The following is a 72,089-nucleotide window of genomic DNA, read 5'->3' on the forward strand; positions in this document are numbered from 1 at the left end:
GTGTTGGTGGCACCGCAGAGGGGGATGGAGGCAGGGGATGATGGAGGCAGAGGGTGATTGGGGGCAGGGGGCCTGGGGGAGATTGGAGGCAGGGGGAGATTGGAGGCAGAGGGAGATTGGAGGCAGGGGGAGATTGGAGGCAGGCCCGTCGCGACAAGGCAAGCAAACCAAGCAATTGCTTGGGGCCCCTAGCTGGCCTGGGGCCTGAAGCAGAGACCTTGCCACACTTCCTATAAATGCTGCAGCTGCATGAGCGCTCTATAGAGAGCCTCAGGTGGCTGCAGCACTGCTTCCTCTCTTCTTCACTTCCCCTTCCTTGTAGCGTAGCCAAGCTCCTCCTCCTTCCTCCTATCAGTCCTGCCGGGTACTACGCGGTACAGGAGATTCAGTTTCCTGTTCCCGGTCGGACTGACAGGAAGTGCACACTGAGTGCTCACTTCCTGTCAGTCCGTCCGGGAACAGGAAACTGAATCTCCTGCCGCGCGGTACGGTAGGGAGGGGGGGGGGTAAAAAGAACATAGGGAGGAAGGGAGGGGGGGAGTAAAAAAAAAACATGGGGGGGGGGTGAAAAGAACATAGGGAGGGGGGAAGGGAGGGGAGTAAGAAGGACACAGGAAGGGGGGAGTAAGAAGGACACAGGGAGGGAGGCTTTGCGTGCGTGCGTGCGGGGGGGGGGTTGGGGGGCCTCCATGTCCATTTTGCTTGGGGCCCCCAAATTCCTTCAAACAGCCCTGATTGGAGGCAGAGGGAGATTGGAGGCAGGGGGAGATTGTGGCACCACAGAGGGGGGTGAAGGCAGGGGGTGTTGGTGGCAGAGGGGGTGGAGGCAGGGGGTGATGTGACAAAATAATTTGCCCTTATTATATAGAAAATAACAAAAATATGTTTTTTTTACCTTAATATCTACCTTCAATCACATTGCTATTTGCCTAGCGTACTTGTTTGTAGCCTAAATACTGAAATTTGCACCTAAAAATGTAATTTAGTAACTTTTGTAAAATGCCAGTAAAAACGTGGCTGCGCCAGTAAATTTCGGGTGTCGTGCCAGTAAATTTCAATCTGGTAGGTTGGCAACACTGGATGGAGCATACACACGGTCGGAATGTGTGTACATGGCATAAAAGTGGATCTGTTCTCAAGGGTTGACATGAAGCTGTAAAGGATAAGCAAGGATCAAAAGAAGGTTTGAAATGCTGGAGATAAAGCCGCTCTTATTAATAATCCCTAGGCATTTCCTCTTATATTCTCAGTGAGGATTGCTCAGCACAGGGGTTGGGGGTTCAATTGAAGTGCCACTTCCTGTCTTCAGCGTTGGTTCAACATCATTGCTGTGGATCAGCTTCATAGGATTTGTAGGATGTACTACAGCAAATGGTACTTGTACAAAGAAAAAATAAATCATTAAAATTGCCGGCTGGTAAATGACTTTTCCCTGCCGGCTTGGTTTCTTGGTTGTCAAACACGGCATTGGGACCCCTCGAATCAAACGATGGGCACTGGGAGCTGGACACTGCCATGGGGGACATGTACCAATGCAAAAACCTTTTTTTTTTTAAACACCGTTTGATGGGGAGTAGCTGTTTTAAAGGGAAATTACACTTAAAAATTGAAAAACGGCCGCAGCGTTTTTTTTTTTAACGCAAATTTTCAGGAAAAAAAAAACTTTATAAATTTTTAGTGAACACAAACACAATATAATATCCATTGGTAGAACATAAAAAATGATACTACACCAAGTAAGAAGATACCAAACAGGGCTAGATTCAGGTAGCTGGGCGCATTGTTACGGCGGCGTAGCGTATCGTATTTACGCTACGCCGCCGTAAATCAGAGAGGCAAGTGCTGTATTCACAAAGCACTTGCCTCCTAAGTTACGGCGGCGTAGCGTAAATGGGGCCGGCGTAAGCGCGCCTAATTCAAATGAGTATGAGAGGGGCGTGTTTTATGTAAATGGGTGGTGACCCGATGTGATTGATGTTTTTTACGAACGGCGCATGCGCCGTCCGTGTACATGTCCCAGTGTGCATTGCTCCAAAGTACGCCGCAACGACGTATTGGTTTCGACGTGAACGTAAATTACGTCCAGCCCTATTCGCGAACGACTTACGCAAACAACGTAAAAAATTCAAAATTCAGCGCGGGAACGACGTCCATACTTAACATTGCGTACGCCTCATAGAAGCAGGAGCAACGTTACGCCGGAAAAGCCTTACGCAAACGACGTAAAAAAATTCCGCCGGGCGCCTGTACGTTTGTGAATCAGCGTATCTAGGTCATTTGCATATTCTACGCCGAAAACGACGGAAGCGCCACCTAGCGGCCAGAGTAAATATGCACCCTAAGATACGACGATGTAAGAGACTTACGCCAGTCGGATCTTAGGCTAATTTCGGCGTATCTTGCTTTCTGAATACAGAAAGAAGATACGCCGGCGCAGCTTTGAATTTACGCGGCACAAAAAGATTTGGACCAGTGCACAAAGCAAGGTCCATAAAGACATGGATGAGCAAGTTTGGGGTGGAGGAACTTGACTGGCCTGCACAGAGTCCTGACCTCAACCCGATAGAACACCTTTGAGATGAATTAGAGCGGAGACTGTGAGCCAGACCTTCTTGTCTACAACAGTGCCTGACCTCACAAATGCGCTTCTGGAAGAATGGTCAAACATTCCCATAGACACACTCCTAAACCTTGTGGACGGCCTTCCCAGAAGAGTTGAAGCTGTTATAGCTGCAAAGGGCGGGCCAACTCAATATTGAACCCTACGGACTAAGACTGGATTCACACCTATGCAGTTTTAGTGCTTTTTGCATTTTGCAGATTTGCACTACAGTCTATTCATCATGATTTCCTATGGAGCACATTCTGTAGTGCAGATCTGCAAAATGCAAAAAGCATTAAAACTGCCATAGGTGTGAATCCAGCCTAAGGCTGGGATGCCATTAAAGTTCGTGGGCCAAATGCACAAAGACTTACGACGGGCGTATCAGTAGATAGGCCGTCGTAAGTCCCAATCCGCGCCGTCGCAACTTTAAGCGTATGCTCAAACGGAGATACGCTTAAATGTTGCTAAGATACGGCTGGCGTAAGTCTCCTACGCCGTTGTATCTTAACTGCATATTTACGCCGGACGCTAGGGGCGTGTACGCTAATTTACGCCTAGAATATGTAAATCAGCTAGATACGCCTATTCACGAACGTACGCCCGGCCGTCGCAGTAAAGATACGCTGTTTACTTAAGGGGTTTTCAGGCGTAAAGTTAAACCACCAAAAACATGGCGCAGCCAATGTTAAGTATGGACGTCGGAACCGCGTCAAATTTTTCAAATTTTACGTCGTTTGCGTAACTCGTCCGTGAATGGGGCTGGCCGTAATTTACGTTCACGTCGAAAGCATGACGATTTGCAGACGTCATGCGCCGTTCGATCGAAACGTCATTTACGTGGGGTCACAGTTAATATACATAAAACACGCCCACATCTTTGTCATTTGAATTCCGCGCCCTTACGCCGACACATTTACGCTACGCCGCCGTAACTTTAGACGCAAGTGCTTTGTGAATACAGCACTTGCCTCTCAAAGTAGCGGCGGCGTAGCGTAACTACGATACGCTACGCCTGCCTAAAATTACGCAGAGCTACGTGGCTCTGGCCCCATGTGCGTGGAAAGGCAGGTGTCCCAATACTTTTGACAATATAGTTGTATATAAAAATGCTTCCAATGGAATATTTAACATACTGAATAAGAGAAGTTCGCTGTTAGGGTTTCTATACGTTTGAACCCATATTTCTCAGAACTGTTGGCAGCAGGCAAAGGGTTAGCCCCGAATAAACTCAAAAAAAAAAAAATCTCTCCTGCAGAGGCCGAGTGCAGCGCAGCTCTCGGAGCACGTCGGCCGCTGGAGGAAGGCTCGTGTAATTGTCTCCGCAAATCAAGATGAGCTTGAAGTGATGGAGCGTGCCGTGCATTTCATTCCTCATATTGTTTAGAGATAGGGACACAGCTGAATGCATTCGGCAAATAAAGATCAGATAACCTGCTGAGAGTAATGTCTTAAACCCGACTTCCCATCAGGGTCTCGTTAGAAGTCCATACACTCAGCGGGGGAAAAAGATGCCGAAAATGGGTTACGCATGGCTGCGGGGTCGGATCGCAGCAACGGAAAGCTGAATCTGTTTAGGAATAAAAAAAAATCCCCAGAGTGTGTTTTCTGACGACGCCGGGCGCCATAGCTTCAATCCGTATTAAACCTTAAGGGGAGATGGAACCATGGGCACTTTCTAAACGCCGTAGTCTTGCCTCCCTGCTGAGGACCACAAAGGAGAAAAGGAGGATTTTTGGGACTCCTCCCCAAAGGAGCCGATGTTTCTGTTTTGTCTGACTGCTGGAAGGCTGAATCAAGCACTGGGCTTTAATACCTCCCGTGGTGAGGTCACCCAGGATGCCCAACATCTGCAGCCATTGCAAAGCCAAGTGATGGTGTCTTGGCACCCATTGAGTATGCAAAATCCGAGGCACCCCAGGAATATTATACCTTGTTTTGTTTTTTTTCACTGGACAAAATGGGAATTTATTTGGTAGCAATTGTTTATGGATATCTTCTTATTGATTTCATTATCAAAGAAAAACTTACTTACAAATTGTAATATATCACCCTGTATTGGTTGTTCTAGCCTGTTCTATGTTTCAGTGGCTGCAGAATTGACTGCCTCCCCTTGGCTGGACCAATGTTCTGGAAGTTAGTGGGCAGAAAAAAAGACGAATCAGCAGCTGAACATTCATTCAGCCCTGGCCAATCCCTGGGGAGAGGTGCCCAGATGGTGACTGGGAGTGTGTATAAATACCAGTGGCAGCTGGTGCTCAATATTTTGTGGGGGAGTTGGAAAACTAACACCATGATTACTCCCAACCCCCCCTCCCTCCACCAGGAGGCGATTACAGCCATGGGGGGCTGCTAGCCCCCTCGGCCTTGCTGTCATGTGCCTGTGGGGTGCGGAGGCCTCAGTTGGGGTACCTGAGGGTCTATACTGCTGAGAGTTGCTGAAAGCTGACTGAGGAGCTGTCATCTGAGGATCTAGTCAGGTACCACAGGGTGAAAGTGTCTTGAGGATATTGGAAGAAGGCAATCAGTTTTCCAAAGACATTTGTGAGTACAGACTGGTGAGAGAGATCCACTTGTGTTAAGAGTCAGCCTCAGCCTATTTTCAAACTGTCCGAATGCACATATCTCTCGGCATGTGTGCCTTAACACCAAAAGACTGCATATATGTACACCTGATTGTAAATAGAGCTATGCTCCCGTCACGGATACCGGCGGCTAACGGAAAGCTCCCGATCTCTACTTTCCAGGCCATCAGAACTAGTGTCCCCACTTGAAAATTTCAGGGTGGGTCTTAAATTAGGGGGTGCATGAGTTTAGTCAGGCCTAGGGCAGCACAAAACCTCAATACACCCCCTGGGTGTCACTGTCCCCAGCGGAGTGTTTCCTTACATCTCAGGTGTCACTGTCCCCAGCGGAGTGCTTCCTTACATCTCAGGTGTCACTGTCCCCAGCGGAGTGTTTCCTTACATCTCAGGTGTCCCTGTCCCCAGCGGAGTGCTTCCTTACATCTCAGGTGTCACTGTCCCCAGCGGAGTGCTTCCTTACATCTCAGGTGTCACTGTCCCCAGCGGAGTGTTTCCTTACATCTCAGGTGTCACTGTCCCCAGCGGAGTGCTTCCTTACATCTCAGGTGTCACTGTCCCCAGCGGAGTGTTTCCTTACATCTCAGGTGTCCCTGTCCCCAGCGGAGTGCTTCCTTACATCTCAGGTGTCACTGTCCCCAGCGGAGTGTTTCCTTACATCTCAGGTGTCACTGTCCCCAGCGGAGTGTTTCCTTACATCTCAGGTGTCACTGTCCCCAGCGGAGTGCTTCCTTACATCTCAGGTGTCACTGTTCCCAGCGGAGTGTTTCCTTACATCTCAGGTGTCCCTGTCCCCAGCGGAGTGTTTCCTTACATCTCAGGTGTACATTACAATAGTACATTACAGCGCGGGGGGCAGCCGCGAAAGCCATGAAGTTGCCGCAGGAGCGGCGCCGCCCCTTCACCCACTGGCCTGGCCTCGGTGGCTTTTTGGGAAATCCGGCCCTGATCTCAAGTGTCGGGATCGATCCAGAGCTTGGACCAGCTTAATGACGTCAGCTGGCAGCGGACTTTAGCCCGCTGTCTGCTGAATACAGGTCACAGGAGTGCAAAACTAAGTGTACTCCTGTGACAAACAGGGGAAGTATGGCCAAAATAGCTCTGGCTAGACTTTTTTAGGGAGCTTGCCGCAGAGATGTTTGTTTCTTTGCACAGCTAAGCTTGACAGCTCGTTGTTTAGAAAAATGTAAGATAACTGATTAAAGTAACAGAAATAAAGACATAACTCTGATCAGTGGCTTTTGAATCAAATTGCTTAAACTATTTAATTTTGCAGCAGACCACACAGAGAGCTAGACAGGGAAAGCATTTATAAGCCTAGCCAGACTATGCAAGGTCTTCACATATATATAGAAAATTGTGATTAGAACCACAATGGACTTTAGAATAAAGACTTTAAAGACATTTTCACAGCTTTCACAGACAAGCACAGTTTTTTTTCAGATGCCTGCCGAGTGGCTACAATAGAAATTGAGCGGCGGCACTGCCCACCCGCCACCCCTTTTCACAACATGACAGACAGACAGACCAGGGGTGGGCGGTGCCGCAGCTCAATTTCTATTGTAGCCACTCGGCAGGCTCCCTTCTCGTTTATAACTCTGTGGTCTTCTAGAAAATGGCGGCCAGCGGAGACATTATCTCCGCCGGCTGCGGACCTCCAGCGGCGGCGGCGGGTGGCAAAAAATAGTACATTACAGTGCGGGGGGCGGCCGCGAAAGCCATGAAGTCGCCGCAGGATCGGCGCCGCCCTTCACCCACTGCCGCCCCGAGGCCTAGCCTCGGTGGCCTTGTGGGAAATCCGGCCCTGCTGACAGTACTTGCCCTGGCCAGGAATGCCTGGAGGAGCACAATCCCCACCCCCTGTTTGTGATTGCAGAAATCATAAATCCTGCCTCTTGTGTCCAATCACTGTGCTGTGATTCGTTACAGCACAAGCTGATTTTTGGGGAGGGGGGCGTCCCTGAATGGCAGTTTGGAAATGTGGTCACCCTAGCGCTGGCCCTAGCAACCAGTTCCGGAAATGTAGTTATTAGTTTGTAGGGGGTGGCTGTGCCCTCTATTTCATTCCGGGGCATTGTATTGCCCCAGAATGAAGGTGCCCGGGACCCAGGACAGACATGTCAATTGCGGACAAGTCCCGGGCAATCCGGGACACGTGGACACCCTAGGGTGTAGTAAGATGGTGGCGGCGAAACCTCACTTCCGTTACCAATTCTGACGAGAAGCACAGAGACCCAGTAACGACATCACTGTGCCTAAAATACTTAGGTAGATTCAGAAAGAGTTAGGCCGGCTTATCAGTAGATAAGCCGACCTAACTCCGAATCTACGCCGCCGTATGTTTAAGCGTATGCTCAAACAGAGATACGCTTAAACATATCTAAGATAGGCCGGCTTGCGCCGTCCTATCTTAGATTGCAATTTTTCGGATGGCCGCTAGGTGGCGCTTCCATTGCGGCCGGCATAGATTATGTAAATGAGCTTGTACGCCGATTCACAAGGTACGCCCGGCCGCCGCAGTCGAATTTTGACGTTTCCGTAAGGCCTTAGGCGGCCTAAAGTTATTCCACCTATGAGGTGGAATAACAATGTTAAAGTATGGCCGCCGTTCCCGCCGCGAGGTTCGAATTTTTTACGTCGTTTGCATTAGTCGTCCGCGAATCGGGAGTTACGTCGTTTACGTCCACGTCGAAATCAATAGGCCCGTACGGCGTACTTAGCCGCAATGCGCACTGGGAAATGTAGGCGCCCGGCGCATGCGCAGTAGCAAAAAACTTCAAAAAACGTGAGGTCAAGCCTCATTACCATACAACACGCCCCCCTCCAACCAATTTGAATTAGGCGCCCTTACGCCTGCCGCGATTACACTACGCCGCCCTAAGTAAGGAGGTAAGTGCTTTGAGAATCATGTACTTGCCTCTCTAACTTAAGGCGGCGTAGTGTAAACACGCTAGGCTACGCCATCTTAACATTGCACGGCCGTACCTGAATCTACCTAATTGTGTGTATTCAAAATAAGAAAGGTTCTATTTATTCATGTCATTGGCATTTTGGCGAGAGGGGAAAGGCAGAACCACAAAAAGGCAAAAATATAAGCAGATTAAACTTCAGCTTCAATGATTCAACTGTGTGTTTAGCCATTTCGTGGGAATTGCCCTTTAAAATTGAAAGCAAATTTACTGCACTCTCCATGGGAACTTGTAGTCATTTTGATCCATTTCTTCACACAGAGAAGCTCTCCGCACTTTTCCCGCCTCTCCGCATCTGTCTTATTTATGCCGCTGAAGACATGTTGAGGTGTCTCCTGAGCTCCTTGGTGTCAGGTGCTGGGGGTGCATTGATGCGCTCCTTCTGTGTTTTCATGAAGGAATTGACATTTAAACTGCACTCTTTCTTCAGTTACATGCAATCTGGGGCTTCTGGCGCTCTCCCTGCTATTACTGAAAACACTGTAATGTTTCCTATACATCATTTGCTTAAGAGAGAAGAGGATAATGGGAGCGATGCTAGGACGGCTGACACAATGTCAAATATTATTACCCTTTTATTTCTTTTTTTCTCAGAGCTTTCCCTTTGTTTTCTGTAAAGATGTACATTTTGTAGTAAACACGCAGAACTCTAGAGAGAGAGAGAAAAAAAAAAAGATATTTCAAAAGATATTACTGCATGAGGGACAAATATCTGGTGAAATTAACGCCAGCTTTAAAGCAAATATATATGAAATATACGGGAGGGATCACATATATATCAGTGTTAATCAGTGGTGGCCGGTGCTCAAATTTTTTGGGAGGGGCGCAAACAAGTGAAAAAAAAACCCCATAAATTGCAGCCTCACTGTGCCCATCAAACGCAGCTACTGTGCCCATCAATTGCCGCCACTCTGCCTAATCAAATGCAACCACTGTGCCCATAAAATGCAGCCACTGTGTCCATCAATTGTTGCCACTGTGCCATGCCATCAAACGCAACCACTGTGCCATCAATTGTCGCCACTGTGCCCATCAAACACAGCCACTATGCCCATCAAATGCATCCACTGTGCCCATCCATTGTCGCCACTGTGCCATCAATTGCTGCCACTGTGCCATCAATTGCTGCCACTGTGCCCATCAAATGCAGCCACTGTGCCCATCAAATGCAGCCACTGTGCCCATCAATTGTCGCCACTGTGCCATGCCATCAAATGCAGCCACTGTGCCATGCCAAACACAGCCACTGTGCCATCAATTGTCGCCACTGTGCCATTAATTGTCACCACTGTGCCCATAAATTGTCGCCACTGTGCCATGCCATCAAACGCAGCCACTGTGCCCATCAATTGTCGCCACTATGCCCATCAAATGCATCCACTGTGCCCATCGATTGTCGCCACTGTGCCATCAATTGCCGCCACTGTGCCCATCAAATACAGCCACTGTGCTATCAAATACATCCGCTGTGCCCATCAATTGTCACCACTGTGCCATGCCATCAAATGCAGCCACTGTGCCATGCCATCAAACAGCCATTATGCTATCAATTGTCGCCACTATGCCATCAATTGTCACCAATGTGCCCATAAATTGTTGCCACTGTGCCATGCCAACAAACGCAGCCACTGTGCCATCAATTGTCGCCACTGTACCCATCAATTGTCGCCACTGTGCCATGCCATCAATTGTCACCACTGTGCCCATCAATTGTCGACACTGTGCCATGCCATCAATTGTCACCACTGTGCCCATCAATTGTCGCCACTGTGCCATGCCATCAATTGTCACCACTGTGCCCATCAATTGTCGCCACTGTGCCATGCCATTAATTGTCGCCACTGTGCCCATCAATTGCCACCAGTTTGCTCCCTCAAAAACCGCCAGTTTGTCCTGTAAAATGCTGCCAGATTGCCCCCTCAAATACCACCAGATGGTAAACTTGACACCATCATCCGAGACGTTCTGGCTGGGGGTTAGTCAGCCAGAACAGCTTACTGAGGAGGAACAGAAAGTGAGAAATTCAGACAAAGAAAAAAAAACATTTAGAAGGGAAATGAAAGGAAAAGGTAAGTGAACCAACAATGCACTAGCTTAAAGGAACATATTTAGAAAATATTTTTTTTTACTCTATTTCTTTGCTTCGGGCCCACCTGGATGATTACCTGTCCAAAAGTGTTGGGTGGACTGACCTTTTAAGACTCCATGTACACGAGACGTTTTTACAACTGCTCCTAATGATTAAAACGTCCGTTTTGCCGCTTTTACATGCCGCATTTAGCTGCGTTTTGCCGCGTTTGCGTTTAGAAGCGTTTCTTAATATATATATATATATATATATATATATATATATATATATATATATAAATATATATATATATTTTTTTTAAATGCCCAAAAATGAAAAACGACTATAAACGCAAACGCGGCTAAACGCAGCTAAATGCGGCATGTAAAAGCGGCAAATTTGAACTCATTGTTTTTCTCTCAAAGAAACGCTGTTAAAAGCAACTGCCTAAAAAGGACTGTAAACGAGACTATGTACATGGTCACAGATAACATTGAATGTGTTCAGGGGCAGTTGAAAAAAAAAACATCCAACTGCCACTGAACGTCCGTTTAACAGCAGCAGTTGTACATGGGGCCTAAGCTCCTTCAAGGCAGTAACTGATCCCGTGTATTTTCTAACCGCGCTGTGGAATGTGTGGGCGGCACAATATACAGACATATAAAGTTACTTGTTTACTTCTCTTGTAACTTTCTTGGTTACAGACCCTTGACTCGAATCGCATTTTATTTCTCATAAACAGGAGTATCAGAGGCAGGAATAGATGAGTTAACAGCTTGTCTGTCATTATTTTTTATTCTTTATGTTCACTGAATTAAGGGGTAAAAAACGAGAAGCTCTTAATTAGCATAAATTAATAAATGTCGGGAATCATGTTGCGATGCCAAGTGAGGATTATGAATCGCATGTTAAGCGTAACAACGTGTTAAAACTGACAGGGAAAATTGTCGCCTTTCGGAATAATTCACGCTTCGGCAGGAAAGGAATATAGGTAGCAACTGGGAACCTGATCTGCCACTCTGGAATTAAAATGCTTTTTTTTTTATTTTTGCTTCCATTTGCTATTGAAAATTTTTGTGACCTTAAAGTGTGGCATCACCTTAGTGTGCGATAACCACATAATGATTACATACTGCACTCAGGCTGAAAAAGACTCATGTTGAGCTTAGCAAAAAATAAAAAAATAAAAGTAAAAAAACACCTTGCATGCTCATCCAGAGGAAGGCAAAAAAGCTTATAAAACATAACAGGGAGAAAGTCCTTCCCATTGGCCAAAGATGATCAGATAGTCCTACAATGCTTGTTCTAGTAAGGCTGCATTCACACCTGAGCGACAAAACGCCCGACGCCGGACGCTTCTGCCGCTAGAGGGGAGAATTCCCATTGCTGTCTATGGAGATGGTTCACATCTCATAGACGCCGAACGCCTGTCGCCTGAAAAAAAGTCCCGGACCCTTTTTTTCAGGCGACAGTGGCGTTTTCCCATTGACAGCAATGGGAAGACTTTTGAAAAAAAAAAAAAATTGAAAGTTTCACACCCGCGGCAAAATACGCCGCTACCGCCGAACGCGGCTGTCGCTCAGGTGTGAATGGGGTCTAAATATTAGCAACTTTTTCATTTTGGTGCATCCTGGCTAGAATTGGTTCATAATTGGATGACTATTCCACATTTGCACAGCAGCTCTTACCGTAAAGATCCCTTTCAGTATGCAAAGGTCAACCCACTTTTGCTCCAGTCACAAGGATGGCCCTTGTGTCTACTCGGTTTTTGTTTGTTTCCACAAAATTTTTACGTTTTAAAAATTAAAGCATAGCTATTAAAAAAAATAATACTAATAATAATATATTACAGTTTACTCATCAATAGATGTGGTGGCTGCATTTTTTGCCCCCTCTTTGTTTTCATCTGTCAATCTGGTCAGTATTACACTTCTTGTCTTAGGCTCCATTCACATCTAGGCGGACGAAATCGCGGCGTTTTGTCGCCGCAAATCGCGGTACAAATAGCGGCGTTTTGTACCGCGATTTGCGGCGACAAAACGCCGGTATTGTCCGCCTAGATGTGCCCCAGATTGACCCCCTCTATGGAGATGCTTCCCATCTCCTAGCCGAACGCCGAAAGACGCCTGAAAAAAAGGTCCGGGACCTTTTTTCAGGCGTCAGGCGTCAGGCGTCCGGCGTGGAGATGTGAACCATCTCCATAGAGGGACATGTGTTTCCAGCCATCTGGCGGCAGCGGCGTAGCGCTACAGGCGTAAAAACGCCTAGATGTTAATGGGGGCTTAGGGTGTCTCCACTTTGGACACCCTTGGACAACAGCATTGTCAATCTGAGGGGAGTGTTAGATGTATTAGTGGGTTTAGATGGACTTCACTAATACAAATAATGTGATTGGAAAGGCATACTTTTAAAAATTAATAAAAAACATGTTATACATACCGTATTTATCGGCGTATATCGCGCACTTTTTTGCCCTGAAAATCAGGGCAAAATCGTGGGTGCGCGATATACGCCGATACCCGCTTTCCCGCGCCGAGTATTCAAAACTCGACGCAGGAAACGAGTGGGGAGGACGCAAGGACGCCGCAGAAGGACGCCGGACCCGCCGAAGAAGACACCGGACCCACCGAAGAGGACACCGGACCCGCCGAAGAGGACACCGGACCCGCCGAAGAGGACACCGGACCCGCCGCAGAAGGACACCGAAGCCGCAGAAGGACGCCGGACCCGACGAGGCTGCCGATGGACGCCGCGCAAGACACCAAAACTGTAAGTACAAAAAAAATTTTTTTTCCACAGGATTGGGGGTCACTTTAGGGGTGCGCGGTATACGCGGGAGCGCGTTATACCGCGATAAATACGGTACATGCTCTGTGCAATGGGCTCCCCAGTGGCGCTTCAGACTCCTCATTCTCTCCCTATATCAGGGAACAGACAATCAATGCCACTGTGAAGAACGGGGAAGCTGTGTTTACACACACCTCTCCCCGTTCTTCAGCTCCGGAGAACCGATCGGGGGACAACGGCAGCGATCGGGTCCGTGGGTTCCGCGGGCGCGGTCACTGAGCTTCGGACTGGGTCGTGCGCGACCCCACGGCTGGGTCTAAAGGGCCACGTACAGGTACGTGGATGTGCCCAGCCATGCCATTCTGCCGACGTATATCGGCGTTAGGGGTCCTTAAAGCGGAGGTTCATCCTTTAAAACATTTTTTGACATCACACAAAGTCGCGCCATCCTACCGACACAATGCCGGTGTTTTTTTTTTTTGTCAGCACATACCTCTTAATCCTGATTTTCACCTCACGGCGATCCCGCAGGGGTGGGCGTTCCCAAGCACTGCCTGTGATTGACAGGCTTCCGAACGGCGCATACTGCGCGTCACAGGTTGCCGACAGAACCCGAACGTCGGTGCGCAGGCGCCGTATAGAGCCGCACCGACGTTCGGGTTGTTTCCGGCAACCTGTGACGCGCAGTATGCGCCGTTCGGAAGCCTGTCAATCACAGGCAGTGCTTGGGAACGCCCACTCCCGCGGGATCGCCGTGAGGTGAAAATCGGGATTAAGAGGTATGTGCTGACAAAAAAAAAAAAAACGGCATTGTGTCGGTAGGATGGCGCGACTTTGTGTGATGTCAAAATTTTTTTTAAAGGGTGAACCTCCGCTTTAAGTGGTTAAAGATTAAAGGTGAGGAGGTGTTCTGCTGTCGGAAAGCACATCTTACATTAAAGTGAGAAGCGGGGGGTGCTGACTTCTTACCTCTTCTCCCATGCAGCCAGCGAGTTGAGAAGCAGGGTGAGGGGCCGAAAATGACTTCTCACCAGGCCTCTAGTAATTTGGGGGGCCCTCCTTAGCTTTGCGGGGCCCTAAGCAGCATGCATAGTGAGCCTATAGGGCGGATCGGCCCTGGCATCAGGAATGTAGCAGCGAAGGTGCGCTTCAACAGACGCAGGACGCAGTGAGATTGCTCAGAGTTAGATTTGACAAATCGGTCTGTTTACACCGTATGAGATATAAGGAATGCATCCATGATTTTTTGTTTATTTTCCAGGGTGAAACAATGGAGTAAAATAGTGTATAACCCTAGCTAAGCCTTTTCTAGTTTCCATCCACAGACTCAGCTGAAGACGCGGAGTGTATGGTGAAGTGCGTTTCTCCTACTGTAAGTGAGCCGGATCCAGCTGGGCTAAATGTAGCGTAAAACCTGTTTTCAATCGCGGACTGAATAAATAAGGCGAGGAATTCAAGAAAAAAAAGAGACAATATGTATGCAACCAAAGACCGTACCGAGCTTTTCTGTCGCTAGAGTCACTTTCCTTGCTGGGTCCTGGACAGGTCAGCTGTATCCTGCAGCTGTTAGTATTGTTATTTTTAGTGCGTATCGCACCAACACGCTCTGCAGCGCTGTACAAAAGACAGGGGGCCGGATTAAGAAAGATGAGCGCATCTTTGTTCCGGCGTAACGTATCCTCGATACGTTACGCCGCTGTAACTTCGGGCGCAAGTTCTGTATTCAGAAAGAAATTGCTCCCTTAGTTACGGCGGCGTAACGTATGTGTGGCGGCGTAAGCCCGCCTAACTCAAATGGGGATGTTGGGGGCGTGTTTTATTTAAATTTTACTTGACGTTTTTTTTTAATGGCGCATGCGCCGTCCCTAAAATATCCCAGTGTGCATTGCTCTAAAGTACGCCGCAAGGACGTATTGGATTCGACGTGAACGTAAATGACGTACAGCCCTATTCGCGAACGACTTACGCAAACGACGTAAAATTTCAAAACTCGGCGCGGGAACGACGTCCATACTTAACATTAGCTACGCCTCATATAGCAGGGGTAACTATATGCCGAAAAAAGCCTAACGTAAACGATGTAAAAAATTGCGCCGGCCGAACGTACGTTTCTGAATCGCTGTATCTACCTAATTAGCATATTCCTCGCGTAAACATACGGAAGCGCCACCTAGCGGCCAGCCTGAAAATGCAGCCTAAGATACAACAGTGTAAGACACTTAGGCCCCATACACATGGGAGGATTTATCCGCGGATACGGTCCAGCGGACCGTTTCCGCGGATAAATCCTCTCGAGGATTTCGGCGGATTTTCATGCGATGGAGTGTACTCACCATCGCATTGAAATCCGCGCCGAAATCCTCTGGCGATGACGTGTCGCGCCGTCGCCGCGATTATGACGCGGCGACGTGCGCGACGCTGTCATATAAGGAATTCCACGCATGCGTCGAATCATTACGACGCATGCGGGGGATCCCTTCGGACGGATGGATTCGGTGAGTCTATACAGACCAGCGGATCCATCCGTTGGGATGGATTCCAGCAGATAGATTTGTTTGGCATGTCAGCAAATATTCGATCTGCTGGAATCCATCCCAGGGGATAAATATCCGCGGAAACAGATCCGCTGGCGTGTACACACCATAGGATCTATCCGCTGAAACCCATCAGCGGATGGATTCTATCGTGTGTATGGGGCCTTACACCTGTCGGATCTCTGAATCAGGCGCATAGATACGACCGACAACACTCAGAGATACGACGGCGTATCAGGAGATACGCCGTCGTATCTTGTTTCTGAATCTGGCCCACGGGTTATAAGAAAAAAAATAAAATAGAAAAAAAACAAAAACAAAACATGCATAATAAAAATAATGCGTATATTGAAAAATAATACTGTTTTGTTTTTGGTTAATACTATTTTCTTTATAAAACAAATAACTGATAATCCTGAGGAGTATTAACCACTTAAGACCCGGACCAATATGCAGGTAAAGGACCAGGCCCCTTTTTGCGATTCGGCACTGCGTCGATTTAACTGACAATTGCGCGGTCGTGCCACGTGGCTCCCAAACAAAATTGGCATCCTTTTTTCCCCACAAACAGAGCTTTCTTTTGGTGGTATTTGATCACCTCTGCGGTTTTTATTTTTTGCGCTATAAACAAAAATAGAGCGTCAATTTTGAAAAAAAATCAATATTTTTTTCTTTTTGCTATAATAAATAATTTCCTCATTTTAGGCCGATACGTATTCTTCTATATATTTTTGGAAAAAAAAAATCGCAATAAGCATTTATCGATTGGTTTGCGCAAAATTTATAGCGTTTACAAAATAGGGGATAGTTTTATTGCATTTTTATTAATAATTTTTTACTACTAATGGTGGCGATCAGCGATTTTTTTCACTCACAGGCTGTGTGCTTCAGCTCCCTCCCGGTCACTTTTTCTCTTGGTGTCAAGAAAAACTTGTCAGAAGTGACTCATGCAGGCAAGCAGAGGAACGAGGCAGCAGTGCTTTGGATAGAGACAAATACACACTATAGAGGGATATGCTTTGTTCATATTTCATGTCTGAGGTTTACAACCACTTTAATGACTTACAAAGAAATACGTAAGTGAACTAAAACCAAAATGTATCTGTAAATATCTGTCTTTTCTTGCCATAAATAATAAAAAAAAAAGTAAGTGCCACGTACGGTTATTGGATTTTTTATTATTTCCAACTGTCCTCCCCATGTCCAGACCTGCAAATCCATTCCTTACTACCTGCAGTTTCACTCGTCTGATATATCTGCCGCCGGATTACCGATGTGCACTTGCGCCTTTAAAACTTGTTTTATGAAACGCCGTCCGCGGGTTTTAGAGGCCCCCGAGCAGATGAAATGCTCGCTACATATAATCATTACAGAAATGCATCTCCAGGTCTGCTTATGTTCTGTCGATGACGCTAGCGAGATTTCTATCTCTCAGGGCCAAGTGGGCAGAACGCCAGTGAGCTACGAGATAAGAAAAAAAAAAAAAGTGAAAGCGAATATAAAAAAAAATGAGCTTTTTGGATGCAGCTAAAAATCATCACCCTTTCATTCCAGTGCAGAGTCCCAAATCACTCCGGGGAGCAAAGAAGAGCATTAGAATACGTTTCCCATTACTAGCGGAGAGATCCGCCGCCATCCTAACCTGCACTTACATCTCTGATAAGTAACACAACGCAAATTGAACTCTTAAGTGTGGCGGGCGGTGCTGCGGAGACACGACCTTGGAGAGAGGAAGAATACGGAGATCAATTCTACTTCGTATGGCTCGATGGTGACGCGCTGGATGTGGAGATATATGTGTCAGCACGCAACGCTGGAAATTAAAAAGAGTCGGCGATTGCTTCAAAGACACGTTCAGGAGGGGGGGGGGATATGTTTTAATTTAAAGGCAACAATGTTCAGAATATAAGCCAGGCTTTTGTAGAAATTAATGTGAAGGGAACCTGTTGAGATCGGTAGATGGATTGAAGCAGAATCGGGTCCTAGGCAAGGTAGCAGGTTTGCCAACCCAACGGGTTGATTAACATTGGTAAGAATTTTAATAGGCAATATGAAGGCCTCCTATTTACACTGCGTGCAGGGCTGTGACAAGGGGGGCAGGAGGGGAACCTGCCCTGGGCGCAGCAGAGTAAGGGGGCAGAGAAGGAACGCAGGGTGGTACACCCTTTCTACAACATGCATTAGCGGTAAGGGAGGGGGGCGCAGCTTAGCATCCTTGCCCTGGGCGCTGGATAAAACTCTCCCAATACCGATTGCATGTAATGGCACGTCCCCATCAAACATCAAATAGTGTGCCCCCCTCGGCCAGTCACGAAACCCCCGTGGTCTACTGCAGGAGCATGAAGTTTATAGCTGCCCCTTGTACATCCACCAGGCCCTAGGCTCCTGCCTAGTTTGCCTGGTGGACCATTGCTGGCTTATGCTACTGAAGATTTTCTGGGGGGGCGCAAACAAACGGAAAGAAAAGAAAACTGAAAAAAAACATCAATTGCAGCCACTGTACCCATCAAACGCAGCTACTGTGCCCATCAATTGCTGCCACTGTGCCATCAAATGCAGCTACTGTACCCATCAAATGCAGCTACTGTACCCATCAATTGCCGCTACTGTACCCATCAATTGCCGCTACTGTGCCCATCAATTGCTGCCACTGTGCCATCAAATGCAGCTACTGTACCCATCAAATGCAGCTACTGTACCCATCAATTGCCGCTACTGTACCCATCAATTGCCGCTACTGTGCCCATCAATTGCCGCTACTGTGCCCATCAATTGCTGCCACTGTGCCCCATCAATTGCTGCCAGTGTGCCCATCAATTGCCGCTACTGTGCCCCATCAATTGCTGCCAGTGTGCCCCATCAATTGCAGCTACTGTGCCCCATCAATTGCCAATTCTGTGCCCCATCAATTGCTGCCAGTCTGCCCATCAATTGCCACCAGTGTGCATCGCCCGGGACTTACCTGTCTCACATCGGGTCACAATGGCGTCCACCACGTCCATGTTTCTTGATGTCTTCTCCCGTCCTCTCTATCGGGCGTCCAATCACAGCGCCTCTTGTTTCCGCCAATCAGGCAACAGGTAACAGACCCGAGCACCTGATTGGTTGAGAGGTGGGTCAGTGTTAGGCAAGTGATATATTTGCTTTCCTAACACAACGCTGAGTGAACAGCGAGCGCCCAGCATGGCGCCTACTGTTCACCACTTTGGACGTCTATTAGAGCCTACGGCTCTAATCAGGTGCTTCCATAAAAAAAAAAACGCTGCTGTATTTCAGGTGCCCGGCACCTGACAAGGGGACAGACACCTGAATAGGTCTTGGCAGCGGCGACCATAGATAGATTTATGCAATGCATTAATCTATCTATGGTGAGAGAGAGGTGGCAGGAGAGAGGGGGTGGCGCCAGTGTGCCCTTTATGGACGCACCGCCCCTGTAAAAGTAGAAAACTGGTATTAAAAAGTCTCTGCTGTAGCAGTCAGCCTCGGAATGTTGATTTCAGGGTACAGGCAGGTTCAGGAAAATGACAGCTAAAGCCTGATTGGTTGCAGTCAGGGCCGCCATCAGGGGGGTACAGGCAGTACACATGTAAGGGGCCCTGAGGTCCCCAGGGGCCCGGATGCCAACCCCCTTTTTTTTTATTTTATTTTTATAAAAAAAAAAAATGTTAATATATTTTAATTAAAGGGCCAATTTTATTTATTTTTTATTAAAGGGCCAATTTTATATATATATATATATATATATATATATATATATATATATATATATATATAGCTTTTTTTTATTATTATTATTAAAGGGCTCAGAGGTCCCCAGGGCCCCATGTGGCAAACCCCCCCCCTTTTTTTTTTTTATAAATGTTTATCTTTCATTTTTATTTTTATTAAAGGGCCCAGAGGTCCCCAGGGGGGCCCTGGATGGCAACTTGTTTTTATTTTTTTTATAAATGTTTATTTTTGATTATTATTTTATATATTTTTTTTATTAAAGGGCCCAGAGGTTTCTTTTTTTTTTTTTTTTTTTAAAGGCCAAGAGGTCCCGGATGGCAACCCTCCTTTTTTTGTAATTTCTTTTTATATATATATAAAAAAAATATATATATTTGTATATATATATATATATATATATATATATATATATATATATATATATATATATATATATATATATATATATATATATATTTATTAAAGGGCCCAGAGGTCCCCAGGGCCCCAGATGGCAACCCCCCTTTTTAAAAAAAAATATATATATGTATTTTTTTATATATTTTTTTTATTTTTTTTTTATTTTTATTAAAGGGCTCAGAGGTCCCCAGGGCCCTGGATGGCTACCCCCCTTTTTTTATATTTAATTGGCAGGTCTGTGCTGAATGAATGGAGATAATACTTATTCGCTGTGGCAATGAGGGGACATGTATTGTGGTAACGAGGGGATAGTCACAGTGCCAATAAGATGATGTTGACTCTGACAGCAATTAACTAATCTTTGCTGTGTCATTGGGGAGAATACTTATTTGCTATGGAGATAGGAGGATATTTATTTCAGTAATGAGAGGAGTTGTTGGATTGGCAAGGAGAATGTTTCCTATGAAAGTGATCCGCTTATCTTTGCCACATCATTGGGGAGAATACTCAACACAAAAAATAAAAATAGTAGTGTGTGCGAGGCTTAGGAGGTGAGATTTATTGCGACAATGAGAGGTGTATTCACGGTAGCAATTATAGATGGGCGAACTGTTCGGGTGTTTGCCAAACACCCAAATTCCCGGGGCGCTTGGCAGGATGTTCATGCTGTACAGTGCATTCTAGGGCCGTGTTTGACTAAAGCACATGTGACGTCACCGACCGGTGCATGCTGGGTCGGTGATGTCACATGGGGTGGTGCCACCAGGTGACGTCGCCCCTAAGCTAGGGTGACCAGACATCCCCGGTTTCAGGGGACAGTCCTCGGATTAAGGACACTGGGCCAGATTCACATAGAAGAGCGGTGGCGTAACGTATCGTAGATACGTTACACCGCCGCAATTTTTCATCGCAAGTGCCTAATTCACCAAGCACTTGCGATGAAAACCTAGGCCGGCGGCCTCCGGCGCAAGGTGGGCCAATTTAAATGGGCGTGTGCCATTTAAATTAGGCGCGCTCCCGCGCCGGACCTACCGCGCATGCTCCGTTTCCGAACTCCCGTCGTGCATTGCGCGCCGTGATGTCATTTTTTCGAACGGCGACGCTCGTAGCGTAATTCCGTATTCCCGGACGGCTTACGCAAACGACGTTATTTTTTAAATTTCGACGCGGGAACGACGGCCATACTTTATACAGCAATACAATTGCTGTGTAAAGTTAAGGCACCAAAAAAAACGACTAACTGTGCGACGGGAAACTAGACTAGCGGCGACATAGCGAACGCGAAAAACCATCGGGAATTGCCTTAACTCCTAATTTGCATACCCGACGTTGGTTTACGACGCAAACTCCCCCCAGCGGCGGCCGCAGTATTGTATCTTAAGATCCGACAGTGTAAAACAATTCGTGTCGGATCTTCTGGCTATCTATGCGGAACTGGTTCTATGAATCAGTCGCATAGATAGAAACAGAGATACGACGGCGTATCAGGAGATACGCCGTCGTATCTCCACTGTGAATCTGGCCCACTGTCCCCGGACCAAGTCTCATCACATCGTAGAATTGGTAAGCTGCAGTGTAATAAATGTTTGCTTTTGGGTTTAATATGGCTTATAGTGTAACAGTGGGTTAGCTAATCTTTGCTGTGTCTGTGGGGAGGACAGATGTGTGTGGCAATGAAGGGATATTAGCTGTAGTAATGAGAGGTGTTCTGTATTCCCAGTAGTAATGAGAGCAGCTTATTGTGACAGTGGTTAGCTAATCTTTCCTTCGTCTTGGGGGAGAATATTCATTTGCTGTGGCTTGGAGGGGAGATTGATATTGAAAGTGGCAATGAGGGGCTGTTTACTGTGACAGCGATTAGATCATCTTTCCCACATCACTAGGAAAAATACTTATTATTGTGGCTGTGGGGGGGGGGGATATATAGGGCTAGATGCCCGCCTTAAGTTTGTGCGGGCGCTACGCCGCCGTAACTTAGTGAGGCTGGGGCTGGATTCACAAAGATCCTGCGTCCTAAGTTACGGCGGCGTAGCGTACATCTGTCGCCGAATTCAAATTGTCAGGTGGGTGGGCGTGTTTTATGTAAATAAAACATGACCCCACGCAAATGACGTTTCTCACGAACGGCGCATGCGCCGGCCGTGAACGTATCCCAGTGCGCATGCTCCTAATCACGTCGCAAATAGTCAATGCTTTCGACGTGAATGTAATTTACGCAAAGCCCTATTCGCGAACGACTTACGCAAACAACGTAAAATTTTTAAAATTTTACACGGGAACGACGTCCATACTTAAAGCGGATGTTACGCCAAAAAAAAATATTAAAAGCCAACAGCTACAAATACTGCAGCTGCTGACTTTTAATATAAGGACACTTACCTGTCCTGGAGTCCAGCGGCGTCCGCAGCAGAGGATGAGCGATCGCTCGTCACCCTGCTGCTCCCCCCTCCATCCACGCTGAGGGAACCAGGAAGTGAAGCGCTGCGGCTTCACTGCCCGGTTCCCTATGGCGCATCCGCGAGTCGCGCCGCGCCCGCTGATTGGCTCCCGCTGTGTGCTGGGAGCCGAGTGTTCCCAGCACACAACGGGGGGGCGACGGGATGTGACGCAATGCCCGTCTTTTGCCCGTGAATGCCGGGCCGGAAGTGGGTGCAAATACCTGTCTTTAGACAGGTATCTGCACCCCACTCCCCCCGAAAGGTGTCAAATGTGACACCGGAGGGGGGAGGGTTCCGATCAGCGGGACTTCACTTTAGGGTGGAGAACCGCTTTAACATTGGCTATGCCTCATATAGCAGGAGTAACGTTACGGCGGAAAAAGCCTTACGCAAACGACGTAAAAAAATCCGCCGGGGCGCACGTACGTTTCTGAATCGGCGTATCCAGCTCATTTGCATATTCTACACTGAAATCGACGGCAGCGCCACCTAGCGGCCAGCGTAAATATGCACCCTAAGATACGACGGCGTAAGAGACTTACGCCAGTCGGATCTTAGCCTAATTTCGGCGTATCTTTCTTTCTAAATACAGAAAGAAGATACGCCAGCTCAGCTTTGAATTTACGCGGCGTATCAATAGATACGCCGGCGTAAATTCTTTCTGAATATAGCCCATAGTATACTGTATAGTGGCAATGAGAAGTATAGTCATAGTGGCAATAGGAAGATGTTTAAAGTGATTGTAAAGTCTCATGTAAAAGAATAAATAAAAAAATACCAAACATGTTATACTTACCTGCTCTGTGCAGTTGGTTTTGCACAGAGCAGCCCAGATCCTCCTCTTCTTAGGTCCCTCTTCTGTGATCCTGGCCCCTCCCTCCTGTCGTGTGCCCCCCACAGCAAGCAGCTTGCTATGGGGGCACCCGAGCCATGCTGCAGCTCCCTGTGTTATTCAGACACAGAGCTGCCGTTTGGCCTTGCCGCCGCTCTCTCTCCTGATTGGCTAACTGACTTTGATTGGCAGCCACGGGAGTCAATGGCGCCACTGCTGTGTGTCAGCCAATCAGGAAGGAGAGGCCAAGAGATTCGTGGACATCGCTGGAGAGAGATGGAGCACAGGTAAGCATTAGAGGGTGCTTGGGAGGCTGCTGCGAACAGAAGGCTTTTTATCTTATTGCATAGAATGCACCTTCTGCCGTTACAATAGGGTGACCAGACATCCCCGATATCTGGGGACAGTCCCTGGATTGAGGACACGGTCCCCGGACCAAGTCTGTCCCCGGATTGGATTTGAACAGGGGCTGGGGCAATTTCAAAGACAGTCCTACTAGCTTAGGGGGGGTGTGTTTTTTTCCATTATTTGTGCCCCTTTCTGATGATAATGTCGGAGCGGAGGGAATATTACTTCAGTTTCGGGTGCATGCCCATTCAGCTCCGCTCACAGGTTCATCTGCCTTTGCTTAAAGTGGATGTAAACCCCCCAAAAAAAAAAATGATGTCACAATGTAGAGTATAAGATTTCCTATCATATGTGCCCAGTCTTGCCACACAGAGTTAATCCAGCTCTGAGCAATCCTCCATTATTGTTCAGTGAAATACAACAGACTTCCAGATAAAAACCAAAGTCCTTGCTTCTGAAAAAAAGTGCACAATTCACATCCCGTCCCCTGTGTTTTGATTAAATGTTTTCAAAATATGGGGTGAGTCACAGTTCAGTGCCATGAGAAAATGCAACAGCCATCAGAATATACATAGAGCTGGGGGGAAGAGGGGAGGGGGATGTGAATTGAGCACTTTTTACAGAAGCTGTGTATGTCTGCAAGCTAGTGCACGAGATATGTAAATAACCTGTCACTCAAGCAAGGACTTTGGTTTTTATCTGGAAGCCTGTTTTATTTCCCTGAACAATAAAAAGAGGATTGCTCAGAGGTGGATTAACTCTATGTGGCAAGACTGGGCACAGATGATAGGAAATCGTATTCTCTACATTGTGACATCAAAAAAAAAAAAATTGGGTTCACATCCACTTTAATGAAGGTACAACATTAAGCATATTGCTACACTTAGAGGCGCCTCTCTTCTCTTTTATACTCTGGCGTAGACATGTGCACAGAAATTTTTTTGGGGTTTTTTTGTTTCGTTTCGTATCGTTCCGTAGGTTCGTTTCCGTTCGTTTTCCGTAAGACGCCCGTTTTCCTGTTCGTTCCCGTTCGTTTTTCGTACGACGAGATTTTTTCGTATTCCGATCGTTTTGTATTTTCGTTACCGTTTTATTTTCGTACATGCGGGATGGTTCGTTATTCTGTTTAATTCATGTTCGTTACTTGTTAGACAATAATTTTTGTGAATTTTCGTCAATGATTTGCATTCTGTGTTTTGGATTCCTTTTTCTGTTCATGTTTTCGGTCGTGTGTTCGTGTGACATCTGTGACAATTTGTTGTGGATGTCATGTGGGCATGCGACTGAAGATATGAACAGAAAAAGGATTTTCGTCATTTTGTACTTTCGTAAATATATCGCGGGATTCGCGGCACTTTCAACACGCGGCTCATCCATATTGACTATTGTTAAGCCCCATACACTTGGTCAGACTTTTTTAACAACAAACATAAAAACGATCGTTTTCCGTTCGTTCTCAGAAAATGTATTTGTTTTTAAACTCCATCAGAAAACCATTTTTGGGTTCAAAAGTCTGGCCAACTGATCTCTCCCTTCAGATGAAAATCCACAGAAAAGTTTATTTGGCTTTACTGTACTACTCAGCACAAAAGAGAAGCTGCTTCACTAACTACACTCACTGTCCATTCAAAAAAACGAAAATTACATCTGTGGCAAGGGATTTGCATTCTGTGTTTTGGGTCCTTTTTCTTTTGGTGTTTTCGGTCGTGTGTTCGTGTGACATCTGTGGCAAAAGATTTGCATTCTGTTGAATCCAAAATACGAACAGAAAAAAGGAATTCAAAATACAGGGTGCGGGTCTTTTGTTGTGGATGTCATATGAGCCTACGACTGAGGGTGCGAACAGAGAAGGGATTCAAACAAGATACAGAGTGCAAATCTTTTGTTGTGGATGTCGTGTGAACATTCGGCTGAGGATACGAACAGAGAGGGGATTCAAACAGGATACAGAATGCAAATCTTTTGTTATAGATGTCATTTTCGTTCTTTTGCCGTTTTCGTTTTGTCGTATTTTCGTCGGATCGTTCGTTCGTATTTGCGGTTGTTCGTTATGCGGCTCATTCGTAATCCCGTCGTTTTCGTATTTTGGTGCTTTAATTTTTTCGTATGTACACATTATTCTGCGGGTACGAAAATGAACATTTTCGTACGAAAATAACATTCGTACGAACGGGAATGCACATATCTACTCTGGAGCTCCTGCTGGATTTTACTTCTAATCCCCTTGTGGAGGCTTCACATTTGTGGATGGACATTTTATGGTTGCACAACTTATCACATTGCTATAATCTTTTTATATAAACTGAAGGGTTTATGAATAAATGTTTGTGGAACGAATCATTTGAGTTTCCATTATTTCTTATGGGGAAATTCGCTTTGATATACAAGTGCTTTAGACTACAAGCATGTTTCTGGAACAAATTATGCTCGCAATCCAAGGTTTTACCGTAAAGGCAAATTTTGGGTGTTAAGTTGTATCTGATGAAAGATCTTCCCAACTTTGCCCTTCTTTAGTCCACCTGGGAGAGCGAGAAAAACCCAAGAAAGTTGGTTGAATCACGTCTGTCTGCAGTTGAACATTTCTCCTCCGCGGATGAGGTGTAAACAATGAACTGAGTGCTGAAAAGACATTTTGAATGACATTTAATGAATTAGGGGGGAAAGGCAATCCAACCCCTAGAGCAAAGCCACACTGACTGTACCTGACAAAACGTCACCTGCTATGTTCTTCAACCCAAAAAGCTGTCATTTAGGATACGTCAAGGCCTCCGCGCTCGATAAGAAGACTTTCTCTCCCTCTCTTCTGTCTTTCTTCCGCTGCCACCGGGAGAGGGAAAAAAAAAATATTTTCCCAATTAACTTTTTCAGTGACCCAAACGTAAACAGTTCTTTCTCAACTCTCAGCGGTCGGCGGCGTATTTCTGACACCGCAGTCGAAGGTTTGGTAATATTTTTCTTTAATTTACTCTTGCAAATCACGCATAAATGATCTGGAAAAGAAGAAAAAAAAAATTGCCATGCGCCTTGTTAAAACCCCCCCACTCGGCGTTGTGCGCGTGATACCCTCATTTTCATATTTAACTGTGGATGGCTCAAGGGCCTGTTTACTTAAGTGGCTTTTATTCAAGTTTAACCACTTCGTACCCCGTACAGGATTAGAGCAGACGGAGAAGAGACGTAATCTCATGTTGTGAGCACATCGCGGGTACGTCCTGATCTTTTTATCATCATTAAACTGCATTGCAAATATTTGCATTCGGCATAATCCCAGTGTAGCAAATTAATTCATCAGTCATGTTCAGACACAATGTGATGGAATGATAATTAAAGGGAGAGTGCGGTGTGCAATGCTGATGAGCAAAATTGGGAGTTTTTATTGCTCTGAAATTTTGGCAAAAATTTGTAGATATCAGTAAAATTTCGCCATTTGTGACATGCATTGGAGTCAATAAGCCAGGTAAAGTGAAGGTGTTTTTTGGAGGTTTTAAAAGAATTCCAGGTTTAGATATTTTTATGTCGTTAGCCAGCTCAGAGCAATGCAACTATGTATATACCCAGGGCTTTTTTTTCTCGGACAAGAGGACACCCGTGATTGGCGGACCACTGAACACAGTGGCCCAGATTCAGTAAGAATCTGCGCCTTTCTTACGCAGGCACAGGGCAGCGTTTTTGCCCTGCGCCCGCGCAAATTTTCTGCGCTGCCCGCGATTCACGGAGCAGAAGCTCCGTAAATTGCGGGGGCGCTGTGTTAACTTGCCCGGCGTACGGGCGCCTAATGTAAATGATCCCGCCCGGGGCGGGAATCATTTAAATTAGGCGCGCACACCCGCGCCGAGCGTAGAGCGCATGCTCCGTCGGGAAACTTTCCCGACGTGCATTGCGGCAAATGACGTCGCAAGGACGTCATTTGCTTCAAAGTGAACGTGAATGGCGTCCAGCGCCATTCACGATCCACTTACGCAAACAACGTAAAATTTGAACGTCGCGACGCGGGAACGTGGCCATCCTATAGCATTGGCTGCGCCTGCTATTAGGATGTGTAACGTTGCGCAAACCCGACGTACGCAAATTACGTAATTTGCGTACGCAGGGCCAGCGCAAGTTTGTGAATCGGTGTTAGTATGCAATTTGCATACTATACACAGATCACAATGGGAGCGCCCCCTAGCGGTTTTCGCTAGAATGCAGCCTTAAATCTGCATGGCATAAGAGCCTTATGCCGCGCAGATTTTAGGCTGCAGTCGGCGTAGCGATGTTCCTGAATCAGGAGCATTCGCTACGCCGGAGCAAGTAAGCAATTGCGCCGTGTAACCTATGGTTACACGGGCGCAATTGCTTCTTGAATCTGGCCCAGTGTCTGCTGGGAAACTGTCTGAGGATGAGAGGACCTCCGTGATAGGCGGAACACAGTGTCAAATGCCAATCACGGAACGGAACGCCAGGAGGAAGCCGCGACTTTTAAAAAAAATGGACGCCTGTCAAGAATGCAGGTACACTGACTCGAGTACAAGCCGAGGGGGATATCTTCAGCCCTAAAAAAAGGGCTGAAAAACTCGGCTTATACTCGAGTATATACGGTATCTATCTATCTATCTATCTATCTATCTATCTATCTATCTATCTAATATGATAAATATTTTGCATGTGATGAGGACTGGCGAGCGGCAGACAGTTGCTGCCACCTGTCAGTGCGGCCCATCTCCCTCCCGCTGTTGACTTTGGCAGGAGGCAGTACCCACTCCAACTTGCAGAAGAAGCTGAGCACTTGACATTAATAATATAGTCCCCATTTATATCTTTCTTCTATCCTATTATTCTATCTATCTATCTATCTATCTATCTATCTATCTATCTATCTATCTATCTATCTATCTATCTATCTATCTATCTAATATGATAAAGATTTTGCTGGTGAGGCGGACTGGTGAGCGGCGGACAGTTGCTGCCACCTGTCAGTGCGGCCCATCTTCCTCCAGCTGTTGACAAGTTGTGGTGCCCACTCCAGAAGGAGCCAAGCAATTAACATTAATATACTCCCACCTCTATCTATCTATCTATCTATCTATCTATCTATCTATCTAATCATTAATCTTTCTATATCTATCTCTCTATGGTTTTCCATGATATAAAGATTTTTCCAGGTGATGAGAGCTGGCGAGCGGCGGACGGTTGCCGCCACCTGTCAGCGCTGCCCATCTCCCTTCAGCTCTTGACCTTGCCGAGTGGCGGTGCCCACTCCAGCTTGCGGAAGGCGCCGAGCACTTGACATTAATATACTCCCACTTATCTAGACGAGTGTTTCCTCTATTCCTGGCCTGTGTTTTACTCACACACACAAAACCATTTTCGCTGTTTCCTGCGCTACCAACCAGGCGGTATCATTACACGCCATTGTCTGGGCAATTATCCCTGAGACTTCTCGCTGGTACAAACAATCGCTAGCTGATGGAGTGGGGGGGGGGGGAGGCCGGAGCAGCCTGATGAAGCGGAAAAAATGTTTGGGCTGTACAAACAGAGATGATGTGACCTCCATAGATTCACGTGTACCTGGAGGAGAGGGGGATTCTGGGAAGTCATCGGAAACGGGTGGGGGCGGTGAGGGGTGATGGAGAAGAACCCACAGCTGGTCCTGTTCTGGCTGAATCCTTTGCCAGCATCATAGAAGAATATTTGCTGGACCCCGTCCATTTTCGTTGCTCATTATCCGGCCTGCTGATTCTGCAAGAAAAGGTGTTTCTGATGATTATTAATATCCTTTTTGCTCCGGCATTAAATTGCATCACGCAGCACTTTATGATTAGAGTTTATTTTCATCCTTCCAATAATTTGCTGGCGGTGCAAAGATGAGGGCATAAAATTAGCCTGCTGGCTTGGGGACGTCCCGGTCGGACTTGAGTAAACACGACTTTGTCCGAGGCCCCACGGGGGTTAAAGATGAGGAGCTGGAAGGACGAATTCCGACTAAATTCTGATTAAAGCAGAACTATATTCAGCTATTAACCCCCGACGACTATGGGCAGTTTCTCAAGGCACCTTGATGGATCCCAAGGAAGCTGGTCACTTGACTCAATGCCAAAGCACCTGAGGCTGCTGGATGATATTGAGTTTGCTAAAGCACTTTGTATATTTGTTTTACCCTCTTGCCACCCATGTAATGATACACTTTATTGTCAAAAGTATTGGGACACCTGCTTTTACACGCACATGAACTTTAATGGCATCCCTTAGTCCACAGGTGTCAAACATAAGGCCTGCAAGCCAAATCCGGCCCGCCAGGCCATTTCATGTGGCCCTCGCACCCAGGGCCGGCCTTAGGTGTTCAGGTGCCCTATGCAAGCTAATCCTGTGGCGCCCCCCCATCCTTACCCCTCGCCCCCTGGTCACCTAAACTGACTTACCTTTCGGTAGACGGTGCGGCTTTGCATTTAAAAATGGCGCCGCCCGGCACTTAGATGCCACTGCGCATGCGCCGTCTGCCCGAGAATAGCCAAGCGTTTTCTGGCTTTCCCGTGCAGCGGCGGCACATGTGCAGTGTGCCTGTCGGGGCCAGCAGCAGCCATTTTTTTCAGGTGCCGCAACCGATGCGTTGCTCTTCACCCAGTCCCAGGGCAGGGAGACCTGGCAGCGCCTGCTGTTGTCACTCATAGGAGTCGGACTCCTGTGATGATCATGTGAGTAACAGACTGCCACTCACATTCTGCAAGCTGTGATGGCTGCCCGGCGCCCCTGTTGCCCATGGCGCCCTGTGCGGCTGCACAGCTCGCACACCCCAATGGCCGTCCCTGCTCGCACCTCTCTTGCAGCTGCCGGAGAGCTCCAGCCCTCCTCTGGTCCTCCTTCAGACCCTTACTTTCTGTGTTCAAGCAATGCGTCTTCCCGGCAGCAGCATATGATAAGGGGGGTGTACTGTGATGTAAGGGAGAGTGGGGGGACTCAATTTCTGATGGTTCGGGTGGCTCTTGACATCTAAGGGGAGGGGAAGGGATGCACCGGACATCTAATCTTACAGATACAACCGGCCCTTTAGAGGGCAATGATAATGCTGATGCAGCCCACGATGAAATTGAGTTTGACACCCTTGCTTTAGTCCATAGGGTTCAATATTGAGTTGGCCCACCCTGCAGCTATAACAGCTTCAACTCTTCTGAGAAGGCCGTCCACAAGGTTTGGGAGCGTGTCTTTGGGAATGTTTGACCATTCTTCCAGAAGCGCATTTGTGAGGTCAGGCACCGATGTTGGACAAGAAGGCCTGGCTCACAGTCTCCGCTCTAAGGCCCCTTTCACATTGGACCTGTAGCCGCGGTGGTGGTATATCGCCGCCGAGATTGCCGTGGGAATCGGCCGCTGGCGGGGCGGTGTTAACCCCCGCTAGGGGCCGATAAAGGGTTAATACCGCCCGCAATGCGCCTCTGTAGAGGCGCATTGCGGGTGGTATTGCAGCGGTTTCCCATTGTTTTCAATGTGAAGGAGCGGTATACACGCCGCTCCTCTCACCGCTCCAAAGATGCTGCTGACAGGAGATTTTTTTGTCTCCCGCCAGCGCATCGCCTCAGTGTGAAAGCCCTCCGGCTTTCACATTGAGGTAGCTGGGCAGGAGTTTTTCAGGCGTATAGCAGCGCTATTTTTAGCGCTGTACCGCCTGAAAAACTCCTCAGTGTGAAAGGGGCCTAATTCATTCCAAAGGTGTTCTATCGGGTTGAGGTGCAGGCCAGTCAAGTACCTCCACCCCAAATTCGCTCATCCATGTCTTTATGGACCTTGCTTTGTGCACTGGTCCAAATCATTTGGTGGAGAGGGGGTTATGGTTTGGGGTTGTTTTTTGGGGTTGGGTTTGGCTCCTTAGTTCTGGTGAAGGGTCCAGGTTCCATGCTATGGAGCTGTCCTGCATTCTGAAAATGGAGGTTAGTCGTTTGGTATGGGTCCCATTCAGGGAACCATTTGCATCTTCTCAATATATAGAAGAGAGCTGGGGCGATGACATCACAATCTACACCTCGTCCAATCAGAGTAAATGTTTTATTTGTGGAGAAAATGTGAAGTGTTCTCTGGATGGCGCCCAAGCCAAGCGAGCAAACTTTTGTGTTCACAACCTCAGAATGGGACCTGGAAGCTTGTGGAGATCATTTTAGAAGCAGTGCCTACCACAGCGATTTCCAGGCGGTAATCCGGTCTCAAATATGGACCAGGTCATTTACAGGCACCCCAAGTAAATAATATTACCAGTAGTGGGTATTTTGGTTTTGTGCTGCCCTAGGCAAGTCTGAAAATGGGCGCCACCCCCCATCTAAAGTTTTCCCACCCCAGACTCTTCAAAATTGCACATACCTGTGCAACGGCGACAAGCGGCGTACATTTTACAATCCATAGGCAGCACTTTAACGGCCTTTACAGGTTACCACTTTAAATTTACAGAGGAGGTCTAGTGCTAAAATTACTGCCAATGATCTGACGTTTGCAGAGATACCTCACATATGTGGGACAATCGCTGTTTGCATGTGTGCGGGACCAACACGCGCATTCGCCTTTGTGTGCGAACATGGGGGAACTTAAAGTGGTACTAAAGGTTTGTTTAAAAAATAACAAACATGTCATACTTACCTCCACTGTGCAGCTCGTTTTGCACAGAGTGGCCCCGATCCTCGTCTTCTGGGGTCCCTCGGCGGCTGTCTCGGCTCCGCCGGCATCAGCTAACCCCCCTGGGAAGCGCTTTCCCAAGGGTGTTACCTTGCGTGCACGCTCCCGTGTCCAGCATTTGCATCCATAGACACGAATGCCAGACTCGGCCCCGCTCCCCAGCACCCACGTCATTAGATTTGATTGACAGCAGAGCGAGCCAATGGCTGCGCTGCTATCAATCTATCCAATGAAGAGCCGAGAAGACCAGGCCGAAATCGAGAGCGTTCTTGACGCTGGACTTTCGAGGGCTCAGGTAAGTAAATGGAGGGGCTGGGGGGGGCGGTAACATGGCCGATCTACCCTATAGGCTCACTATGCAAGCCGCTTAGGGCCCCGCAAAGCTGCGGAGGGCCCCCCAAATTACTAGAGGCCCCACCTGGTGCGTAGTCATTTTCAGCCCCTCACCCCGCTTCTCAACTCGCTGGCTGCATGGGAGAAGAGGTAAGAAGTCAGCACCCCCCGCTTTTCTCACTTTAATGTAAGATGTCATTTCCGACAGCAGAACACCCCCTCCCACCGACCGCTTCTCAACTTTAATCTTTAATGTGACATGTCACTGTCGGCAGCGCCCCCCGCGCTTCTCAACTTTAATGTGACGTGTCATTTTGCTTAGGGCCCCAGGGAGGTCAGGATCGGCACTGGCCCAGTAAGCATCGGATGCATTAAGGTGAAAAAAACCTGAACCTCTACAACTCCTTTAACTTTTTTTTTTTTTATGTAAACATCCTAATGACAGCAATAGGCATGTGACAGATACTCCACTCTGTATGGAGTCCCTCCTTTGCCCTTAAAAGTCTTCAAAACACCAAGATCGGTGGTCGATTTTTCAAAACTGGCGCCGATGGTTTCCATGTAAACCGGAAGTGATGTCATTGTTTCAGGTTTACTGTTACGAACACCCGAGCAAAGCCAATCCCGTGTCGGCTGGCCGCTCGGGGCTCCCAGTGGGGTGGAAGAGCCCGGAAAAGCCACGGGACGTTCTCTCCCGCTGCTTGTAATAGCAATCCAGCAGCTAGTAAGCCGATCCAATTGCTACAAAAGAGGTGAACGCCGGCTCCGAAAAATGATACTGAGGCAATGCCTGCAGCTGCATCCTAGTACTGATGCCACCACCCTAAAAAATGCCACCCCAGGCAAGCGCCTTGTTTGCCTCGTGGTAAATACTACCATGGTTACCAGCATATAGCAGATTTTACACAGCAAAGTGGACCGGTGGACGCGCACAGCGCCAGGATGAAAAACAACATGTCCTCAGCGGCTACATCTTCTCCTGGCATGTATTTCGATGCAGCATTTGTTGAGTCTGACTGCAAAATACCGCTACAGCTAAAACACGGCTCGCGTCGGATGTGAAATATTCCTACCAGCAGGCAAATGAAGGGGAATAATAATATGAATTTAAACACACATCCTGAGGTCATCAGACCCCTCGCTGATCACCTCCTGAAACCGTGCGCAGTTTATACATCACATTAGCATTTTTCTTTAAAGATAAGCCAAGGGAGGAAAGAAAAAATAACCAGTTGCAAAAGCAAAAAAAAAAAAGCAGCACATTACGGGGTAAAATATGGAAGAGATTTGGATCAGACAGACGCCTGTTTTTCTAAGATGTGGTTCACAAAAACAGCCTGTTTGACTGAATGCAAGATCTGAACTCCGTGGGGACCAGATGACTCGCTAGAATCAAGCTAAAGTTTCAGGGGAAAACTTTTAAAAGTCTTTGGTTTCTAGAAAGTGTCGAACCTCTGAGCGCTCTAATATTCAAAATTTAAAGGAGAGCTCCACCCAAAGATGATTGTCTCGTTTATAGGTGTAGCGGGGCCACCCTCTTAGAATCTAATGACAGACCATCCCCGCTGGAACTTTATTCACGCTTGTAAATATTAGGGTTGTCCCGATACCACTTTTTTAGGACTGAGTACAAGTACCGATACTTTTTTTCAAGTACTCGCCGATACCGAATACCGATACTTTTTTTTAAATGTGTCCCCAAATGCAGCCATGTCCCCCCACAAATGTAGCCATGTCCCCCCACAGAAGCAGCCATGTCCCCCCATATGCAACCATGTCCCCCCATATGCAGCCATGTCCCGCCCATATGCAGCCATGTCCCCCCCATATGCAGCCATGTCCCCCCCATATGCAGCCATGTCCCCCCATATGCAGCCATGTCCCCCCATATCCAGCCATGTCCCCCCATATGCAGCCATGTCCCCCCCATATCCAGCCATGTCCCCCCCATATCCAGCCATGTCCCCCCCCCATATGCAGCCATGTCCCCCCCATATATGCAGCCATGTCCCCCTTACCTACATGCTGCCGCGCCGTGCCGCCGCTTGGTTAATACGGGCGGGGGAACATTACAGCTTTCATTTGAATAGCTGTAGTGTTTCGCGCCGTGCTGCGTATAGACACTCCCCCTTGCTCGGGATCGGACAGTTCACCCGAGCAAGGGGGAGTGTCTATACGTGGCGGGAAACACTACAGCTATTCAAATGAAAGCTGTAATGTTCCCCGCCCGTATTAACCAAGCGGCGGCGGCAGCGGGGATGCGGCGTAGCGGCGATACTAGTATCGGTATCGGGACAACCCTAGTAAATATGTAAGATACCTTTAAGAAAGTTATACATTGTGGGACTGCAAGTAGCAGGAGAGATGGACTCCATTGACTCTTAGGAGAAACAGACTACACTTCCCACAATGCCCTGTGTTATTGGAACATGTGACACCTCCGCACAGACTTATGGGGGAAGTTATTTAAGGAAAGGGAGTGGCTGCTCTCAGTCTCTTGGAATCTGCATCTTCTCTTGGGCAGAGCTGCTGAGGAGCACAGCGGTGCTGCTAGGCCAGAAGCCTGGGCCTAAATTTACCGAGAGACCAGCCATCCGGAAGGAAGAAAGACTCCAGCATCCAGCCCGTGTTCCCGGAAATCGGAGAGGCAACCCAGCTGACAACTGAAAGAGTGGAGAACCCTCATCCAGGATCCTTGTGCTGTGGAGCCGTGATTCATCAACACACCTTCTGAGAAGAACTCCGGCGGATTGGCCTGTCGGGTGAGAGAGCACATGCTCAGCTTGAAACTCTCCCTTTAGACAGTTAACCTAGTGCCACCCCACAGGCCGGAGACACGTGTAGGGCCTCCAGCTGGGGTTGAGAGGCCCCTTTCACTGTTCATAGTTATTATACTGAAGTGACTGACGCTGGCTAGCGATCGGCTCACCAACGTTGCTGTTCAGGATACTTTGTTTAATCAATCTTCCCTTATTATTTACCACTTGTGGATTATAAATTCAACGTGCACCACCCGGCCGCAACGTGACTTCATCTGTTGCAGCACTGCCCGCTAGAGGGCGCTCGTGAGCATAGGCTGCCTATCTTAGTTTAAGTAATGGTACCATTCTTTAGTGCAGACCTGTTTTTCTTTATTAGTGTCACTTGCTGATTTCCGCAAGGGCCCTTGCGAAATCATAGTGTGTTGTTGCATAACAATTATCCATTTAATGATTTAAACTTATGCTTGTCTCTCTTTGAGTTCATATAAAGTAAACTCATTCTTTTGCTTTAAATATACTACTGTGTGAAGTGCATTTCTTATGTGGTGGGACCATCCATAATTCAGGTAATACTACTATTACATTGTCATTGAATACAGTATGCCTGTTATTGTGCCCCCCCCCCCAGCCCAGCAGGGGTCACAATACACCCTCCAGATTTCTGATGTGTCAAGGGAGGGTTTGAGCTAGTTAAATAGGGGTGAGCAAAATCAAAAGAGAGTAGATCCCAAAAACAACCAGCGGCTCCTTCGGGGGTAGCGCTACATAGGTGTAGAATGTTGTAGTTTTTTTTCTCCTGGGACCTTGGTGGTGAATTCTTCTTCTTACCATGCTATGTGGAACGTCTGTGCAAATGGATAGGTAGTGCTGGAACGCTAGAATTATCCTATTGGTATTAATATCCAATAGTGTTGTAGCCAATCAGGAATGTATTTCAAAGGCAAGCCGCGCCTTCTTCATCAGCCTGGGTTACTGGGTGTCTGGATTCCGGGCTGGAAGCTCCTACAAGCCAAAGGATTCCTGCAGTTACCTTGGTCCGTAACCCATATAAATGAACCTGAGATGGAAACGTCACACTACAAGCCAACATCCAATGCATTTCGGGGCTTAGCATTTTTACTTCATCAGAGTTTCAAATTAAAGTGTTACTAAACCCCTGCATTCTCTATATCTGGTCTCCCACAGTACACAGAACATGGAAATGCAATTATTTTAGTACATATAAACTGCTAAATACATTTAGGTAGATTTAGGTAGGGGTGCGCAAATCTAAGGCGGCGTAGCCTAGCGTGTTTACACTACGCCACCTTAAGTAAGAGAGGCAAGTACTGTATTCTCAAAGTACTTGCCTCCTTACTTAGGGCGGCGTAGCATACATATTCTACGCCGACCGCAATGGAAGCGCCACCTAGGGGCAATCCGAAAAATTGCAACCTAAGATAGGACGGCGCAAGCCGTCTTATCTTAGATATGTTTAAGCGTATCTCTGTTTGAGCATACGCTTAAACATAAGTCGGCGTAGATTCTGAGTTAGGTCGGCTTATCTACTGATAAGCTGGCCTAACTCTACCTGAATCTACCTACTTTTCTCTTCTCATTAACAGTTAGAGCAGTCTTGTGACTTACATCAGTGTCTGGTTAAAGCTTGTAGGAGGCGTTTTCATTCTGCATTGGCTGTCCTATGAGGATGCAGGACCCCCAACCCTCTGTCTGGACAGTACTGATTGGCCTCTGTGCTGATCACATGCACCCTCCCAAGAAAAAAAAATAGCAATTTGATCACCTCTGTGTTTTTTTAATTATTAATAAAAAGACTGAATTAAACATTTTTTTATTTTTTTTACATTTTGTTATAAAATTTTGCAAACAGGTAATTTTTCTCCTTCATTGATGTACGCTGATGAGGTTGCACTGATGGGCTGCACTGATGGACACCGATGGACTGCACTGATGGGCACTGATAAGGCGGCACTGATAGGCTGCTCTGAGAAGTGGCACTGAAGGGCATTGATAGGTGGCACTGATGGACACTGAGAAGTGGCACTAATAGGTGGCATTGATAGGTGGCACTGATAGCTGGCAGTGATGGGCACTGATGGGTGGCAATAATGGGCACTAATAGGCAGCACTGCTAATTGGCACTGATGAGGCACTGATTGGCACCAATGGTGAGCATTGATAGGTGGCACTCGTGAGCATTGATAGGTGGCACTGGTGGGCACTGGCAGGTGGCACTGGCAGGGGGTACAGATTGGCACACATGAGGCAGATGTGCCTCCTTCCTTATCGGGACCGATGTCCCTTGAAAAAAAAGATTACTGAGCTTTGTTTACATCACGTGATCAGCTGTCATTGGCTGACATGGTAAGGGGCCGGGACCCAGGGCCGATCCGAGACGGGGTGCACAGGGTGCGCTGCACCCAGGCGCCAGAGGGGAGGGGGCGCCAAAGTTTTAGGAGCACTGTTGGTCGGCATTGTGCTAGCAGCATCAATAATCATTCAGAACAGGGGAGAGAGCCGGGACAAGGAGCAGCCCGGAAAGTGCTGCATTAACATGGAGTCGGCTGGGGCGGGTGAGATGGAACTGGGATCCCTGCCTGGGCTTGCCACGATTTCCCCTCCCTCCTCCTGGATCGTGAGAGATCTGTTGTGGGAGAACAGGCAGCAGCGTCGCTCTCCTCGAGGTGAGTCCACCACCGCTGCTGGCTCACACACAGGGGAACAGATGGGGGGGGGGGGGGGGTTGGAGGTCTTACAGAAAGGAACTGATTTGTGTGGGGGGGGACTGTGTGGAACAGAGGTGGGGGCAGGGCCTTCTTACTGAGCGGGCAGTGCCCAGGGGCCACAAGTGCTGAAGGGGCCCCATCAGGACTGGTTCCGATCTAGGCATGTTGCAGTACATACTACTCATGTGCAGCTTCCAGCCGAAGCTGACAGAGACTGAGAGAGTCTTATGATCTGAAAGAGTGCAGTTACTTGTACCCTCCCCTTTCTCTCAGCGCGCCTTATTCAAGTTCCTCACAGGAGGTGCTGAGAGGGGGAGGAGTGGAGCCATGCAGCCTGCAGTGGAGGACGGAGTTCAGCCTATCCTAAGGTAAGCTAGCTGAACAACAGGCCACTGACAGGACTGTGTGCATATCTTAGTGGGGAGGGGGAGAGGAGGATGGGCTCTGTGTTACACAAGATCGTTTTTATGTGTGGCTGTGAACTGCTCTGCTTCTAAAGGGAGCATGTTTTCTGAGATCTCCCCCCAATCTCTATTACACCTCCCTGTCCTACTCCCTACCCATTATCTGCTCACCAGGCACAGCCTCCTCTCCTGTATGACCACCTCATGTGTCAGGCTGTGGCACTACTAATCCCAGCATGCCAGGAGAGGGGAGGCATGAGCAATATCACAGATCAGGCTGGTTTTGTAGATGAAAAGTGCTGGTGTTGTATAGTGTGTTTTATGAAATGTATGATAATTATATATTTGATTATTACGCTTGATGGTCTTAAGGTGTTTATTCATATATATTTTTGTAAGTAGTGAGCGGATTTGGTGTGGAAGTGCATTGGAGTCTTTTTATTTGTTTATAATGGAAAGAGTAGTGTGATGGGGGGAGGGGATGGACAGAGAGATGAAAAGACTGAGGAGTGAGTTAGGATCCTTTCACATGTTCAGGTCTGTCTGTCAGTTTTTCAGGCAGACCTGACAGGACGCTCCATTCACCTCTATGGAGTGACGGATGGCAGCGGTGACATGTCCGCTGCCATCCAATCCGCTAATCCAGGTGGATGGAAACCCTAATTTCCATCCCTCTGGCAGATGGGATGAAAACGGACAGGAGGATCTGTTTTCATCCCATCCCTCATAGAGGAGAGCGGAGCTCTAAAAGGTCCATCTCTCCACTGTGTGCAGAGACGGACCTGTCATCTGTCGGCTCAACGAAGCCATCCCTGCTGAGCAAGCGAAGTCCATGAAAACTGACGTGTGTGTGTGTGTGTGTCTTTGTTACAGTGGCTGCCCGGGCGAATCAAATCCAAGCTCTGTGACAGCAGGATATTTCTGTTCTGTGTGATCCAGGGGCACTGGTAGGCTGAAATTGGTGAGAAATTATAAGGCTGCATTTGGTGTGCACTGGTGAGGCTGCATTAATCTTCTGTACCATGTCTGCAGTCTCTGACCATCTCCTGTAGTATGTCTGCAGTCTCTGACCATCTCCTGTAGTATGTCTGCAGTCTCTGACCATCTCCTGTGTTATGTCTGGGGGGGGTCTTTCTAAACTGACTCTCTAACAGAGGCCCTCTCTGTGTCCATTAGAGAGACCCCCCCCCCTCTAGGTCCAATAAAGTACTCTGCTTCTCTTTCTGTATTTTGTTTATTTTTAAGAGATCATGTAAGGGCCGGACTCGAGAATGGCAGCTTGAAAGGAGAGCTCCCGCCGCCGCAGATTTTGAACGGATCGCATAAGCGCCGGTAAGAAGACCGACCAGCCCGACTTTGAAAATCAACACCCCTGATTTTCAGGGATTCGTTTGGTACCACTCCCGTATCCCAAAAAGGAGTTTTGGAATAAATATAACTCTTGGACATAATAGACAACTCCGCAATGACTGATACCCACAGCCTCCCTATGGGAGCCAACGGAGTTCAATTTGCCGGTAATGTTCCGGATTCCCCGAATGACGGGTCCGGTACTAAGACTTCAAAGGATATGTCACAATCCCCCAGCCTCAATGACCTTCATCTTGTAGCAGCGGATATAAAATCTACCCTTGCTGCAGCCATGGCAGAGATCAGTTTAGAGATGCGCGCAGTTACAGCGCGAGTGCAGGAGGTTGAAAAAGTAACTGCGCAACAGGGGACAGCGCTGCGTCACATAAACAACAAAGCAGATGCCAATACATTGCGTCTCAGAGAAATGAATCGCCAGCTGGAAGATTTGGAAAATCGCAGCAGGCGCCATAACGTAAGGCTTAGGGGTTTACCCGAGTCATTTGATGTGGATCAACTAATCACTGTTGTATCTGAGATCTTCAATAACCTGCTGGGACGCCCCCCACTTACGGTCATAAAAATGGAGCGTATACACAGGGCTCTCAGACCAAGAGGCAAGCCGACGGATCCCCCCAGAGATGTTATCTGTCATGTGGATGATTTCCAGCTTAAGGAGGGAATTCTAAGAAATGCCAAATTAAGATCAAAGTATATCCATGAGGGTCATCCTATTTCCTTCTACCAGGACCTTTCCCCCATCACTTTGCAAAATAGGAGAGACCTGAGACCCTTACTGGACAGACTGAGAGATAACGGAATTATATACAAGTGGAAGTTCCCGTTCGGCTTGCAGGCTACTAATCAGGGACACACGGCAATATTGAGAGTCCCAGAAGACCTCCGGGCATTCTGCAGGGCAATGGGCATACAACCCTTAGAACTTCCTGATTGGTATGCCGAATACCGCTTCAAGTTACCAGCTAAAGAAAGTACTAAGGATGATCCAATGGAAACGACTCAATCAAGACACCGGAGAAGACGATCCCATTCAAACGACGGCCGACTGACATCCTCTGCTGATCCAAACACTGATCCCCAATCAACATCTTCACCAAGAGCAAGAAGATCAAGAAAAGGATATTGAAATGTTGATTTATATAATATATTTTTCCCTATTCATTTATAACAATGTCGCCCCTTTTGTTTATCCCTATTCATTTGTTTTCTATCTGACAAATGAGTGGTGATTAGTGGCGTTGTTATCTTTGAGACTTGCTATAGTTTTAGATGCAAATGATACATAAGTATACTTTTTGTTTATTGAATATATATTATTCTCCATTGCTACAGTTTGAAAAGTATGTTTGTATATTGTGAAAATTTCACTACTGATACAAACTGTGACATTGTTTTCGTTGTGAGGATCTCTAGCCTTATTTACAAATAGGTTTGATAATTACTTGTGAGGCAATAGTGGAAATGTCCACACAAAGTCGGATTTCCTGCACAATGTCACTATACCTTTGTTAAATTGTTTCTTTTTTTTTCTTTTTTAGTATTACTGGTAAAAGTATGTTGTTAATGTGACATCCGTTTTATGTTTATATAACCAGCTTCTGAAGCGTCTGCGGCGGAGGGCAGACGGGTGGTTTGGGTTGCTGATTTTGTGTCTGGCTATTTTCAACCCCCGAGTAGCAATATTCTTTGTCTAATTCTCCTCTTAGGAATAGGACAAAAGGGTATTGCTACATTTTGGTTGCTATATTTCCTCCGATAGGAGGAATTTGATTATATAGTTTTACTACCTTGTTGGTATCCCCCTTACTTGATTTAATTGATCTTTGAATTATCCCCCCTCCTTTTTTTTTTTAGGTGAGATCTTTCTGCTCACCTTCCTCCCATCCTTTCCTCTTTTCCTTTGATTACTCCCCCATCCGATTAATATTTATTACTTAATTTTGCTTACAAGATAGAAATGTCTTCACCGGCTGGCAATGTGATTGATTCAAAACTAAAAATAAAATTATATTCTATTAATGCTAAGGGTCTCAATATACCAGAAAAAAGGTCTAAACTGCTAATGTTGATTAAAAAATCTAGATCTGACATAACTTTCATACAGGAAACGCACTTTAAAACCGATAACTGCCCCTTATTTAAAGATAAAACATTCTCTCACATGATCCATGCTACTAACCCGGATTCCAAGAGTAGAGGTGTTTCAATTGTAATATCAAAACGCTGTCCCATCCAAATCTTAGATACAAAATTAGACACAGAAGGCAGGTATATCTTTATAAGGGGCTTGCTATATAATAGGCCTATAACCTTGGGAAATATCTACGCCCCCAACAGACTCCACGCTTCATTCTTTAAAAATGTCCTGGAATCCCTTGAAGCCTTTGCTAATGGAATGATAATTTTAGGAGGTGATTTTAACCTAGCTATCAATCCCCTTCTTGACACATCATCCGGTTCTTCCAAGACCCCTTACAAAACATTAAACCTGGTTAAAAATCTACTACATAGACTTAACTTACACGACTCCTGGCGCACTTTGAACACGTCGTCAAAAGACTATACTTTCTTCTCTCCCCCACACAATACTTACTCCAGATTGGACTACTTTTTTATATCCCAAGGGGACCTGGAATGTCTGAAAAGCGCTTCTATAGATCCAATGGTTTTGTCAGACCACAATCCCATATCTATGTGTTTAACATTTGATGACGGACCTATCCCACGTAAATCTTGGAGGTTGGATAACTCATTGCTCACCGATGCTAGCATAGTTAATAGAATACAATCTTTGCTTTCTTATTACTTCATGGAAAATTCAACACCGGATGTAAAACTTCCGACTACGTGGCTTGCCCACAAATGTGTAATCAGAGGAGAATTTATCTCCATGGCGGCTAAGAGGGCTAAAGATAGGAGGGAGCATATAGAAAAACTCACCAACCAAATAGGGTATTTGGAAAAGTCCCATAAAAGTTCCCTGAATTCGAATGTGCTCAAGGAATTAACTGATGCCAGGAATGAATTGCTTGAAATATTGGATAAGAAAATTAAAAGAAATAATATATACTCGCAGAAATTTTTTTACGAATACGGAAATAAAACCGGTAGGCTATTAGCCAACTCCTTAAATGCTTCAAATAAAAAATTTGACAATATTCATTCTATAATGGATGCTAAAGGTAATAAACTCACATGCACTTCTGATATTGCCAAGCAATTCCAATTATACTATTCAAACTTATATAATTTACATTCTAAAGATCCATCCAATAAAACACAATCGAGAAAAGATATGATTGCTGACTTTCTTAAGTCCTACGGCCCTAAACCATTAGACCTGGAAGTGGCAAAAGGTTTAGATAAACCATTGGTATTATCTGAAGCCCTTGACGCTCTCCATCAACTAAATATAGGTAAAAGTCCTGGACCAGATGGTTTTTCGGTCAACTACTATAAGACTTTTAAGGATACGCTAATTCCCCATTTTATTTCAACATTTAACTCTACACCTGATCAATGGCCACCTTCTAATGAACTTCTCGATGCCCATATAGTCGTGCTTCCCAAACCCAACAAAGATAGGAATCAAGTATCTAATTACAGGCCCATTTCATTACTAAACGTGGATATTAAACTATACGCGAAAATCTTAGCGAATCGCCTCTTACCTCTTTTAAAAGATTTAATCTCATTGGACCAAGTGGGCTTCACCCCGGGAAGGGAAGCTAGGGATAACACCATCAAAGCCCTCTGCATTCAAAATTGGCTTATTGAATCTGGATTCCCTGGCTTTATGCTCTCCCTCGACGCAGAGAAAGCCTTCGACAGGATCGCATGGGATTACATGCACGCAGCTTTAAGTTCTTTAGGCCTCCAAGACCGTATTTTGCAGTTCATTGGCCTTCTATACTCATCTCCAAAGGCGAGGATCAAGGTTAATGGTAGCCTGTCGGAGGCTTTCTCTGTGTCGAATGGGACACGCCAGGGATGCCCGCTGTCTCCAATTATTTTTATTTTAATTTTAGAACCCATCTTGTGTAGAATTCGCACCAACCACGATATTGTGGGTATCACTATAAGAAATAATCAATACAAGTTAGCAGCATTCGCTGACGATATTTTGCTGTTTCTAACTAATCCCGTGATTACGCTCCCCAATTTGTTGAAGGATTTTTCAATGTTTCAAGATATTTCTAATTTGAAAATAAATTTAGCAAAGTCCAGAGCCCTTAACATCTCACTACCCAATGATGCAGTAACACTATGCAAACGAAACTTCCCATTTATTTGGGTAGATAAGGATTTATCTTATCTGGGCATTAATATGTCATCTAATATAAAAGACTTATACATTAATAACTTTGTACCTTTATTAAATACGGTTAGCTCGGACATAACGAGATGGGATAAAGGTATATTTTCATGGTTCGGCCGAGCGAATGTTCTAAAAATGAACATTCTTCCTAGATTTCTATATCTGTTCCAGACACTCCCTATAACTGTTCCTGGTTCTTTTTTTAAATCATTTAGGCGACTCTGCCTAAGATTTATATGGGGTGGGAAGCAACCACGAATAAGCTGGGACAAATTGACTACACCAAAACTTCTAGGTGGAATTGGAGTACCAGACTTGCGCAAATATTATTGGGCCACTCACTTATCCAGAATAGCTGATTGGCATGTGCATCTACACTCCAAAGATTGGATTAAATTGGAAGAAATTTCTAGCCTTTCGTCTGTACCTATAAGACACTTACCTTGGACCATTACCAAAAAAATCCCACGTAACGCCAAAATACATCCCGTGACGGGAACATCTCTAAAGATATTCAGGTATCTTTGCAAAACAGTTGACCTGTCCTCTATATATGGACCATTCACTCCGGTTACCCTTAATCTTGAAATCCCTCTTCCTGACTATGACGCAAAATACACAGGCAACACTCCCACAGTAACACACAGGGCTGCGGAATTCTTTGAACACCGTTCCCTCGTTTCTTATGAATCCTTCAAATCCGTTAATAAGAATAGTAATATTTCAAACATCAGTTTTATCAAGATCACTGGATTTTTGAACAAATGGAGCCAAAATAGTGGGTGGTATAGGCCTAGAACGATGTTCGAATCTATTTGTTTTAGGGATTCTCCTCAGAAACATCTCATATCTCTTATGTACACCCTTCTCAACTCAAACACAGACCTTCTAAAGGACAATACTAACATTAAATGGGAAAAGGAGCTTCAAATCTCTGTAACGTCTGAACAATGGACAACCATATTCAGGCGAATACACAAAGGCTCGTTAAACATTTTAACACAAGAAAACGGCTACAAGATTTATTCGAGGTGGTATAGAACACCTTCTATTCTACATAAATTCAACCCTGACACATCTCCCTTGTGTTGGAGATGTGCCAGTGCACCGGGTACCTTATTACACATATGGTGGGATTGCTCCGCAATTACAAAATTCTGGAAGGAAGTACATAGACTGATTGCGCACATTACTACCTTTACACCTGACTTCACTCCAGAACAATACTTGTTACACCTATCAAGTCTCTCCCATTCTACCTATAAACACACCATTATTATACACTTGATTAACGCAGCAAGACTGTGTATCCCTATCAAATGGAAACAAACTCTCCCACCATCCATCCTAGATTGGTTACGCAGAGTTAACCACATTGCTAGCATGGAAGAACTAATATACCAATCTAGGGATTCATCTAAAGCCTACATTGATATGTGGTCTTGTTGGACGCACTTTACAAAATCAGATGAATATCTTAAGTTAATGAAACCCTGACGGACTGATATGTCACTGTTGCTAACTTATACCGTAATAACAATATTATTATTTCTTCCCTCTTGAAATATTGACCCAAACCGAATCTGATATAAGCCGGTCATTGAATTTCTCTGACTCTTGCACATTCCTTCCCTAGACTATTCCTATCCCTTCCCCTATATGTTGTATATTCATTGTTGAGTTAAACAGTGCTCGTTACAGACAACTTTCTATATTTCCCCCTTCTATTTACTTTTTTTTTAGAAAAATATACTATGCTATATCAAAGTTACCTGTGCACATGTATTGAATATGCTAACTTCATGAAAATGTTTGTAAACTTATGTTTGAAAATCTAATAAAAACATTTGAAAAAAAAAAAAAAAAAAAAAAAAAAAAAAAAAAAAAAAAGAGATCATGTAAGGATCCCAGTGTAACGATAACTCCTTAGGGGAGCATCTCTGTGTTTGAATCGTTGCCATAGAAACATTTGTAAAGGGGGAGGAGTTAGTAAGGTGACCACGCCCTTGTAGGGGCGCCAGAAATATTTCTGCACCCAGGCGCATGTGACCCTAGGATCGGCCCTGCCGGGACCAAGGGGAATGGTGAGTACTCAAGGTGGGGGAAAAACAAAACAAGGTGGGACATCTTCCCTACACTGGTCATGGTTAGCACAGGGGAGGGATGCGAACCTTTGGCATTGGCTCAATACAACCAAGCAGTCCTTTCATGGTAGGGACAGTATGGGTTATATCATGCAATGTGTGCCATGGTGCCACAGTGATTCTTGGGCATGGTTAAAGGACTAAAGGACATTGGGGTAGATTCAGGTAGCCTTGCACAGTTTTTACGGAGGCGCAGGGCACCGTTTTTGCCCTGCGCCCCCGCAAATTATCTGCGCTACCCTTGATTCACGGAGCAGTAGCTCCGTAAATTGTGTGGGCACTCCGGCGAAATGCCCGGCGTACGCGTGCGCAATTTAAATGATCCCGTAGGGGGTGGGAATCATTTAAATTAGGCGCGTTCCCGCGCCGAGCGTAGAGCGCATGCTCCGTCGGAAAACTTTCCCGACGTGCATTGCGGCAAATGACGTCGCAAGGACGTCATTTGCTTCCAAGTGAACGTGAATGGCGTCCAGCGCCATTCACGAATCACTTACGCAAACGACGTGAAATTCAAATTTCGCGACGCGGGAACGACGGGTATTCTTTAGCATTGGCTGCCCCTACTATTAGAAGGGGCAGCCTTACGCTAAACACGCCGTACGGAAACGACGTAACTTGCGTACGCAGGGCTCGCGCAACATTGTGAATCGGTGTTAGTATGCAATTTGCATACTATACACTGAGCACAATGGGAGCGCCCCCTAGCGGCCATCGCCAGAATGCAGCCTAAAATATGCGTGGCATAAGAGCCTTATGCCACGCAGATTTTAGGCTGCAGTCGGCGTTACGATGTTCCTGAATCAGGAGCATTCGTAACGCCGGCGCAAGTAAGCAATTGCGCTGCGTAACTATGGTTACGCAGGCGCAATTGCTCTCTGAATCCGGGCCATTATTTACAGTGACAAACCTGTTCAGATCTTCCAAGTCAGCTTGCATTGTGGCTCTTGACATTTAGTCATTTGACATCTCCGAGCCGCGAAGGACGTTGGTACTGGTATGGGAGGCAAATAGCTATACAATTCCCAGAGGGAGTCAATGACTGCAGGTCCTACTATGATCAATATCTGAATGGTGAACCATCTCAACCCGGGGTCACCAGCCCAAAATAAGTTATTAGTACTGACCCATGGGGGCAGATATGCCCCCCAGCTTAGTCCTTCCTGGGTTAACCTATAGATTTATTCCACTTGAATCTAATTGGTTACAATGCCATCATTTTCTTTATTGCAGATTAGTAAATGAGCTTTTTACCTTCCATTCTCATCCTTTGGAGACCACAAGCCCCACGGCAATCTATCTATTGCTTGTTAACGCAGCCTGGTGCTGTGGGGATCAATTTGGAGGAAAACACGGCCAGGATGCGCCCGTTTCTTTGGATGGCAAGCTAGGCGTGCCTCTAGCGGGAGTAAGGAACAGATGCTGCAAGGAAAAGGCGGGCAGGGTCTGTGCCATAGCCGAGCGGATTCCGGTCTCGCTGCCAGCTCAGGAGATGCGAAGGATTGGAGACAGATGTTCCGCGTCGATTGAGGTGTTTTTACCGGCGTCTATTTACTAAGTAAATGTTTGCAGATACAGAAGAGCTCTCTGAACATTCCTATATCGCGCCACATTAGAAGAAATGCCAACAGCGCGATTTTCTTCAAAGGTTACATCATTCCATCAACTTAAGAGGAACGTCTGCTGGATGTATTGGAGCTGAGACAGAAGGTGCCAGCCAACACGCTTCAAACCCGTAACAGAGAGAAAAAAAGAAAGAATAGACCTTTCATTATGATAATGTATTGCGTCTGTGAAGCGCACCTGTAAAACAATGTGCTGTAGAGATCGGCGTTTCATTTTTTAATATTGTGTTTTAGGATAATTAGGGAGGTTGGTGTCAAGCCGAACTTCTTCCCATCCTGCCAAGAAACTGAGTAGGCCAAGAAAGCCTCACCGATCTGTAATAACAACCAAACCTGAAGAGTGCTAGGCCCACCCAATGCAGATACATAAAGAACCACCTGAACCCTATCCTAGCACCATGTTTACCTTAAAGCGGAGCTCCAACCAAAAGGGGAAGCTCCGCTTTTCTGCCTCTCCCCCCCCCGGCACCTTTTGGGGGGAGCGGGTACTAGGGCCCGATCCCCCACCGCTGCCCGATGTGCCCGCCGACCTAGATGTGATATGTGCCGGTGGACCGGCACACAATGGGGGTGGGATTGAGATGCTCCGGGGGGGTATTGTTTTCTGCCAGCTGCCACCACCAGCTGCCACTGTGGGGCCAGACCAACTAAACAGGGGGGCCCAAGGCAACTTTATTGTTAATTTCTTCTAAATGAATACTTGGATTTTACTAAACCACACCCCTGCTCCTACTTGTTTACCAGGGCTTACATTTCCCTGGGCCCCATCACTTCAACAGAGGGACTTTTTTTTTCATTTCTGGGGCGTAGGGGGGTAAAGTCAGTGTCGCAGTTTCGGGGGGGGGGTTAGGAAGGCTATACAGGGCCCCCCATGATTTTCAACAGCAGCCTTGGTCATGACCATGGCATGTCTACCAGCCCATCTTTCTGTAAAGCTAGAATGTAGGTGGATGGCCAGTTGGCTGTAAAACTGGGGCTCTGCCCTTCTGTTTTTACTGTCACCCCTGTAAAAAGGGCCCAAAAAAAAGTCAGAGGGTGAATATCAGGGACTAATGCCGCGTACACACGACTGTCTTTCGGGTTTTAAAAAATGACAGTTTTCAATGGTCTAGAAAAAACAATTTTTTTTCAACCCAATCGTTAAAACGGCCTTGCCTACACACGATCGTGAAAAAAAATGCTCTAGCAAAGCGCGGTGACGTACAACACGTACGACGGCACTATAAAGGGGAAGTTCCATGCAGATGGCGCCACCCTTGGGGCTGCTTTTGCTGATTCTGTGTTAGTAAAAGACGATTCGCGCTTTTCAGTCTGTAACAGCGTGATGAATGTGCTTACTCCATTACGAACGCTTGTTTTACCAGAACGAACGCTCCCGTCTCATAACTTGCTTCTGAGCATGCGCATTTTTTTTCACGTTGTTAAAGCCCACACAAGACCATTTTTTGCGATGTTAAAAACGACAACGTTAAAAACGTTGTGAAAAATTAGAGCATGTTCGACATTTTTAATGTCCATTTTTTACATTGTGAAAAATGCTCTGGAACCCACACACAGGGCCGGCCTTAGGTGTTCAGGCGCCCTGTGCAAGCTAATCCTGTGGCGCCCCCCCCCATCTTCACCCCTCGCCCCCTGGTCACCTAAACATACACAAAAAGGGAAAAAATGCCACCGCGGGTGTAATACAATTGTGGAGGGGGGTGCCGGTCTGACACCCCCCAGTGTGTGGTACCCAGGGGCGACTCACCCCCCCCCCCTTAGTACGTCTCTGGGTGGTCGCACGGCTCCCCTGTTGCCCATGGCGCCCTGTGCGGCCGCACAGCTCGCACACCCCAAAGGCCGGCCCTGCCCACACACGATCGTTTTTAATGGCATTAAAAAAGAAAACGTCATTTTTTACAACCCCGAAAAACGGTCGTGTACGCGGCATAATACTTATTACCTAAATTTTATTGGTCGCATTTATGCTGTCTGGCAATGACATTTTAAATGTTATTATCTTTACATAACAATAAAATATGGATCTTTTATGACATATATATTGTAGTAGAGCACTTGCCGCCGCCCCCCCGAAAAGTCCCAACCATATAAATTGATGTCGCCGTTTCTTACAGGTTATTAAAGCCCTTTTTCCTAATTAGCTGTGCACCAGTTTCCATAATCGCCTCCGCTGAACTTGTGACATCACGGTAACGACTTTTGGCGCATCGAACTTCAATACTCGGGAGCGGTCACTCATTATCCACTACATCTGAAAGGCCTCAGAACGTGTCATTCTCCCAACAAATTAAATCTTCTTTTTTTTTCAAACCAAAGCAATTTAACTTCTAAGGGTTGCTAACCCTTTAAATATCAGCCCCTTTATTAACAGAATATGGTTTTAGCGAAACAAAGAAATCGCCAATCATTCGGTTAATCGCGGAGCAAAAATGCCTCCCTAATTATTTTTTCCCACAAATTGGTCCACGTAGATGTTTAAAGTAAAAAAAAAAAAAAAATCTCAGTTTTGTGATGAACAGACATCACACGGAATAATTACTTTAACTTCCCACAAGAAGAAAAAAAATACCTTTTTTATTTCATCTAGTCTTTTTTTTTTATTCCCGTAGTTTATTTTTAATGAAAGGGAGAGACGAGGCTTGGAGATTCGCAACATCAAACGGAAAAAGCGGAGACTGACAATGGCGCGTTTAATCTGTGCACGCCAACGGTGACATCTCCGAAGATTGTTCTTCATTCGACGGGAAAGAAGATTGGCTGGTCTTGTTAAGGATCGCAGGCGGCGGCGTGGTCACCATGTAAAATTATTCTGTCCATCTTTAACCGCGAACGTTCTCCTTGGCACGGCTCGAGCGAAGGGTTTTTTTTTCTCCAGATAACCTGCTGACAAGATGAATCTCTGCTTCCTTGTAAATAAAATATCACAAAGCGTCTTCTCTGGGTTGATCTGTCTCTCCCGCTGTCTGCCTGAGTGTTGTCCTTATTGACTGTCCCGGTATTACCTTGTCACTAAATAAGCGGAAAAAACAATCCAGCTCAAGTCCTTCTGGTGGCATCCAGCTTTGCAGAATTACCTCTTATCAAAGGTGTTTCGGAAAAAGAAAAAACAAATTGAAATTGGGAAAAATAAAGTTTTGCAATGTTAAAAATTAATGCATTAAAATGGACCTTCCCAAATGCAAAAGAGCGGCTCCAGGCTTCCCAACCCAAGAGGACCTCCTGCCACCCTTCAAGTGTCTTCAAGAGGACCTCCTGCCACCGTTGAGGTGTCTTCAAGAGGACCTCCTGTCACCCTTGGGGTGTCCTCAAGAGGACCTCCTGCCACACTTGAGGTGTCCTCAAGAGGACCTCCTGCCACACTTGAGGTGTCCTCAAGAGGACCTCCTGCCACCCTTGAGGTGTCTTCAAGAGGACCTCCTGCCACCCTTGAGGTGTCTTCAAGAGGACCTCCTGCCACCCTTGGGGTCTCTTCAAGAGGACCTCCTGCCACCCTTGAGGTGTCTTCAAGAGGACCTCCTGCCACCCTTGAGGTGTCTTTAAGAGGACCTCCTGCCACCCTTGAGGTGTCTTCAAGAGGACCTCCTGCCACCCTTGAGGTGTCTTCAAGAGGACCTCCTGCCACCCTTGAGGTGTCTTCCTCTCTCTCTCCAATAGGGATGAGCTTGAGTTTGGTGAGAACCCGGAAGGAAGCTCTGAGTGCCGGGCCAATCAGTTGCGGCTGGGGGTTCCTTACTGGATTTTTTTCTTTGTTTACAATTATGGTTCCTTTGTAGAACTTTTAAAAATTTACAATATACATTTGAGACCAGAAGAGTCCTGAAGGTGGAGAATGATCCTTGTGAAACGCGTAGACTTTGGCTCTAATTTTTTAAATTATATTGTATTGTCTTCTTGGACCTCTATATCAGTGGTCATCAACCCTGTCCTCAGGGCCCACTAACAGGCCAGGTTTGCAAGATAACTGAAATAAATCAGAATTAAATCAGTGATTTTAGTATTCAAGTCTGCATCTCCCCAAGGTAATACATAAAACCTGGCCTGTTAGTGGGCCCTGAGGAAAGGGTTGATGACCACTGCTCTATATGCACTATTGTTCAATGAAATATTCTAGAACACATGTCAAACACAAGGCCCACAGGCTGAATATTGCCCGCCAGGCCATTTCATGGGGCTCTCGCACCCCTGCTGTGGCACCAGAGCCAACAACCACAAGAGGGGCGGGTGCACCATGGCCCCATTCACTTGAAAAGGGCACTACTGCCCACCGAACACCAGAGGGGGTTTCATTCCCGCTGTGACCGAAGCATGTATACTTTCTTGGCCACTGCCTTTGCAGCTTAAGGAGGAGCAGTAAAGGAGGGAGGCTGCAATGGCTTCTCTTCTGTTAACACAATAACCCCTGTTGGATCAGCACTTTTAAATATTTTAAAACCAAAGCAGTGTTGCCAACCTACCAGATTGAAATTTACTGGCACGACACCTGAAATTTACTGGCACAGACACGTTTTTAGTGGCATTTCACAAAAGTTACTAAATTAAATTTTAGGTGCACATTTCAGTATTCAGGCTACAAACAAGTACGTTAGGCAAATAGCAATGTGATTTAAAGTAGATATTAAAGCGGGGGTTCACCCTATAAACGCAAAAAAAAAAAAAATATTTTCTTATACCATAAAATCAGGCATTGTAGCGCGAGCTACAGTATGCCTGTCCCGATTTTTTTATCCCCGTACTCACCTTGTACTCGTACATCGAAGATACCGACTCCCCTCGGGGAATGGGCGTGCCTATGGAGACGGAGGATGATTGACGGCCGGCTCTGGCGCATCACGCTTCTCCGGAAATAGCCGAAATAGGCTTGGCTCTTCACGGCGCCTGCGCATAGCCTGTGCGCAGGCGCCGTGAAGAGCCGAGACCTACTCCGGCTGTCTTCGGGGAGAGTGACGTGCCAGGGCCGGCCGTCAATCATCCTCCCTCTCCATAGGCACGCCCATTCCCCGCGGGAGCTGAAATCTTTAATGTACGATTGCACTGTGAGTACGGGGGTAAAAAAATCGGGACAGGCATACTGTAGCTCGCGCTACAATGCCTGTCTCGATGGAAAAATCATGTCAGTGAGGGTGAACTACCGCTAAAAAAACATATTTTTGTTATGTTCGATATAATAAGGGCAAATTATTTAGTCACATCACCCCCTGCCTCCATCCCCCTCTGCGGTGCCACCAACAACCCGTCTCCATCTCCCACCCTCTGCGGTGCCACCATCCCCCTCTGCCGTGCCACCAACACCCCCTGCCTCCAATCCCCCTGCCACTAACACCCCCTGCCTCCAATCTCCCCCTGCCTCCAATGTCCCCTGCCTCCACCCCCCACTGTGGTGCCACCACAGCCACCATCACCCCCTGTCTCCAATTTCCATGCACAGTTCCCAGCCGAACCGATATCGGCTACTTTTACTGGCACATTCCCACAACCACGGGCATTTACAAATGGGGGAAAAAGTGCCCATTTTTACGAACTGTCCGTAAAAATACGGACGGTTGGCAACACTAAACCAAAGTCACAGAAATAGATATGCAGTCCAAAAGACAAAGTAAATTTTTATTGTTTTACCTCTACATTAGACATGTGCAATTCGTTTTGTTCCGAATTTGTTCTTTAACGAATTTCGACAAATTTGTTAGTTTGGAAATATCCAAATTAACGAAAACCCGTTTAGCAAATTTTTACGAATATTTGGAAATTAGGAAACACCAAAAACCCGAAAATTCTAAAATCTGAAATAATAACTAACTAATAATTAATAACTTAAATATTACCAACTATTAAATTTTAGGTATTGGAATTTCCTTTCAAATTTGGCTGTTAGTGAACGTAGAGAATACGAATTTATCCAAAGTTACGAATTACCCGAAATAACAAATGCTGCATCTAAAGAAATGGAACATAACGGATTAAATAATAATAAATAACAATAATAATAATAATAATAAATACTTTTATTATTATTATTAATTTATTCCGTTCCATTTGTTTAAATGTGGCATTTGTTATTTCGGATAATTCGTAACTTCGGATAAATTCGTATTCTCTACATTCACTAACAGCCAAATTTGAAAGGAAATTCCAATACCTATAATTTAATAGTTAGCTATTTAATAATAGTTAGTTATTCTTTCGAAATTTTTGGATTTCTTTCTTATTTTCGAATATTCAAATTTACGAATTTATGAATTTATGAATTGCGATCATAACGAACGCACCGAAAAACAAAAAAAGAAACAAAAAATTAATGAAACGAAAACTAATGCAGCGTACACACGGTCGTTTTTCGGCATTAAAAAAAATGAAATGTTTAAAAACTTAATTTAAAATCATTGTGTGTGGGCTTCACATCGTTTTTCGGCTTCTGAAAAAAATTTGTTTTTCGGGTTGTAAAAAATTATCGTGTGTGGGCTAAAACGACGTTTTAAACCCGCGCATGCCCAGAAGCAAGTTATGAGACGGGAGCGCTCGTTCTGGTAAAACTACCATTCATAATGGAGTAAGCACATTCATCACGCTGTAACAGACAAAAAAGCGCGAATCGTCTTTTACCAACACAGAATCAGCTAAAAGCAGCCCAAAGGCGAATAGAACTTCCCCTTCAGAGTGCCGTTGTACGTCGTACTCTGTTCATCATTTTTCAAAAACTATGGTGTGTGGGCAACATCGTTTTTAATGATGAAGTTGGAAAACCATCGTTTTTTGGACATGCTGAAAAATGTCATTTTTTTTCATGCCGAAAAACGACCGTGTGTACGCGGCATAACAATTTTTTTCGGCAGTGCACATGTTTACTCTACATTTACTAATACAGCAGTAGAGCAAGGTGTCGGCAGCCTATCAGAGACCGGAGTTGGCTCAAAAACAGAGCTGATCAGACACACCCCCTGTGTAAGGACACTTGTTCTGGGGGGGGGTGGCTACTACTTAGCTCTGCCAGCACAGAGCACTGAAGGGAGCTGGCTGAAAGCAGCGTTTACAAAACTGCTCACAAATTATAGCATGTGAGTAAACAGAACTATACAGGTATTAAAAGATACAATGCTACAATTAGGCTTTAAGTAAATCCATCTTTTCTATATAGATGACGCTGATTCTGTATTCTACAATTAGCTGCAGATTCCGTTTTGTGTATTCCTGAATTGGAGGAGACAAAAGAGCAGCCTTGATTGAGACGGACTTGTTTTCCAGTGTTTATCCTCATATGTGACACGTGGAGAATGTTGTCACCTCTTCAGAACTAATGCTGAGACGGGATTGGCAGCGCTTTCTATTAAACGGTCCTTAATTGTGTTTGTGAACAGGACTAGGGATGTGCCGGTGACATTTGCGAGCTGAGTAAACACAGATAAAGTAGGCTTATTATTGATTATGTTTGTTTAAATGGGGGGATTGTGGAGTATAGAGATGTTCGGGGAGCGGTACTACATCTTCTATAATAAAGCACAGTGATAGGACACGTGTTTTATATTGCAATTAACACCAAAGCCGGCTGTAGAGTCACCCGAGTCGGATCATTCAGGACAATTGCTTTGCCTTTCCGATAGATGAGCCAATATCTACCTGGCTGTACACTCCCCCCACCTCCATAAAAGAAAAATGGGGGTGTCTGTATGTGCATCCACCATCTAAGGGCCCATATACACCAATCAGGTCCTTTATGGGGCATTAAAGTGGATCTGGAGTGTTTTCTTATCTTCCTCCAAAGCACTGAGTCCCGTGGCTTTCTCCTGCTCCATTCTTCTCTTATCAGTCTGATAACTTTTGATAAGTTCTTTGACACAGGAGATAGAAGCAGCCTGAAATTTGTGTCGTGGGAGGTTGTAACGGTCACCACCGTTTACGACCTTCCATCCCATCCACGACAGCTTATCGACACTCCAACCGACAGGACCCGTTCCCATTTCATTTGCCCAGAATCAAGACGAGACACAGCTCTGTGCTTGTTCCAAATGTAAAGATACTTTAATGGTTTCTTCTCAGCTTTTTATACAGTACAAGTCATTAAAGCAACAATGAGATCTCCACCCCCCCTAATCACACACTAAGGCTAATTACTAAACATTCCTTAATTAACAGCATTACAAGCAAACCACCTTCACACACTGAGTTTCCTAGGCAGACGTTTCGTCTCCGCATACAGCTTGACACCTATTCACACCTCTGAGCCTCAATAGGCTGTAGACAGTGTTATCACACAATTAAAAGCCTTTCAAAAGCCAGCCTTATTTAACATATTGACAGTCTTCACAGAGAGATGAGTCACTATTGACTGGTTGGGGTCACAATTAACCAACATCTTGCAGTGTCTCAAAATCCTGCAATACGAACTATCAGTGATGTCCCATCTCATGTAATACATGAATTATGATTCACTTGCCACCCCATGACCAAAGGGCACAGAGTGGACTCAGACCCAAGAGTTATCAGTGACGCTGACACAGGAGTATCCTCCATCCTCACAAAGTCTTTGGGTGTCACGGGTCATTCCGTTACAGAGGTTCTCTGCTGTGAGAAGGCAGATAGCTTGCCTTCTCACAGCAGAGCTCTGCACATTACTTCCTTTCTTTGTCAATGTGGAGGGGGGGGTGCCTTTCCTCCAATCAGCTGTATTGGCTATATGTCAATAATCCACTCCCAGCGCTGAACAGGAAGAGAAAAATCTCTAAGGCCGCGTACACACGGTCAGTCCATCTGATGAGAATGGTCCGACGGACCGTTTTCATCGGTTCACCGCTGAAGCAGACTGACGGTCTGATGTGCCTACACACCATCGTTTCCAAAACCGATCGGGTCAGAACGCGGTGACGTAAAACACACGACGTGCTGAAAAAAACGAAGTTTAATGCTTCCAAGCATGCGTCGACTTGATTCTGAGCATGCGTGGGTTTTTGAACCGATGGTCGTTCGTATTAACGACCGGTTTGGACCTATCGGTCAGCCGTCCATCGGTTCGATTTTGAAGCAAGTTCTCTTTTTTTGGAGCGAAGGACAACAGACCGATGGGGCGTACACACGGTCGGTTTGGACCGATGAAACTGAACTTCAGTCCGTTTTCATCGGTTTGGACCGACCGTGTGTACGCGGCCTGACACGATCAGCACTTTCTTAACAGAATATAAAGCTGAAGACAGTAGATAAACAAGTAAAACTTATGTACGAGGATTTGTTCCATCTCTGTATATCATCTGAGGCTGTTTTCTTCATAGGGCATATGTGAGGGTTTACATCCACTTTAATGCCTACGTTATCTCACATTGGACTGAAAATCAGATATGCACTTTTTATGGTACAGTGGAACCTTGGATTACGAGCATAATCCGTTCCAGGAGAATGCTTGTAATCCAAAGCACTCGCATATCAAAGCGAGTTTCCCCGTAGAAATCAATAGAAATGAAAATATTGGCCCGGATTCAGAGAGCAATTGCGCCTGCGTAACCATAGTTACGCAGCGCAATTGCTTGCTTGCGCCGGCGTTACGAATGCTCCTGATTCAGAGAACTCGTAACGCCGACTGCAGCCTAAAATCTGCGTGGCATAAGGCTCTTATGCCACGCAGATTTTAGGCTGCATTCTTGCGATGGCCGCTAGGGGGCGCTCCCATTGTGCTCAGTGTATAGTATGCAAATTGCATACTAACACCGATTCACAATGTTGCGCGAGCCCTGCGTACGCAAGTTATGGAGTTTCCGTACGGCGTCTTTAGCGTAAGGCTGCCCCTTCTAATAGTAGGGGCAGCCAATGCTAAAGTATACCCGCCGTTCCCGCGTCGTGAAATTTGAATTTCACGTCGTTTGCGTAAGTGATTCGTGAATGGCGCTGGATGCCATTCACGTTCACTTTGAAGCAAATGACGTCCTAGCGACGTCATTTGCCGCAATGCACGTCGGGAAAGTTTCCCGACGGCGCATGCGCTTTACGATCGGCTCGGGAACGCGCCTAATTTAAATGATTCCCGCCCCCTGCGGGATCATTTAAATTGCGCGCGCTTACGCCGGGCAATTTTGCTGGCGCGCCCTCGCAATTTACGAAGCTGCTGCTCCGTGAATCGAGGGCAGCGGCGCAAATTATGCGCAATTCTTACTGAATCTGGGCCATTTTTTTTTCCGCATTGACTTCTATGGCATGCAATACCACATGTGGCCAGAGGTGGGGGGGGGGCGCGGGAGAGAATCGGAAATACTCAGAGATCGTTCGGCTGCCCTCGGAAACCCCCGGAAAGGCTCGGAAACACTCAGGAACCGAGTATTTCTGAGTATTTCCGAATGGCTCCGGCGCCCCCGCACCTCTGGCCAAATTGCGGTACTGCACACTCGCAAACCGAGTCAGGATTTAAAAAAAAAATATTGCTCGTGTCAGCTGTCTTCTAGCCTTTTTGTGTGTTCCTGAGGCCCCCCCCCCCCCCCCCCCACCTCTGGTCGCATGCAGTATTGCATGCCATTGAAGTCAATGCAGAACAAATTATTTTTGTTTCCATTGACTTCAATGGGGAAACTCGCTTTGATATGCAAGTTCTTTGGATTACGAGCATTCTCCTGGAACGGATTATGCTCGTAATGCGAGGTTCCACTGTATATATATATATATATATATACATGGGCGTCCGCTGAATTTTTTTCAGAGGGGCGCTTCCGCAGTGGTGATACACATGTAACCCTTTCTTCAAACGCTAGCAGGGGTTAAAAGCGTCCCACTAGCGGCTGAATAGCGCAGCTAAAACGATAGTAAAGCGGCGCTTTACCGATAACGCGGCCAGTCTGCAGTGTGAAATAGCTATTGAGATAATTCAGCTTCACTCCATGCCCATATAAATATAGCCTAGAGAATGTACAGACCCCCCTTCAGCACAGACCCCCCCTTCAGCACAGACCCCTCCATTCAGCACAGACCCCCCATTCTGCACGGACCCCCTCCATTCAGCACAGATGGACCCCCCCTTCAGCACAGCCCCCCATTCTGCACAGACCCCTCCATTCAGCACAGACCCCCCCTTCAGCACAGATGGACCCCCACTCAGCACAGATGGACCTCCCCTCCCCCATCCCATTCAGTACCTCAGATCAGCCACCAGCATGGCTGGGTCACAGCAGGTTCCCTCCCCCTGTGTACACATAAACACTGGAGGGGGAGGCAGCTTCACTCTGCTCGCTGTGTCTGTGTGACATCCGGCCCGGGACCGCTCAGACAGCCCGCGGCCGCGAGACTCTTCAACACCTTCTTGATTTTCCAGGGGGGGGTGAATTGCCCCCCCCCTTGCCCTATGGAGCGGACGCCCATGTATATATATATATATATATATATATATATATTATTTTTTTTACTTTAGTCAGAAGTCTTCCGTCGCACAGCACCCGGCCACACCAACATTGACAACCATAAATGATGTCTATGCATCCACAATGTACCATTCAGAATGGGATCGGAGGGAAATACAGACAGATCGATAGTAACTCAATTCATTTCAAACACTCGAGCGCTCCGCTATAAACATGACCTACATACACACTTCCTTCTGCTCTATTCTCTGCAGCTCTACCTTTATTTAATAAATAAAAGAAATCTCTTTTTATCTTCCCATCTCCCTCCTAGATAGAAAGTGCGTGCGGAAGAAAAGAAAATGAATGATTTCTGAGTTTATCTAGCGTTAAAGAGTTTCTTCTTTCAGAATGATGCCGTTATTTCAAACCCGCGGGGGAACCTGTACAGAAGTAATAGTAATTCGCATAATATAGAGGCCCTTAATGTCCATTAACGGGCGTGAAAAAGGGTTGTTCCGGTATCGCAACAAGGTGGTAGATGGCGGTCGTGTTCTCGCTCACACCGGTAACATCATCTGCTGTTTACAGGGTCAGCCAATGAAGATTATTACATTGTCCACTTGATACAACTTTTCATACCATTGATACATCTGTACCCGTGTTTCCCCAAAAATAAGCCTGGGTCTTATATTAATTATGCCAACAAAAGACACAGTAGGGCTTATTTTCGGGGTAGGTCTTACCATGTAATGTGCTGTCTTCTCTCCCCCCTCTCTCCCTGCTTGACAGGAATCCCCAGAGTGAACTGAGTTAAAATGCTTGTACAACCCTATAATCCCCTCTATTACAGTATTATATAATGTAAAATGTATGTGTTTCTGTAATATAATTGTGCCAAATACATTTGTTATAGCGCCGCTCTGCGCTTCTGTGACCCGCCGGAGCTCTCTTCCCCGCATTTATATTACAGAAATACACACATTGTACATTATAAACTACTGTAATAGAGTGGATTATAGGATTTTACAAGCATTTTTAACTAGGGCTTATTTTCGGGGTAGGGCTTATATTGCAGCCCTCCTGGAAAATAACGCTAGGTCTTATTTTCAGGGTAGGTCTTATTTTTGGGGAAACAGGGTAGTAGGGTGACCACATGTCCCGGATTGCCCGGGACAGTCTTGCATTTTGCAGGTCTGTCCCGGGCACATTCATTCCAGGACAATACGGTGTCCCGGAATGAAACTGACATAGCTACCCCCCTGGGCCAATCTGATCCCCCCAAAAAAGGCCGCCACATCACCGCTTTACTCACTTAGCTAGATTCAGATAGGTTTACGCCAGCGTATCAGTAGATACGCCGTCGTAACTCTAAATCTACGCCATCGTAAATTTAAGCGTATTCTGGAAACCAGATACGCTTAAATGAGGCTAAGATACGAGCAGCATAAGTCTCCTACGCCGTCGTATCTTAGGGTGCATATTTACGCTGGCCGTTAGGTGGCGCTTCCGTTGAGTTTGGCGTAGAATATGAAAATGACTAGATATGCCGATTCAGAAACATACGTGCGCCCGTCGCAATTAGTTACGCCGTTTACGTTAGAGATTCACCGGCGTAAAGATAAAGCTGCTCCCTAGGTGGCGCAGCCCATGCAAGGTATGGATGTCGAAACAGGCCTATCTTTTAACGTCGTTTGCGTAAGTCGTACGCGAATCGGGCTGGACGTAATTTACGTTCACGTCGTAACGGCGTACTTTGGAGCAATACACACTGGGATATGTCCACGGACAGCGCATGCGCCGTACATTAGAAAACTTCAATCACGTCGGGTCACCGGTCATTAACATAAAGCACGCCCCCCTGTTCCACATTTGAATTAGGCGCGCTTACGCCGGCCCATTTACGCTACGCCGCCGTAACTTAGGAGGCAAGTGCTTTGTTAATACAGCACTTGCCTCTCTGACTTACGGCGGCATAGCGTATATGCGATACGCTACGCCGCCTCAAAAGTAAGCCGCCCTACCTGAATCCAGCTAACTGACAGTACTTGTCCTGGCCGGGAATGCCTGGAGGAGCACAATCCCCGCCCCCTGATTGTGATTGGAGAAATCATAAATCCTGCCTCTTGTGTCCAATCACTGTGCTGTGATTCGTTACAGCACAAGCTGATTTTTGGGAAGGGAGGGTGTCCCTGAATGGTAGTTTGGAAAGGTGGTCACCCTAATCTGTAGCAAGTCCCCCTTTAGTCTAATGAGAACCTCCATGGCCGAGAGCTGCTGACATCCTTCCATATAGAGTGGGTTGTAAGGCACAGTGGGTGCAATGCAAGATCGATTCATGGGCGCCAGACACTTCTTGAGTAAGGTGACCAGATTTTTAAAATGAAATCCGGGGACATGCTAGTGATGGCGACAATCGGCGACTCTCTGCCTGCCGCCGCCCGCCTCACAGCCTGTCAAGTCTTACTCTCCGGGCCCCCGGCTACTACTGGGTGGGGAGTGGAGGAAGATCACTCCGCCAGGCCCCCGGCTTGACACACAAGGCTGCTCGGTAAGTGTCACCTCCGCTGGTTGGGTCCCTGACTTGACCTCTGCTGAAGTTTCCAGATTCTTCACTGTCCCCGAGTGGTGAGAATTCTGCTCTGGTACTTGCTTCAGTTACTCACTGTGGTCCCTGGTAATAAGGTGATTGGTCCCTTAGTGGCGGCAGATTCCCTTCTACCTCCGACCACGACAGGTTCTCCGGCCAGCAGAACCGTCACTTCTGGTTGGACTCCAAGCCGCAATCCCAACCCTGCGCTGCTCTCCTGCTTCTGGATAGGCCCTGAGGCAACCTGGCAGCCAATAGATAGGCCCAATTTCCGGGCTAGCAGCCCGTGTAGTACAACACACGCATACCTCCCAACTTTCTGAGATGGAAATGAGGGACACCAATCAGCAAAAGTATGCAGGCATTGGACACACCCCTTGCCACACCCCCTTAAAGGAGAATTGTACAAAAAAACAAGATTGGTTAAACCCACAAGTGCTTTTTTTACCACTACTATTCCTTTATATTGGCTTTTGGAATTTACAAAGGCAGCAATTTAGAAATCAGATGAAAGGTTTAGCGCTGGAAAACACTTTTTGATAGATAAAACATGCATTTTATATACAACTCTATGGATCAGACCAAAATGAGGGACAAATGAGGATGAATGAGGGACAGAGGGACATTGCTCCAAATCAGGGACAGTCCCTCGAAATCAGGGACAGTCCCTCGAAATCAGGGACAGTTGGGAGGTATGCACACGACCACCCAGACAGCTGTCCAGGTGGCAAAGAAACCCAGATCACCTGATGACTGCACACCAGTGCACAAAGCAAGGTCCATAAAGATATGGATGAGCGAGTTTGGGGTGGAGGAACTGCATACCTCCCAACCGTCCCGGATTTCGCGCGAAAGTCCCACATCCCGCGGTCCCGCGAGCAGTCCTATTGTCTTGCGATTTCGCGGCACCCCCACCTCGCTATTCGCACTAAATCACGCGGTCCAACGATAAATCCCGCTTAACAACTTCGATCGATCCGCGAACCCCCCCCCCTGCTCAATAACTTTGATCTGCGGACCCCCACTCAACAACTTCGTTTGGGGGGGTATGCTCATTTGTCCCTCATTCTGAAGTTGAAAAGTTGGGAGGTATGGAACTGTATTGGCCTGCACAGAGTCCTGACCTCAATTAGAGCGGAGGCTGCGAGCCAGGCCTTCTCATCCAACATCAGTGCCTGACCTCACAAATGCTCTTCTGGAAGAATGGTCAAACATTCCCATAGACACACTCCTAAACCTTGTGGACGGCCTTCCCAGAAGAGTTGAAGCTGTTATAGATGCAAAGGGCGGGGCCAACTCAATATTGAACCCTATGGACTAAGACTGGGATGTCATTAAAGTTCATGTGCGTGCAAAGGCAAGCGTCCCAATACTTTTGAAAATATATAGGTAGATTCAGGTACATTGGAATAAATTTAGGGCGGCGTAGCCTAGCCTGTTTAGGCTACACCGCCGTAAATTAGCTAGACTAGTAGTGATTTTCAATCTACTTACCTGCCAATCTACGGCGGCGTAGCCTCAAACGAGCGGGCGTAAGGGCGCCTAATTCAAATGACTTGGAGGGGGGCGTGTATCATGGTAATGAGGCTTGACCTCAGGTTTTTTGACGTTTTCTACACTGTGCATGCGCCGGGCGCCTACATTTCCCAGGGCGCATTGCGGCTAAGTACGCCGTACGGGCCTATTGATTTCGACGTGTACGTAAATGACGTAACTCCCGATTCGCGGACGACTTACGCAAACGACGTAAAAAATTGGAACCTCGCGGCGGGAACGGCGGCCATACTTTAACATTGTTATTCCACCTCATAGGTGGAATAACTTTAGGCCGCCTAAGGACTTACGGAAACGACGTAATTCGACTGCGGCGGGCTGGCGTACGTTCGGGAATCGGCGTACAAGCTCATTTACATAATCTACGCCAGCCGCAATGGAAGCGCCACCTAGCGGCCATCCGAAAAATTGCAAGCTAAGATAGAACGACGCAAGCCGTCCTATCTTAGCTTTGTTTAAGCGTATCTCTGTTTGAGCATACGCTTAAACATACGACGGCGTAGATTCGGAGTTAGGTTGGCTTATCTACTGATAAGCCGGCCTAACTCTTTGTGAATCTACCTAGTAGTGTGTGTGTGTATATAGACGGTATATCCTATGAAAGGAGTTCCTTAGAACCAGGCTATATACTGTTGTGATGAGACAAGCTGTTGCGGCAGTCTTGGCCGCGGTCGTCTGGTCATGGTGGGACACAAATAGGAATTCTATCACCTTAATTGACTCGCCTCACTTAAGTACATGCAACAGATCAATTTGAACAGTGTCAGCTCAGGTGCGCTTGGAGAAAATACGAACATTTACAAGGGAAAGATAAGATCCTTATCTCACTATGAGAAGCAAAGCCGCTCGCTAAAAATGGGTTTTGGCAGAGAGACAACGTTCAGAGTTTTAGAGGGCCGAGGGAGCAAGAAGAGCCAGGGCTGTCTCTCCAAAACTTGGGTCCTAAGGCCAGTGGCATAGCTGGCACCCGGGGCTGGACATTTTTTTGCACCCTTTTCTTGGGTCCCTCGCAGGCACCTCTGGCCCTACCCTCTTTCTCAGTGCCCCCACAGCAAGCAGTTTGCTATGGGGGCACCAAAGCAGGCGCGCTCCCAAGCCACGGCTCTGTGTGTCCATTCACACACTTAGCCATTGGTCGGCTCCGCTCCTTCCGTCTTCTGATTGGTTCACTGGCTGTGATTGACAGCAGTGTGAGCCAGTGGCTCCCGCTGCTGCCAAAAGCCAATCAGCGAAGGCTCTCGTGGACAGCGGATAAGCTGCATTCTCAGTGATGTCACCGGTCTCTAGTGAATGGATAGGCTGCATTCTCAGTGATGTCACCGGTCTCTAGTGAATGGATAGGCTGCTTTCTTAGTGATGTCACCGGTCTCTAGTGATTGGATAGGCTCCATTCTCAGTGATGTCACCAGTCTCTAGTGATTGGATAGGCTGCATTCTCAGAGATGTCACCGGTCTCTAGTGACTGGATAGGCTGCATTCTCAGTGATGTCACCGGTCTCTAGTGACTGGATAGGCTGTATTCTCAGTGATGTCACTGGTCTCTAGTGAATGGATAGGCTGCATTCTCAGTGATGTCACCAGTCTCTAGTGACTGGATAGGCTGCATTCTCAGTGATGTCACTGGTCTCTAGAGAATGGATAGGCTGCATTCTCAGAGATGTCACTGGTCTCTAGTGACTGGATAGCCTATATTCTCAGTGATGTCACCGGTCTCTAGTGACTGGATAGGCTGCATTCTCAGTGATGTCACCGGTCTCTAGTGAATGGATAGGCTGCATTCTCAGTGATGTCACCAGTCTCTAGTGAATGGATAGGCTGCATTCTCAGTGATGTCACCGGTCTCTAGTGACTGGATAGGCTGCATTCTCAGTGATGTCACCAGTCTCTAGTGAATGGATAGGCTGCATTCTCAGTGATGTCACCGGTCTCCAGGGAATGGATAGGTTGCATTCTCAGTGATGTCACCGGTCTCTAGTGAATGGATAGGCTGCATTCTCAGTGATGTCACCAGTTTCTAGTGAATGGATAGGCTGCATTCTCAGTGATGTCACTGGTCTCTAGTGACTGGATAGGCTGCATTCTCAGTGATGTCACCAGTCTCTAGTGACTGGATAGGCTGCATTCTCAGTGATGTCACCGGTCTATAGTGACTGGATAGGCTGCATTCTCAGTGATGTCACCGGTCTCTAGTGAATGGATAGGCTGCATTCTCAGTGATGTCACCAGTCTCTAGTGACTGGATAGGCTGCATTCTCAGTGATGTCACCGGTCTCTAGTGACTGGATAGGCTGCATTCTCAGTGATGTCACCGGTCTCTAGTGAATGGATAGGCTGCATTCTCAGTGATGTCACCGGTCTCTAGTGAATGGATAGGCTGCATTCTCAGTGATGTCACCAGTCTCTAGTGAATGGATTGGCTGCATTCTCAGTGATGTCACCGGTCTCTAGTGAATGGATAGGCTGCATTCTCAGTGATGTCACCGGTCTCTAGTGACTGGATAGGCTGCATTCTCAGTGATGTCACCGGTCTCTAGTGAATGGATTGGCTGCATTCTCAGTGATGTCACCGGTCTCTAGTGACTGGATAGGCTGCATTCTCAGTGATGTCACCGGTCTCTAGTGAATGGATAGGCTGCATTCTCAGTGATGTCACCAGTCTCTAGTGAATGGATAGGCTGCATTCTCAGTGATGTCACCAGTCTCTAGTGAATGGATAGGCTGCATTCTCAGTGATGTCACCGGTCTCTAGTGAATGGATAGGCTGCATTCTCAGTGATGTCACCAGTCTCTAGTGAATGGATAGGCTGCATTCTCAGTGATGTCACCGGTCTATAGTGACTGGATAGGCTGCATTCTCAGTGATGTCACTAGTCCTAAGTGAATGTATAGGCTGCATTCTCAGTGATGTCACCGGTCTCTAGTGAATATATATGGGTAGATTCAGTAGGAGTTAGGCCGACTTATCAGTAGATAAGCCGACATAACTCAGAATCTACGCCGACTTATGTTTAAGCGCATGTTCAAACAGAGATACGCTTAAACATATCTAAGATACGACGGCTTCCGCCGCCCTATCTTAAATTGCAATATTTTGGATGGCCGTTAGGTGGCGCTTCCATTGCGGTCGGCGTATAATATGTAAATGAGGAGATACGCAGATTCACGAACGTACGCACGGCCGACGCAGTACTTTTACGCCATTTACGTAAGAGATAGGCCGCGTAAGGTTAGAGCTAGGCCCTATTGGAATAGTAATTTCAAGTATGGCCGCCGTTCCCGCTTCGAAATTCGAATTTTTTACGTCGTTTGCGTAAGTCGTCTGTGAATCGGGATTTACGTAGTTTACGTCCACGTCAAAATCAATAGGCCCGTGCGGCGTACTTAGCCGCAATGCACACTGGGAAATGTAGGCGCCCGGCGCATGCGCAGTTAAGAAAAACGTGAAAAACGTGAGGTCAAGCACAATTAGCATACAACACGCCCCCCTAACACACATTTGAATTAGGCGCCCTTACGCCCGCCGATTTAGGCTATGCCTCCGTAACTTAGCAGGTAAGTACATTGGCCCATATTCTCTCTAAAAATCCGCGGGCTGCGCTTAAGGCACTTACACTCCGCTGTCCCAACTTACAGGAGCAAGGGTTGTATTCCCCAAACACTTGCTCCATAAGTTGGGACGGCGGAGTGTAAATGCCCCGGCGTAGCCTGGCGGATCTCCAAGGGGGCGGCTTGTATTCAAATTAAGCGCGCCCCCGATTCTAATGAACTGCGCATGCGCCGGGCTTCAAAAAGCCCAGTGCGCATGCTCCAGTTCTCGGCGGAAAACGTCAATGACGCCGACGTGTGCGTCATTGACGTAAAGTCGTATTCAAGAACGACTTACGGAAACGACGTACCCGACGAAAAAACACGACGCGGACCCGACGCCATCCGTAACCTGGCCTACGTGGGACTTGCGGAAATTTACTCCTCATATAGCAGGATTAAATTTCCGCTTACGCAAACGACGTTAGCGACGGTTACGCGACGCGAACTCGTTCGGGAATCGGCGTAGAAGGATCATTTGCATACGCAAATGAGTCCTTCACGTAAATGCCATCTAGCGGCGGCCGGCGTCATTACATTTAAGATCCGCCAGTGTAAGTGACTTACAGATGGCGGATCTTAAGTGTATCTATGCGAAAATGATTCTAAGAATCAGTCGCATAGATACACGGGCCAAAAAAGGGAGATACGATGGAGTATCCTGAGATACTCCATCGTAACTTCTATGAGAATATGGCCCATTGCGAATCATGTACTTGCCTAGCTAACTTACGGCGGCGTAGCTTAAATGCCTTAAGCTACGCCGCCGCAAAGTTGCGGCCATGTACCTGAATCTAGGTAATAGGCTGCACTCAATGATGTCATTGTTCTGTGCTGAGTTGATAGCCTACATTGTCGGTGATGTAAGCAATCTCTAGAGATCGGATAGCTGCATTCTCAGTGATATCACCTGCGCCTATTAAACTGATAGACTATTTGCCTGGTAAAGTCTTTACTCTCATTATATCCATATATTCTACAAATGGATGTTTCCACGCTGAGTGTTGAACATTTGTACAGTAATGAAGAAAACTAAGAGCTAGGTTTGCTTGTTATACAATATCGGCACGTGACTTCCCCGGTTCACATAGTGGCAGCATACAATGGCAATTAGCTGGAGAAGAATTCTCCGTACTTAATGATCTAAGTATAATGATCACTCCAAATTGCTTTTACTTGCAAACTCCTGAAATTCTCTCCGGTGGAGAGAGGTCCCCGACTCCCAATTAAATCACAGGCGCCGAGTCATTTAAATGATGTATTTTCTTTTTTCTTTTTTTTCTGGCTGGCATTAAAAAATGAATATTAAAAAAATTAAATTAATATTGTTTTTTTTATTGTTTTTTTTTTTTTGTATCACATGTTAACAGTCATCTCTGAAGAGTTCACTGAGTAAAATGATGATTAGCCTGGAGATAGGAGAGTCAGTACACATCAGACCTACAGGTCCCTCCATCTTGATGTAGCCCACCCGAAGGGACATTTTAGGGTGCAGCCATCATTGCCAAGCCAAGTTGCAGGGGGACTTTATGGCTGCAACAGGGGCTGATCTGTGTCAAACATTCTTGAACGCTCCCAAGAACTGCACAGACGTGAGGATGTTCATCATAGGGGTGCGCAGCCTATTGTATTAGGGTGTGCACCCCAAAGCTCAGACACAGAGCAACAGAGGCAGAGGCTAGGGGTGTACACGTGCATCATGTATGTGATGCAATGGCAGAAATGATTGCCCTGTTGGGGGGGGGGGGGCTTTGGGGAAATTTCAGTGGCCTAACGAAACCCCCTAATGTTTCACATTTAAGACTGAGCCTCAGCTACACAGATGAATCGGAAGCATTTGGGTCCAGAGGTGTGGGGGGGGCTGCGTTATGAAAAGGGGTCCAGAGGTGTGGGGGGCTGTGTAAATTAAAGGGGTCCAGAGGTGTGGGGGGCTGTGTAAAGTAAAGGGGTCCACAGGTGTAGGGAGGGCTGTGTAATGTTAAGGAGTCCAGAGGTGTGGGGGGCTGTGTAATGTAAAGGGGTCCAGAGGTGTGGGGGGCTGGGTAATGTTAAGGAGTCCAGAGGTGTGTGTGAGGGGGACTGTGTAATGTAAAGGGGTCCAGAGGTGTGTGGAGCTGTGTAATGTAAAGGGGCCCAGAGGTGTAGGGAGGGCTGTGTAATGTAAAGGGGTCTAGAGGTGTGTGGGGGGGGACTGTGTAATGTAAAGGGGTACAGAGGTGTGGGGGGCTGTGTAATGTTAAGGAGTCCAGAGGTGCGGGGGACTGTGTAATGTAAAGGAGTCCAGAGGTGTGGGGGGCTGTGTAATGTAAAGGGGCCCGAGGTGTGGGGGGCTGTGTAATGTTAAGGAGTCCAGAGGTGTGTGGGGGCGGGACTGTGTAATGTAAAGGGACTCAGAGGTGTGGGGGCTGTGTAATGTAAAGGGGCCCAGAGGTGTGGGGGGCTGTGTAATGTAAAGGGGCCCAGAGGTGTGGGGGGCTGTGTAATGTAAAGGTCCAGAGGTGTGGGGGGCTGTGTAATGTTAAGGAGTCCAGAGGTGTGGGGGGCTGTGTAATGTAAAGGAGTCCAGAGGTGTGTGTGAGGGGGACTGTGTAATGTAAAGGGGTCCAGAGGTGTGTGGAGCTGTGTAATGTAAAGGGGCCCAGAGGTGTAGGGAGGGCTGTGTAATGTAAAGGGGTCTAGAGGTGTGTGGGGGGGGGCTGTGTAATGTAAAGGGGTACAGAGGTGTGGGGGGCTGTGTAATGTTAAGGAGTCCAGAGGTGCGGGGGACTGTGTAATGTAAAGGAGTCCAGAGGTGTGGGGGGCTGTGTAATGTAAAGGGGCCCGAGGTGTGGGGGGCTGTGTAATGTTAAGGAGTCCAGAGGTGTGTGGGGGCGGGACTGTGTAATGTAAAGGGACTCAGAGGTGTGGGGGCTGTGTAATGTAAAGGGGCCCAGAGGTGTGGGGGGCTGTGTAATGTAAAGGGGCCCAGAGGTGTGGGGGGCTGTGTAATGTAAAGGTCCAGAGGTGTGGGGGGCTGTGTAATGTTAAGGAGTCCAGAGGTGTGGGGGGCTGTGTAATGTAAAGGGGCCCAGAGGTATGGGGGGCTGTGTAATGTAAAGGTCCAGAGGTATGGGGGCTGTGTAATGTAAAGGAGTCCAGAGGTGTGTGTGAGGGGGACTGTGTAATGTAAAGGGGTCCAGAGGTGTGTGGAGCTGTGTAATGTAAAGGGGCCCAGAGGTGTAGGGAGGGCTGTGTAATGTAAAGGGGTCTAGAGGTGTGTGGGGGGGGGCTGTGTAATGTAAAGGGGTACAGAGGTGTGGGGGGCTGTGTAATGTTAAGGAGTCCAGAGGTGCGGGGGACTGTGTAATGTAAAGGAGTCCAGAGGTGTGGGGGCTGTGTAATGTAAAGGGGCCCGAGGTGTGGGGGGCTGTGTAATGTTAAGGAGTCCAGAGGTGTGTGGGGGCGGGACTGTGTAATGTAAAGGGACTCAGAGGTGTGGGGGCTGTGTAATGTAAAGGGGCCCAGAGGTGTGGGGGGCTGTGTAATGTAAAGGGGCCCAGAGGTGTGGGGGGCTGTGTAATGTAAAGGTCCAGAGGTGTGGGGGGCTGTGTAATGTTAAGGAGTCCAGAGGTGTGGGGGGCTGTGTAATGTAAAGGGGCCCAGAGGTATGGGGGGCTGTGTAATGTAAAGGTCCAGAGGTATGGGGGCTGTGTAATGTAAAGGTCCAGAGGTATGGGGGCTGTGTAATGTAAAGGGGGTCTTATTTTATCCGCAGTTATAGCTGCAGTCCTATAGATTTATAGGTTGCAGGGTTTTTTTCTGCATTTTCTGAAAGAACACAAAAACTCCCTAATGCTTCATCTTTGGCGGACTTTCAGAAAACAGGAAAAAAATTTTTGGGGGGTTGGGGGTGAGATCATGTTTTACTGCACCAGGTGACACCAACCCTATTGATCCCACTGGCAGTAGCACATCTGTCTGACGCCGGCCACCCGATGACGATCCTTGGGTCGGTCAGCGCCGTTTTTGCAGAGGAGGAGGAGGGGCTTGGCCTACCATGGGGGAGCGCAGGGAGGAGGATTCTTTCCGGGTTCCGGGCCGCAGTGCGCGGCGGCGCTAAACGTGACGTTCGGTGCGTCGCCTGGGGGGGAGTGCCAGATATAGAATCCGCCTCAGGTGCCGAATGCTCTAGGTACTGAAGTGGTTAAATAATATGGCCAATGACTCACAGAGGAATGACTTCTGCTGGTTCATCAGTAGCACAATAATGGTGACTCCTCCTCCTCCAGACGCCGTCCGCACGTTTTTTTATATATCACAGTTGTATAAACTGCCCCGTATGAGGTTAATAAGGAACCTTTCAGTGATCGCGCTCTCTCGTTGTCTCAATGCTCGGGGGGGGGGGGGGGGCAGCTCGGCTCCCACATGTGATCATTCAACCCCCGGATCTCCAGTAAATATCAGGACAATTAGTCCCCCATCTTGCAGGACATTGATTGCGGACATAATTGTTAGTAAATTACAGGCAGGTGTGCGCGCCGTCCGCTGCGTAATATCATCCGCGGTCGATAAAAAGGTCCGTTCTGTCTCTGTGCCAGTCACCAGGGACTCACACATACACTGTAACCCACCCCAGCCCGCCTTTAATGAGAGCATTTATCTGATCCTCCCTATTATGAGCGCCCTGCCGTAATCTATAGACTCCGCGAGGAGGCCGCCGCATATTATATTCACACAGGAAATCAGTTCTTTCATAGAAACAAAAAATAATGGTAGCATTTTCCAGGCGGCCATAGAAGGCGATGAGTTCATAGTATGAATATAGAGGCCCAGATTCTCATACATTAACGTTGCTCCTGGGCAGCGTAACGTATGTGATTTACGCTACACCGCCGCAGGTTTACAGGTTTACATCCTGATTCTCAGAACACTTACCTGTAAACTTGCGGCGGTGTATCGTTAATTCGCTCGGCGCAAGCCCGCCCAATTCAAATGGGGCGGGCACCATTTAAATTAGGCGCGCTCCCGCGCCGAGCGTACTGCGCATGCTCCGTCGGGTAAATTACCCGACGTGCATTGCGCTAAATGACGTCGCCCCGACGTCATTTGCTTAGACGTTTACGTAAATGGCTTCCAGCGCCATTCACGGACGTCTTACGCAAACGACGTATTTTTTTTAAACTTCGACGCGGGAACGACGCCCATAGTTAACATTGGTTGCCCCTGCTAATAGCAGGGGCAACCTTACGCGTCGCGTGCGCTACGGAAACAACGTAAATTCTCAGCGTCGGACGCGCGTAGGTTCGGGAATCTCGCGTACTTACCTCATTTGCATAGACGACGGGGAAAACGATGGAGACGACACCTAGCGGCGGGAAAAAAAATTACTTTTAAGATCTGACAGCGTAACAGCCTTACGCATGTCGGATCTAATGGGTATCTATGCGCAACTGATTCTAAGAATCAGTCGCATAGATAC

This window comes from Rana temporaria, chromosome 7 (assembly GCF_905171775.1).
Source record: "Rana temporaria chromosome 7, aRanTem1.1, whole genome shotgun sequence".
NCBI classification, from domain to species: Eukaryota; Metazoa; Chordata; class Amphibia; order Anura; family Ranidae; genus Rana; species Rana temporaria.